The sequence below is a fragment of the Taurulus bubalis genome (genome assembly GCF_910589615.1).
Source record: "Taurulus bubalis genome assembly, chromosome: 5".
NCBI lineage: Eukaryota > Metazoa > Chordata > Actinopteri > Perciformes > Cottidae > Taurulus > Taurulus bubalis.
The window spans coordinates 4,033,283-4,105,371 of NC_136593.1; the positions used below are offsets into that span (position 1 = coordinate 4,033,283).

Genomic DNA, 72,089 nt, shown 5'->3' on the forward strand with positions numbered 1-72,089 from the left:
CACAAGGTAGCGTCACAAGGTAGCTCACAAGGTAGCGTCACAAGGTAGCGTCACAAGGTAGCGTCATGATGTAGCGTCACGAGGTAGCTCACAAGGTAGCGTCACAAGGTAGCTCACAAGGTAGCTCACAAGGTAGCGTCACAAGGTAGCTCACAAGGTAGCGTCACAAGGTAGCGTCACAAGGTAGCGTCACAAGTTAGCTAACAAGGTAGCTCACAAGGTAGCTCACATGGTAGCGTCACATGGTAGCGTCACATGGTAGCGTCACATGGTAGCGTCACATGGTAGCGTCACATGGTAGCGTCACAAGATAGCTAACAAGGTAGCTCACAAGGTAGCTCACATGGTAGCGTCACATGGTAGCGTCACATGGTAGCGTCACATGGTAGCGTCACAAGGTAGCTCACAAGCTAGCTCACAAGGTAGCGTCACAAGGTAGCGTCATAATGTAGCGTCACAACGTAGCGTCACAACTTAGCATCTCAACACAGCGCGACTAGCATAAATAAATAACAACAGCCTTCATCAGACATTGAAACGTTAGCGATAAGTATCAAGAAGTTAAGTGCCGTTTTCTGCAAGTCAAATGCAGATAAAGTTATTGTCCTCAAAAGGCATGGGTCTTCTGTAGTTTTTCATTTTTCTTTCTTTCCTTTGATATGACGCTGTGTTTTTATCCCTTGGGAGGAAAGCTGCTGGTTTTGTTAAAGCCAATGAAACACCATAGCTACAGATCACAAAGTTGTTGTTGGTTCTGGCAAAGAAAGCCCGAATGTTAATGACTTCGTCCCGATCCGAGTAACTTTGTTCTGCTTTTGGAGTACATAGTTCTTTCCAAATTGAAAATAAGAAACATTTAAAAAGTCAGAAAAGGTAAAAATTGAATGAGCAAGAGAAGTAACAGGACAGGGACTGTGCACGCCAAGATGCTTTATTCTCATTGAAGACTTTGAAGGGCCAGCGTATTTATGTTTTTTGAATTTGTTAAATAAAAGCAGTATCATGGCCCATAGCAGTGTTCCAGCTATCATGCCAGCCACATTAATACCACATTATCTTGTTAAAGTGATTTCTTAAGTTGTATTTCGAATCTGAATACCTTCTGTAAGCGGAGGACTAAGGCGGCTCCGACAGTAAAGCCCAGATGATGAACGGCCCCAAAGGCTGGGACCACATCTCCGGCTCCACAAACCAGAGAAGTTGACTTTATTATGCATCATATATAACTACAAGTGAAACACAGATTGTCAAATCGAATCAGGAGTTCATTCCCGGGGGCCGTCCTTTAAATAAAGTATTCATTCCGCTGGGTATTCCTCGCAGCAAACCACACGCATGTGAAAATAACTTCCAAATGAAATGTTCAATTCTGAAATAAAAGAAACACCCTCAAGCTCTATTAAATGTACTCAGTAGTTCTGCTGCTTCAGTCGGACTGGTTTCACCACAAGCTTATGGCGGCCAGTGGTAGTAAACTGTAACAGATATTGCTGATATTGAGTCTGTTTTCTGACTTTACTGTACTTCTATACTTCTTGTGCGTTTTCTGTTTCATACAAGAGTTTGGGTTGTATATATAGAGAGAGCTATATTCTATGTATTTATATATTATTTTTGTGTGTGTCAGTGTTAGCATCTTTAAATGGGTTTTCAGCAGACTGAACAGAAGTAGTTGTCACAAAATCAATGACTGCTGTAATCTAAATGAAGATTTTGTTGTTTTTTGGCAATGACACGTTGTCCTCAATGGCACATAATCCCAGTATTTAGAGGTTAGGGAACACAAACTGCCATCTGCTGGTGAAAGAGGTGTAGTGAGACGAAGCGATCACTGCTGAGCTGGTGTTTCCTGAATATTTTTATTTATTTATTCTGTCTTTTATCTACTTTTCATGTTGTTGTGTTTCTGGTTCGTACTCTGCTCTTAATGGAGAGAACCAGCACTTTAAGAAGTGTTCACACTTAAAACTGGTGATATTTTGTATATTTTCTTCTTTTTGTTAAACTTGTAAAAAGATCCAAACCAACGACGTGTTTATCCGTCTCTCAGTAACGTCTCACTTTCCTTCTCCTCCACCCCGACCCCATTAGATCCTTTTGGAAGACGTGTATCGTAAAACTTAAACTTTATTTTAATTGTCACATACATACATGAAACTTGACCTTTGTAATTAACCCATCCTCAGCATTTTAGGAGCAGTGGGCTGTTGTAAAACGCCCGCGGCAAGACTTGGAGTCCTCGGAGTTTTTAGGGCAAAGTCATTTCCTGGAACAGCTTCTCACTGGAGACGAGCCTTCCTCCAACAGGAGGTTGACACAGTTGTTTGGGGACTATTTTCAGTGGCGGATGAATCCACATGAGTGAGTATTTGTGGCAGAAGGACGGTGCTTGTGGGTTTGAGCGGGAAAAAAAACTACAGTACAAACAACTACAGTACAACTACATGTGAGGCTCATTGATGAGCCAGACTCAACCAAACCTACTTTTAGCTTGAAATTATTAATCGTTTTATCTACTTTACTTAATTCATTTGATTCACATTGTATCTTTATTTGCTTTTTCACGTTGATTTATGAGACTATTTTACTGAATATTACAGCCAAACAAAATAATATTGCTGTACAGTCAGACTCAATATTCATTCGTTGCTTTTACAAATATCTATCACTTACTTTTCGAAATCTACATGAAAAACTCTTCCGATATTCATAAATTAAATTCACCGCACAGCACGTATTTAAAGGTGCAGTGTGTAGGATTTAGCACCATCTAGCGGTGAGGTTGCAGATTGCAACCAATCTCCAGATTACCAAGCGTGGAAGAGAACTACGGCGGCCGAGAGCCAGTGTTTAGTTTGTCCGTTGTGGGTTGCTGTAGAAACCAAGCGGCCACTTCCAGTGCTATAAAATGAAAAATACCTACAGAGTGAAGTCATTTTGATCCATATTTTATATCGTCTGCAGTAGAAACATGGCGGCTGGCTCCATGAAGACTCGCTTCATACATCGATATAAACGGCTTATTCTAAGGGAACATAAACACAATCATTTAAAAAAATATATTTTCAGGTGATTACACACTAAAAGAAAGCATATTTATTAATACTATATTCCCTTACTGCCAATAGATCCCTTTTATAGCTGGTTCGGCTGTTTTTTACTTCTTCCAAAATGATGACGAACACCTGAGCAAAATGCGAGGAGTCGAATTTTGACAAAAACTAGAATACATGTAAAAGTTACCATAACAGTTTGAACGGTTGATGACGAACAATGTAGGTTTAAAACTAAGTAAACTGGAGACAAACACGTATCACTGTAGAGTAATGGACTAAAGCTGCACATAAGAAACGTCTACTTGCGGTGCTTTGTGTGCCAGAATCAGATTTACTGCATAAAAAATTCTAATAATAGAGGCCTTAACTGAGCCAATACAAAGGGATACAAGGTATTCTTCCATAAGTATTCCATACCATAATTTACTAAATGAACATCATGCTGTATTGAAGAAGACTTGAAACTAGAGATTGAGACATAAACTCATGTTTACAATGTTTACTGAGGGAATAAATCAAGAGAGAACTAGAGCCATTTATATAGACTTCTATACAACCAGAGGAGTCGCCCCCTGGTGGTCAGGAGAGTGAATGCAGCTTTAACACATGAAGGATAGACTTCTATACAACCAGAGGAGTCGCCCCCTGGTGGTCAGGAGAGAGAATGCAGTTTTAAAACATGAAGCATATACTTCTATACAACCGGAGGAGTCGCCCCCTGGTGGTCAGGAGAGAGAATGCAGTTTTAAAACATGAAGTATATACTTCTATACAACCAGAGGAGTCGCCCCCTGGTGGTCAGGAGAGAGAATGCAGTTTTAAAACATGAAGTATATACTTCTATACAACCAGAGGAGTCGCCCCCTGGTGGTCAGGAGAGAGAATGCAGTTTTAAAACATGAAGCATATACTTCTATACAACCGGAGGAATCGCCCCTTGGTGGTCAGGAGAGAGAATGCAGTTTTAAAACATGAAGCATGTACTTCTATACAACCAGAGGAGTCGCCCCCTGGTGATCAGGAGAGAGAATGCAGCTTTAACACATGAAGCATAGACTTCTATACAACCAGAGGAGTCACCCCCTGGTGGCCAGTAGAGAGAATGCAGCTTTAACACATGAAGCATAGACTGCTATACAACCAGAGGAGTCGCCCCCTGGTGATCAGGAGAGAGAATGCAGCTTTAACACATGAAACATTGACTTCTATACAACCAGAGGAGTCACCCCCTGGTGGCCAGTAGAGAGAATGCAGCTTTAACACATGAAGCATTGACTGCTATACAACCAGAGGAGTCACCCCCTGGTGATCAGGAGAGAGAATGCAGCTTTAACACATGAAACATTGACTTCTATCCAACCAGAGGAGTCACCCCCTGGTGGCCAGTAGAGAGAATGCAGCTTTAACACATGAAGCATAGACTGCTATACAACCAGAAGTGGATGAGCAACTGCAGTTGACCTCATGCGTACCGATCTAGCAACAACAACAACACCGATGCCAAAGCTCGGATCCCATCACCCGATTCGTAGTTCTATGTTGTGTTACATGAGCGGCGCTTCCTGCTCTTGTTTGCCTGAAGTGTTGTTCTTTTACAGTAACCTCATCTGAATCATGTTCTTCAAAACCCACCTCTGAGGTTTAACCCAATCAGCAGACTTTCAGCGTGGTCCCAAAAATAATTTAAAGGGCTTCTATCTGTATCGGATCTGCTTCTCTGACATCTGGTTTGGGTTTTCGACGGCTAACTCAATTTTTATAATGAAATAGAAGCTTCAATTGATGCCCGGAGGACTTGAGCAGCAGAGATCTTATCGAAGCGTTCATACTGTTAGGATTGTGAGGCCAAACAGCAGCTTCCTTTCCAAAATATCACTTCAGAGACACGATATATAAAATACGAGACCACACTTTTAGTGCAACCAATGGCATTTCCTTACACTTCAAATATTTAACAATCCGGGAAACTTCGTTCCAGCTTGTTATATTTAGGCAGGATCTAAATGAAACCGAATATTCTCCCCTTTTTTCTCCATAAATCCTGAAAGTTCCTGCGATCACCTCGAACTCTTCAGACACGGAAAGCTCTGCACGATGTAACCGCTTCACTGGACGAGGTCGATGCACTGAAAACCATACAGAGGTAACACTTCTATGACGCCAATGTCTATTCTCTGCACATAGCAGGTGTGGGATTATAGTTAGAAGCACTCGTACATATTGATAATGCTTTAAACCAATAAACATAACAAACAAAACATTATATAATGACAAAAGGTAAAGTTTCATAGTACATAAGACATTTTAGATTAATGATTTCACTTTACTTCAAATAATAATATTAATGTATAATAATTTAATAATGCATTATAAAAAAGATCATGTTGTATTACAACTATGGGAATTCTAATACACTATGATCCATGCTAAGAAAAATGTGAGTGACCAGCAATTAAGATGTTTTATGACACTTCATTTAAAATGTTTTATTATGTGTTGTAATTATTGTTGTAATTGTGTGAAAATACTACAATTATAAAGTGCTTTAAACAGATTATAACACATAGTTTGTAATGTATTATAGATATGGGTGGAACAAAAAGTGAGAACTATTTAGAAATAATCTCATGTCAATTTCTTAAACCAGATAACATATATAAATATATATATATATAATTTATTATATTTAGATGTGTATTTTCATGCAGGATTTCCCTCCCTGTTTTCTAGACGTAGACCACAAACGTTTAGATTTCAGCGTGTCGAAAATAATTTTATTTCTACCAGGTGCAGTCGATGACAAAAACGATGACAGGTTAGCTGCTAGCGCGCTAACGTTAGCCATGTGTTAGCGCGCTATCATAACGTGTTAAATCAGCAGCCCGTCTTCCATCAAACTATTGGACGAGATCGCTGGAATTTAATTTGTTTTCAGATGTGAACACGTCGAGCTTTTCTAAACATCACCAACAGGTTCTACTTGTTCAACAGATGTAAAATAAACAGACTTATTGGAGCTACAGCTAGCATTAGGGGCCTAGTAGATGCTAATGTAGATGTATTTACCCAACAATATTTTTTGGGGTAGTAAATATGACACTTTTTAGATTTTCTTGTGGTAAAAATACATTTAAAAGACAATCGAGTTATACCCGGCTCAGTATTGTAGATTGTTTAGCATAACTGAGAACAAACACCCTTTGTTTCCCCCAAAACAAAATAAATTCACTCCAAATCAAGGATTTCTACTGTTTCCAGTGAATGTTTGAGATTAGGTTTTGGCTTTGAGAGCAACGAGTGTGTTTTCTGTCAGGATGATATTTAAAGAACAGAGAGGCGCTTTGTTTTTGGGCTCCCAAACCAGTTTGTTCTGGAAACAATTCATGGAATGGTTAAGTAGCGAACCCACGGCGTGCAACGGGTCCTAATCCTATTTCACAGAAAGACAAAAACACTCATTTTAGAGTCTTTTTTTGAGAGGCAAAATATTTAAAGACCTTCATGTCCTACAATGATGAAACACCTAGATCAATGAAGGGGATTATTACAATCAAAATATGCAAAATATGTGTATATATATATATACACATACACACACAAATACTGTATATGCATACACATGCACACACATACATATATATACTACTAGAAAATGATCTTGCCCTATAACCTTATATTCGCTTAGTCTTTTCTTATATATATGAATACCTTATGTATTATGTTGTAGTATTTTGTACTGTGTGTTTCATGTCTATCGTAGTATCTGCTCATTCTAAAGGAATGTGGATGAATTTGTAAACGTCTTCATAACCTCATTTCTAACTGTCCCGTGAATAAAAACGAGCTGTGTGCGACGCATCCACATTCCACGCGACCGCCAGTAACCGATAACCGTGAAAGAGTTTGGAAGTAACGGCTGCCACATTGCGCAACACTTTCCCCATTCCTCCTCCTGATGACTCGCATCTTATTTCCTCAGTGTATTCATTCATAAAAAAAATAAAAAAAACACAGCTCTGGGTTCTTTCCCCGGTCGGTGGTGCGTCCCACCACACAGCAGCGAGCCAATGGGGAGCGAGGAACCCTTTCGGTGGGGGCGGGACTTAATTAAGTCGTCTCCGTTTACTGCAGTTTGATTGGTAGGATATTGATCTCGCATTAGGGTCCTCGTATATAATCACAATGCCCGTATATGGATGTCATGTTGATGCTGCACATCTATACAAAATAAATTAATAAAATTGTGTGCAAAAGGTTTCGGTGTAGCCGACCACATGGGGTCGTTTAAATGTGTAAAGCCTTCCTTCAGTCAGACAGTAGGCAGGTTGCTGGAAGAGGAGCGGCGCCACACGAGGTCCGCAGCTGGGTTCAAACATCAGTGAGCATGGCTTTAATCCACACGGCCTTTATGCATTCAAACCATTGAATACATTACACTCATTTCACCCCGGCGACCCAGTATGAGAACGCAGTCTTTTCATAGTTTGTCATTATTTCTACGGGTTGTGATCAAAACTGTACCAACAGTTCATTAGCACCAGCTTTGTGTATTGGGTCAAAACTCATGTGTGGAATTTATTTATTTTTTTCTCCATAACTATCCCTCTGCACTGCTAGTGAGTGTGTTGTGCCAACGTTTAACTGAAAGAGAATTAATGGACAGTTAGCTTTTGTTTTCCAGATGCGTTTGATGGATCCGAGGGTTTATTCCAAACCAGTCATTTGTTTCCACTTCTTTTTTTTTTCAGAACACATCCATGAACTTCCTGACGGGATGAAACCACCCAGTGAGGTCCCAGCATGCGTCCTCATGATTAACCATCAACAGCTGGGCTTCCACGCAGCATACATTAGTTTTTTTATTTAATTCATCACACGACCATAAGGATGAGAAACAAATCGTTTTTTTTAAACTTCTTTTATTCGTCGCCGTCACACTCGACAGTTTGAATCCATCGCTTAGCTTCAGGCGCTAACCGTTGAGACTGAGCAGCGAGATCATCCTGATTGTACAGATAGAACCGGGGAGGCGTTTGGCCCGTTCAGTCAAATTAAAATCACAATAAAAACGAAAAGAATAAGACTTTGTTTTGGAGACAAAACCCCCGATGTGCGCTCCTCTTTACCCATCAACACCGAGCCTCTTCGCTCACTCCGGCGTTCTATAAGCGCCGCGTGGATGTGGACATACGGGGACAAGGCCGCTGGACACGAAACCGGTCGCCTGGATTACTTAAAAAAACATGAAGGAAAAAAAAAAAAAAAAAAAGAGACACAAACGAGCCAGAGGAAAAAAAAAAGCATCAGGGTTTATTTGTAGTCCATTGATGGAGAAGGAATGACAAACGAGAGGAATTCTCTTTAGCGGCCTCAGGTGCTTCAGAAGAGCGTCGAGGAGAAAGGAAAGAGAGCCGGTGGACGACTGAGGCATCGGATGTGTGACGAGGGAAATCCCTGAAACGTCGACGTTTGAGTCCAAAACCCACAGTGCAACCTGGCCATGTCAAACACTGAACCCGGCTACACCAACACCATCTGAGCCACGCCTCCTCTTCCTCCTCCTCCTCCTCCTCCTCCTCCCGTCTCTCCGCTGCGGCTGTACAGGGCTCTCAGTAGCGGTAGTGGTCCGGCTTGAAGGGCCCCTCGGCGGGCAGACCCAGGTACTTGGCCTGCTTGTCCGTCAGCTTGGTCAGCTTCACCCCCAGCTTGTCCAGGTGGGCGGCCGCCACCTGCTCGTCCAACTAGGGGACAGAAAGAGGAACGTCCCGTTAGAAAAACGTCCAAATGGATCAACAAGCAAACGGCAGTTTCCGCCAACCCCTTTTTGTCTCGGGCGTCTGCCTTAATAAAGTTATTGTGTACCCAAACTTAACCCTCCCAAGGACTTTATTGGAGTCGCCAAATCAGGTTGAAGAATTCCTTTCATTGTCTTTCATATCTGCATTTTTATTTATTTATTTATTTATTGGAGCCTGAATGTTTGTATGCATCAATGTTTTTCAGCAGATATAGCCGGGTACCGGTATTTAACATGAGATTTCAATAACCTGCAGAACCAGACGTGTGATTATCATATGTAAATATTTGTTTCTAATAAATGGCCCCTTCGAAGTGGGTTGTATTGTTTGTCATTATAAAAATAAATACAAAAAAAAGTGGGTCCACAGAAAATTTGTTTGGGAATATCTGGTTTCTGGTAGACCGAATAGGAAAAAGAAAAGAAAACGCACAATATGAAGTAGTATTAAATTATCCCAGTGTGCTCTTTTGATTTAATGTGGCAGGCGATTGTCTTCGCTTCTGGAGAGCAGCGGTCGCGAGCGAGGCTGCAAATATGTTGTTATAATAATGTTGTTTTTCTTCGTTTGACATTTTTTGTATTTGTTTTTTAATCAACCATCTCCAATATCATAGCCACAAGGACACGTCCTGAAAGAGTTCGTTTGGACAGAAAACCGTTTAAAACGCAAAATATTTAGTTGCAGAAAACAGGAAAAAGCTGAAATTATCACATCGAAGAGGACGGAACAAAATAATGTTTGATAAATGACAATTCGCTCAAATAAGGGTCACGATTACACATCAATACGTCACTCAGTTGACAAAAGTAAAGGTTGTCGCCGCCTGCGTAGCGACAGACTGCGGACGTCGTTTCTCACGCTGGAAATCTCGTCGACCCCGAAGCCGACAAACCAAACATCTCCCTGGAGTCGCTTTAACGGATTCATAACGCGATCCGGGTCGCGTCCTCTGAGGCCCAGTGCATACGAAGAGGCACTCTGAGGGCATAACCCCGGTCCACAAAGCTCGCCATCAACGCCGAGCACCAAATGAAAGCTGCTGCGTCCAACGGCAGCTTCCCGTTTCATTTTTTATTTTAATCTTTCAATTCCTGCCCTTCCTACGAACCCGGCTGCCTTTGATGTGACCGATCACTGGAAAAACCCATCACATCTGGGATTTCCCCCCACGGTTTTTAGGCTTTAGTGAAATACACTTCATGCCAAGATCACTGTCAAGAAAGAAGCGAGATGAGATCATCCCCCTGTTTTTATAGTCACCGCTAGATCTGCATCTGAAACGTATCTGTTCTAGAGTTCAACGCTTTCATTAAATAAGACTAACCTCCGACAACGCCAGCTACATAATTTGTTTATCCTTTTAAAAACAACCGTTCCCTTGGTCTCAGATTATTATCAGGGATGGAGATCAAATCTGGAAAGTGAAGACAGACACGGCCCCCCCCGAGTCGACAGACCCCTTATTTAGAAATGGCTCCACAGACGAGGGTTTTGGTGACAGGAGCGTTTCACTCCATCCTGAGGCTACAGGAGGACGTTTCTGTCCGAGCGATAAGAAACACAGTATCATCGTCACAGGGCGGCCACTGACCAGCTTGGGCAAGAAGTAGACGCCGATGGGGTATTTGGCCGTGTTCTCCCACAACTCGATCTGAGCCAGAACCTGAAGAAAGAAAATGTTCAATGAAGAGCAACAACATAAACATGAGAAATACTAACCTGCTAATACTGTGGAGCAAAACTGCAACAGTGCAACTCTTTCATTGATAAAAAGGTGTTCAGTCTAAGCTACCGTTACCCATTTATTATTATTCATTTGCCCTCTGGTAAATAGTGTGCATGTCTAGGGCTTTTATTGTGAAAGGCAAGACCCGAAGGAGTAGATTTGGTCTCTTCGTCGAGGTTGAAAGAAGCAATAAAGTTCTGCATCTTGGCTCAGACGGGACCTCCAGTGTTGTTTTACACTATAATACATGTTCTGAATAAAAGCTCTGGGTTAAATAAATTCTACCTTTTCCCAAGCAAGTATTACACTGTCTATGTTCCATGTGAAAGTATTGCATGACAAAACGAAAATAGCCAAATATACATTCTGTTTTTGAATGCAATACAACTTTTTTTTTTGATAATAAATAAAATATTAACGGTGCGAATGCCTTTACGAGACCTTCAAAGTGTCCATGCCTCTGGTCACTGTACCTGGTTGGTGAAGGAGTTGCTCATGACGAAGGACGGGTGTCCCATGGCACAGCCCAGGTTCACCAGTCGGCCCTCGGCCAGGATGATGACGTGACGGCCGCTCTTCAGGCGATAGCGGTCGACCTGAGGAAGAGGAGGAGGAGGAAGATCAGCACTTCAGTGACTCTGGAGAAGGCAGCTGCCGAGCTGAAGGTTAAGACGGCAGTGAAGTCTGGTTTCGGGTCTCCTGACCTGAGGTTTGACGTTGATCTTCAGGGCAGCGTTCTTGTTGAGCCAGCCGATGTCGATCTCACAGTCAAAGTGTCCGATGTTACAAACGATGGCGTCGTCCTTCATGTTCTCGAAGTGACTGAAGGTAACACACACAATGAGTACGAGAACCATGCGGCTTCTTGTTGTGGTCAAGTAAACAGTTTTTATACAATATGAGCCCACAAAAAAAAAAAAAAAGGAGCGTTGCATTTCAGATGACTTACTGTCCCTGGATGATGTCCTCGCAGCCGGTGGTGGTGACGAAGATGTTTCCTTCCTTAGACGCCTCGTCCATGGTGGTGACCTCATAGCCTAAGGAGCACCAGGGGAGAGGAGTTTAAATTCTTCCGCCCGGAGCTTTTTTTTTTTTTACAGATTTTTCGATAATGAGGAAGTGATTTTTTTTTTTTACTCAAACGCTTCTAGATCATCAACCACAGGTCCGATTTAATCAATTTAAACGGCTAAAGTACTGTAAACCCTTGTGAGAAGAGAACATTTTTTTTTAAAGATCGTTATATTTGTATAATTACGTAATTACGAAAGCTCCTCAACATGACAGAGCGATTATAACATTTCACTATTGAACTAATTTAGTACCCCTAACAACACTCATTTCTTTATTTCTGAACCGAAAAACATGATTTGTGGACTGGAAAGGCTTGAAGACATGTCATTGCTTGTGTTTATTGTGATTATTGTTGCATATTTGGATGCTTTAGGTCTTAATCTTTCTAAAGAGGTGCTGTATAACTCTGGGGCATGATGGGAAGGCACCAAAAATACAATTAAAAAAACTCTGGGAGCGACCGAGGACTCATTTTCTGATCAGACTCTTGACCATATTTATGCAGAAAATAAATAATATATATATTTTTTTTAAAAGGCAAGGAGTTGCTGATTCTTTAGAGATCAAGGACAATAGGGACTGGTATTCATATCAAGGTCATATGAGCTGTAGAAGCCCCAGGGTGTCCCCCTATAGGGATACCCTGAGGTTAAGCCGAGGACCAAGAGACCAACTCCTCTGTAAAAAAAAATAAAAATATATATATATATATATATATATATATATATATATATATATATATATATATATATATATATATATATATATATATATATATATATATATATATATATATATATATATATATATATATATATATATATATATACATATACACACACACATATATATATATATACATATACATACATCAACCCTGTAACACATACTTTGCTAGCTAGAGATCGATAGATAGATAGATAGATAGATAAAAATCTAATATATAAAAAAAAAGCCTCTATGGACAGGTGTTGGAAATTGGCGATGCACCTGTTTTTTTATGCATCGATGTACGTTATAAGTTATAATGTCACTGATGTCCACATGAAATAAATAAAGTCAAAACTATGGTTCATTCTCCGCTGAAACAATATGATATAATATATGCTTTACCCTCCATGGCCGCCTGCAGAGCGTTGATGGGGTCGATCTCGGTGACGATGACGCGAGCGCCGAACCCGCGCAGCGCCTGGACGCAGCCTTTGCCCACGTCTCCGTAGCCGGCCACCACGGCAACTTTACCGGCGATCATCACGTCCGTGGCTCTCTTGATGCCATCGATCAGACTCTCCCTGCAGCCGTACAGGTTGTCAAACTTACTCTGCAGGGAGCGGGGAGGCAAAAGAGAAGCCAACAGGTTATTTACATTAGTCAAGCTTCTTTTCCTGGAGAGAGACGAGTTCACACCGAGCGCCCGGTGTCGGATTCTTCCCTCTTCTTCCAGAAGTCAGAGCATTCTCATGACCCCCAGCTCAGAGCCAGTCAATTCAGATATTTTCTTTATAGACACTTGCAATTCAACAACAAGCTTAACAAAAGTATTTAAACACCATCAGGCTTCATACACATTCTGACCAACGGTTTTCCATGACAAAACATTGTGAAATCTCTGGTGTAAACATGAAAAAAGTATTTAAACTAATAATGAGAATACAAAGCATACAGTAAACCTTAAATGACTCAAATGAATGAGACGATAGTTTGATTAAAAGAATAAACATTTATATAGATGCCTGTATGTATGCCTGCTCATATTTTGAGCGTCTTTCTTTTAAAAGCATAAATGAACATAAATTAAATCCCAAAGGTTTTGGAAAAGTCATGGAAATTAGTTAAAGGACTTTTCCAGGCCTGGTAAGAACCATTTTAAAAGCCCATGACTTTTCCATGACCCGTCTATTGCCCCGCTAAAGAGGATTAAAGGGTTCGAGGCCGCGTACCTTCGTGACGGAGTCGTTGACGTTGATGGCGGGCATTTTCAGTTCTCCCTTTTTCATCATCTTGTACAGGTTGTGGACACCTGTGGTCGTTTCCTCCGACACGCCACGGATACCTGAAAACACGAGGTCGCGCCGTTACGGATCACAGCGCACACGTGGAGTCCTACTTTAAAAGTACTTGATGCACGAAGCAAGATGGAGGTCAATAAGATGTTTTCAATTCATAACAGATCCATCAGCGCTGAGGTTTTGGATAGTCGGGCCCTCAAGTGAACCCCAACGTCAGCGTGTCCATCATCTCCACCGTCGGAGCCTCCAGTCTGCTCAGACATCGCCTCTCACAAATAGCCCAAAAACCACATCATATAGCAGAATGCGGGCAATAAAAATACATATTTTGGGGTGCACATTGTGCGGTCCATATAATAAAACAGGATGGAGTTTTATGAGCGCCAAGAATCGTTTGCCAATTCCTCCAAATGGAGCCCTGGCGGTAATTGTGACGAGCGCGTTACGATAGTGTTGACATCTATTGTTTCTCTTAACAGCTGTGTCCCTTCTAAAAAAAAATAAAAAAAATCGCAGTCATTTAATAAAAACATGTTTTCTATGAGGACATAAAGACACAATATGCCTCAAGAGTCATCACGTCAACATGGGGTGATTTGTGTTAATTTAAATTAGATTTGTCTCTCTTTTGGTCCAGACTATGCGACAACGTCGGCCGATTGAACAAGAAAATTGATGAAGTCTCACAATCACAACATCCAGAGTATTTAGAACAGGAGGACACAGCTCCAAATATCAGTTAATGTATGAAAATATTTGCTGCAAGTGATGCAACAAGACAGAAGTTGCCGTGTGAACCAGCCTGTGTCGGACAACTGCCGCCATCTAGTGTCCAAAACCCTCCCACACAGCTTAGTCATTTACTTTGACGTTGCAGAGTGGGATTCTGGGACAACTTCTGGTCAAAATGAGTTCCCGCAGCACCAATTTTTATTACAGAAGCGCCTAGTTAGCTACCAAGCGGCGTTGACAGGCGGGTAAAGAGACGCCACAGGATCTTAGTTGTGGTCGCGTCTCTCTGAGTCACAGAAATCGTCCCGACAGCCACAGCGCAATGAAAGTGTGCGTAAACAAACCAACCTGCCAGCAGTTTGGGATACTTCTGGTGGACCATGTTGGTGAGGTCTCCTCCGTCGTCCAGGATCATGTTGAGGGGCTTGCCGTCCTTGAAGTACAGCGTCTGCTCGATGCACCACACGTACTCCTCGTCGGTCTCTCCTTTCCACGCAAACACTACATAAGAGGGGGAGGGGCACACGTGGTTATTGGACCGCTTTCTGAGCGCCAGGTGAGACTAAATCTAAATAGTCGGCGAGAGCGTCACTCAGAGTCCTCGTGAGTTGCAGAGTCTTGCAGAGTATAGGTATCACTAACAATAGTAGAAAGATAACATTTAGAACCTATGACACTGAAGTTAGAATGCCAAAAATTACTTTTCAGGACAGTGGTGGGGAAAAAAAAAAGTCTGGAGCCTTGTTATTGTCGTCAATTATAGATTCAAGATAGAAAAATCAGTACAGACGTGTCAGACTTAATAAATAAAATCGGCCCGATTTGAAGATTTTTTTTTTTTGACAGTGTAATATAGTCATAACACTGGTTGACCAGGTCTTTTCATAGTTCACAGACAGTTTACACAGGTGGAGGTGGTCGCCGTTACCTGGAACGCCGGTCTTGGCGATGGCGGCAGCCGCGTGATCCTGAGTGGAGAAGATGTTGCAGCTCGACCACTGAACCTGAGGGGAGAGAGACAGAGGAGAGAACCTCAGCAGCCGACTTCTCTCTTTTGACTGAGTTTGTGTGGATTTATCTATAAACGTACTAGAATTACATACTTTTAGGAGGCAGTGGATTTGAAGCTATGATTGAAGCTCATGTGTGTGTCTGTCGGTGAGAGCATCACTCAGTGAGTTGCTGAGCCTCAGTGCAGACTACCACCGTTAAGCTGTCAAGTCAATAAACATGCAATAATATGGCCGATAATAACTTTTTTTATCATGTTTTTAGTGGATGTGGTTTAATGGCACTAAACAAAATGAACAACGAGCATCTGAAGACTAAGTTAGGAGGATGTTTGCTTTATAATGACAACATCAATAATACTTTTAACAATCAAACTCACTACTCTCTCTAAACCAACAAAGACTGAAAGTGCTGCATGTGAAGACTCTGCTGCCATCTAGTGGACAAAACTGTCCACTGCAGCTTGAAATAAATCTTCACATGAGAATCTAAATGCTGTTGAGATGCATATAAAAGTTGTATAGTCAGTGTTGCGACAACAGACTAGGTACTACTGTAACGTAAGACACAATTTAAAGTTCACTTTTTAGAATACAACGAAAAACAAAAAGGTGGTATGATGGAAGGTAGATTTTTAAGTGACACTGCACTACAGAGTATCACCGCCACCAATGGGAGAGAGAGAAGCTTAATCAAGTCAGGGGAGGGAGCTGAGGTTATTCAATCTGTTGGTTCTCAGGCTGCTGGTTCCCACTGGATGAAACCAGTCCTGGTCAGACAGATAAAAACCAACAGAACAGAACACGCCGGCCTTGAGACGGACAGAGAAACCCCCCGAACTCACTGAGAGTTTGTTTAAACAAATCAATAAACTTGACCTCCCCCTTCCTCCCCTCAGTAATTGCTGCTGTGCTGCACTTTAAGGCAGAACAGTCCAGAGGTTACACTGGGCGGTTTATGAGTAAACCAAACGGACACTCTGATTATTAATGAGCAGCCGGTAAAACCTCACCTCAGCTCCGAGGTCGGTGAGGGTCTCGATGAGCACGGCGGTCTGCAGGGTCATGTGGAGGCAGCCGGCGATGCGGGCGCCCTTCAGCGGCTTGGTCTTGCCGTACAGCTCCCTCATCTTCATCAGACCGGGCATCTCGTTCTCCGCAATGTCGATGGCCTTGCGCCCCCAGTCGGCCAGGCTGATGTCAGCTAGGAGAGAGAGAGAAAGGGATGTTAACGCAATGACATGAACATACTCTTGCCCAAACTTGTTGAACCGGCACCCTCAGTCAGCCAGTGAAAGCTTTCCACTGCCAATGAGCTAGATTTCGTTAACCTTGAACAGGACCAGACTTATCAGTATGAATTTCAAAAACTAGTCATTGCATGCATTCAAGGTGATGTCCCACCGTACCTGTTAAATCTCTTTCTGAATTACCGACCACATTGAAAATCCACTGGCGTTTAAACAAAGAAGTCTTGAGAAAACATAAATCGATATCTTGGAATTTTTTTCCCCCAGGTGCATGTAAAATATGGTTTAAATTTCTAATACTGGGGGTGAATACCCACACAGCTGCCTTACAGTCCCTCCTTTCATTTCCAGACAGCAGCTGGTGCAGGGTGAGTTTAAGTGTTTTAGGTGCAATAAGGAGGAAAACTATGCTTTTAAAACATTACGCTGAAAATGAGACCGTAATCAAACGAGTCTCCTGATACCTATTGCACGAACGTGTCAGAACAAGCTAATAACGATGAATAAGAGGCGATGCATTGGCAGTGAGGGTACTGGGAACTTGCTAAACTTCACGACCTCGATCAGTTACGTCAAAGCCTGTGGCTCGACACTTCTTGTTTCTTTAGTAGCACTTTGTAACAAGCTGCTGATCATGTCCTACTAGGAAGCTAAAACTCCTTACAGACTAAAGATACCGTTGCAAAACAAAAACCTCATGCAGGAAGTGCTGCAGGTTTAACGCCAGGCTGAATGTAATTTAATAATAACCAGATATTATCATGATACAACAGAAAGCATCCTCAGTTAACGGGAAGCTGTGCACTCTGGTTCCCAGCTGCGCTCTACAACGCTGCAGGCAATCCAGGGTGCAAGTCCCAAAGTACAAGTCCATCCTCCAACGCTACCAGAGACCTGTGCAAACACACACACACCAAACCGGCACGGGCCTGAATGACCAGCCCGAGACAGGATTAGGTTCACACGGAGGTTGAAAAGAGGGACTCAACACGTGTGAATCATTGTGTGGTCCTGCATGGCTAGCAGAGCGCCAATGTTGGCATTTAACAGGCATTGAGGTTCAAATCCCAGCTAAAGCCTGCAGTATTAGTACACGTCAATTGAAAAGAGAACAAAGCCGAAATTAAGTTCATTGTTTTTTTTGCTGCTTTGATACCCTTCTTTAAAAAAAGAAATTATGCTTTATGAGAGTGGAACACACTCAAATTGCTTAATCATTAAAAATGAAAAAAAGGCGGCACTGCTTAAAGTAAATGAGTGACGGTGCATCAATCAACATGTCTGGACTCGACTGACAGTCACGGAGAAACTGACACTTGAATGCAGGTAGTTTGAGGAGAATGTTTGGACTTCGCCCTGCAGCTATCTCTCTGCTAGCAGAATATTGTGCAACTCCTTCTGCTTCTAACCAGCTGCTTCACAGCAGGCCAGCTAGTTCACTAGATAGGGTTTGCACAGTTAACCAACAACTGCAGTTATTTAAAATGAACATACATCTATTTTACATGCATTTTTCACCTGTATTCAGCTTGCTCTTAATTTCTAAAGGCGTTTTAATTCCTCAAAGCAAAGCTTGCACTTCTTTTCTGTTTGCTTTTCTACCTTTGTAGGTTTCCTTCACATTTATTAAGCCTCATTTTCTACCTTTGTATGTTTCCTTTACATGTATTACGCCTACTTTTTTCCTCCAAATTAATAAACTACAAAACAAACTTGTATTTAAAGCATTGGCCCCTTAAAGCCACTACACAGAAGCACCACGTGTAGTCCCAGCATTACTACGCTACGCAATACTGTGCAGCTCAGTCTCTGTCTGCTTCTGTCACTCATGATAATAAAAAAAACGGGGCGCGAGGCATCATGGGAATTGTAGTTCGAAACCAGTTCGGGTAAAGGGGGAGCCACGGCTGCGGCTCCACTAATAAACTACAACACCCAGACGCCGCGCACGTCGTCTCCGCTCAGACAGCCCATGCTCGGTGCTTACATGTCGATTCATTCTCCGATTTAACACGATGTACAAGCCGGAACCTAAAATGAACAACAACAAATGTGCTCATGAGAATGTACGACATGCATAAACCCTGTAATTAGCAACAGAAGCAGTCAAATATCGTATCACTGTTTCATTCCCGTCGTGGACTATTAGCTTTTTGGCAGCGAGAAGAGCCGTTACACGAATAATACCATGAACTTCCCAGCATGTTTGCTAACAAACCGCCATCGCGCCGGTCCCTCCTCCTCTGAAATGTATCTTATACGAACGGTTAAAAATGATAAATCTTGACTCTTACCAACTTTGTAGTTAAGTTTCTCAGACATTGTTGTTTTCTGGTGTTTTGTTTCGGGCAGGTTGAGGAGGCCGAGACGACGTGCAGAGGCAGAGAGAGGGAGGGAGGGAAGGGAAACCTGACGGCCCGCTTTTTATCACCTAGGGCCCTCGTGCAAACTCGTTTACGCAGCGGGGGCGGGGCGGGAGCTACAGCAGCCAATGGGAATCCAGAGCGGATCCCGCTCTGGATTCCCATTGGCTGCTGTAGCTCCCGCCCCGCGTGCGAGCGATTTGATTGGATAACGGTTGATGTGGGCCAGCCAGCAAATGATTAGCTTCAAGTACAAAATACGGATGCGCTCTGGATTCACATTGGCTGCGGAAGGTCCCGCCCCGCGTGTGAGCGATTTGATTGGATAACGGTGGATGTGGGGCCAGCCAGCCAATGATAAACTCAGGTGCGGTGTGGGGCGTTTTTAGAACAAGTTTTGACTGGACCTAATGCTGTGGACCTTGGTTTTTAAATATGTTACATTGTAATTATACTATCATATTTTATTCACTCAGTAGTACTGGGGTTGAAGGGTATTGTAAAGTATTGCAAGTATTGCACATTTTACCAAACACATACTGTAAAGTTCTTACCTGTACAAACAGTAAAGTTGTCCTGAAAGTTCTCTGAACTGAACTATCATGTTAAACACACAGCAAGTGCATGTGCAGCAGGACTGGGCAATGGGTCACCACCATAGGGGTCAGACACCTGCGGCGTTCAGATGAAACGGCCTCAGCCGATGTGGAATGTAAGCGTATGGAATGTAGACCTTTTTGCTTCGAGCGGTTTCAAGACGTGTGTGATCAGGAAAGTTCTCGTACTAGAAGATAAATTAGTGTGTATTCGGTCAGGACTATTGGTGCTGTGTAATGGGCCACTAAGAGATTGATAATGGGTGAAATTAACTACAAAAATCTATTAAAAAAAAGCACATGGGAGATACTGTACCAGTCTGACTCAGGGGCTTTTATCGGTGAAAATGGCCAAGAAATTAAAAAGGCAATAAAAAAAAAAGCACCACGGAGCTGAGAAAGCACAAATAATAGTTGCGCAACAAGGTGTTGCAACAATTGCAGCAGAAGAGTCGTCTCCTTCCTTTGCAGTGCAAAGATAACGATCTCAATATAATTCACGTATTAAAGTATATTAAATGATATTGTAATAATATCCAGAAGAGACTTTTTATTTGCACAGCACCTTTCATACATGGGACGCAGCAATAAATGGTAAGATGAACATTTAAAAAGATATATTACACTGTGTTGGATCAGTGTGTGCACTAAAAATAGCCGTTGCTCAATCTCAACTCTGACCCCAGGAGCTCCTCCACGCGTGTCAAGTTGTTTTTCAAACATATTCAGAAGCTTCACAATTATCTCAGAAGGAAATAGGATCGCTTTGACTGGATGGAAGCGTTAAAATACTGCAAAGAAGATACTTTTACTTAAGTTGACGTTAGAATGAAGGACTTGTGTTTTTGTATTAGTTGTACATTGTGAGTTACTTTTTCTACACACATATTAAGATGCCCAACAATGAGCAGAACAAGAAGAATCAGAGATGCATTTCAGTCTAAATTCATATTTTAACCGGTTTTGATGTAGATTAAAATCTGTAGAACAGATGACTGATATAAAAGAGACACATTTCCTGGTGAGGTTGTCTGTTTTTTACTGGTTTGCTCACGGATATGAGATCACACAGCCTGAGGCAGATCAAACACCGGTTTCCAAAGTAAATATCCCTGATGAGTAATATTCACGTATTCATGTGGTCATTTCTGAGGAGCCCGGTTTGCCTCTGGCAATGAGAACGTATGGAGGGAGCCGGGAGGAGCCGGGAGGGGAAGCCTCCAGTTAAAAAGGCGCTGAGCTCAGCACTCTGGTAGAAACACTAAATATACTGCGGCTAATTTTAGGGGCTCGGTTCAAGCGGCCTCGGTCAGGACCCCCAGGGACCCCCAGGGACCGCCACCCGATCGGGTCTCAAGTGCCGCACCGTTGAGTCTAAACTGGAGGTCAACACTCAAAGGGAATAACGCTGTCCTTGTAAATATGATTATTTAAACCAGTGGTTTTCAACCTTTTTTCAGTGATGATAACCAGTGCAACATTTTGGTTGAAAAAATATGTAATACATGTGCTGCGTCTGATTTAATATAGAATATATACAATTATCTTCATGAACTTACACTTATATTGTATTGAATATTTTTAAAATAAATATTTTTAAAGGATTTTTTGAATGGATACAAACTTTTTATATATATATATATATATATATATATATATATATATATATTACATCTCACACGTACCCCCATTTGAGAACCACTGATTTAAACAATAGGATTATTCCTATTTTTTTATTTTATAACTTTTATTATTATGATTAAAACTGCATTCAAGCTTCGTGAACTAAAGTGCAATAAGTCAAAAGCATTAAATGAATGTCTACAAGGTAAAATATGCCAATCTGCACACGACAATAAAGACTTTCATTCCTAAATTACACACAAAACTAAATATATATATTTAGGTCGTCAGATTTCAGTGAGTTGTTAAATCTTCATGACAAAAAAACATGTGGAAACAAAGAAAGACTGAACAGAGTGATATTATATTATATATATAGTTATACAACAGCAGCCTCTTGGCAGCACACACTGGTTCTGTTGAGCGGTCTACACGTCGACGTTAGCCGCAAGCTAACCGCTAAACATGTTGCCTTAGTGATTATACTCATTTCCCCTTCTGTCCACGGAAACATTTAAGTGTGGTTGATAACACATTATTGACGACTCATCACATAAATACCTCTGAAGGGGGGAAGAGAGTCGTATAGAAACAACTGGATGCAAATCACAAGATAATGTAAACATTCCAGTCGGGTTTCAGAGCCAATCGGAGCGCTGAAACACAAGAGTAATTAATTATCTAATATTATCTAAACCATTGGCATATTATGCAAGTTTCTTCTCAACAGCCAGTCTCGATATAGCAGGACTGGGGTCGACCCGCTCGCAACTACTTTGCGCACAAAAATGAGCACAACTTTCACATCTCCACTTCATTTAATTCTTTTATTTAAAGATGTACAGTCTTTTACAGTCTCGACGCCTCCATTCAGGAGGACAGGAAGTAGCGGCTCGCAGCTTTAAGCCGCGAGCAGAAGCTTGATCGTGAAGACGAACGTGGAGACGACGCGTCTCGTGTTCAGAATCAGTTTCGAACGACAAGGCGAGTGAAGAGCAAATGGAGAAAGAAAGAAAAAAGAGAAAGAATCCAGCTCACCGTCTCAATTTGACTGAATATTCACAAGAGGTCACGGTGTCAAAAGGCTGAAAAAAACTAAACAACCCACCAACACACACACTATCAAATAATCAAGCGATTATTATTCAACCAACGTGTGGTTTTCTCAGAGTACGTCGCTGTGAGCCAGACGGACAAGGCGCTGGAGGTGTCAGGCACGTGACATCAATCTATACGGAGGAGCGAGGCGCTGCAATGAACCCTCTGGCGGCCATGTTGGAAGTTTACAACTCGTTTTAAATGGTCACAAAAACTAAAATAAAAAAGGTCGTGAATGACCGAGCTACGGGATCAAGGAGGACAGGCTTCCCTCAGGCAGAAAATGAAATAGTAGAGACAATAAGATGCATTATTTATTTGATATGGGATTTGTTTTTAAATTCTATTTTGATTATTTGGTATTCAGTTTTACAAAAGAAAAATAAGCATGCATGCATTGTTTTACAACGTTTGTACACAGCTCAGAAAAGATTAATCCAAAAGAAAATATGTAAGAATTTGTTTTCAATGTAATTTTGATGAAAAAAAAATTAAATAAAAAGTAAAAACGTGATAAGAAGCCCTTTCTATTAACCACACGTGAACTTTTAGTAGTTTAACTGATTCGATTCAAAGAGCATGATGGGAGACCGAGGCGGTTCTGGATGACTGATCCTCTCTTCTCAATGTGTCCCCAACTGCTGTAATAAGTATGTTTTAGCTTGACAGCGATATTTCTAACATAAAGTCCAACATTTCCACTATTCATCTTCAGCGGAGACGGTGGGTCGTCATCCTCCATGTAGAAGAGCAAAGAGATGAAAACGCAGGAAGCAGAAGAAAAAAACAAGTGCTGAATCATGTCATCTTTGCCCCACCCACCCATCCCCCACCCTATTCTTCACAGTCCTCCCCAAAAAAAAAAAAAAAAAAAAAAAAAGAAGAAGCCATGTCCTGTTCCTCCACACACCCTCCCCTAGAAGTATGCACTTGCACCCTCCTCCGCGTTCAAGTAGCCTTTTTCCTCTTCGATATACTCAACCACAGGCTGCGACATTTGCTTTGCAAACCCTCTGCCCTTTAGAGGCGCGCACAGCCGGAGCAGAAGACATTCGTACCGTGACATTAAATCGGGGAGGAGAAGAGCCGGGGTTTCTTTCATTTTGAGTCAGTGGATATGTGCACAAGTGCGTACTTTAGGGGTTCGGGGCGTGGGGAGATATTGAGTGGGCTTTGAGACGGAGCAGCATGCTAGCAGCCAGCTCAGCAGCCCAGAGTCCCCGTCTCGGTTCCAGATGTCTGGGAGCAGCCCGGTAGCACAGAGACCGCCGGGAGAGGGGCACCGGCTAGCTAGCAAGGGAGGCGCGAGCTAGCTTAGTTAGCCGCCCAGGCCTCGAGGTCCGCCATGTCGTCCTCGTCTTCCTCCTGCTTCTTCTTGGCTGAAGAGCAAAACAGAAATAAAACATGTATTCAAGTTATTGTGTTTTCAATTTATTAATTTCAATTCTATAACATATGTATATATTTATTTGTTTATTCTTTACTATTTATTATTTAAATACATAACTGTATTTTTATTTTTTTTCACTTATATTTACTTGCACCTTATCATTCACCTGCACCTTTTATTTATCATAGAACCTCCTCATCTTTGCGTGTGTGTATAATTCTTTCCTATCCTTGTCTTCATCCATTATTGTTTGTTTCTTAATTTCTTTATTTGTTTCTTAATCTCTTTATATGCCGCTCTTTGCCTTCTTAATTACCCCTCGGGGATAAATAAAGTTTTTCTGATTCTGATTCTGATTTTCTGATGTTGACTCTTGTCAAGTCAATGTTTTTTTCATTTATTATTTATTTAAGCAACATGTAATACCCGGCCTAGACGGTAGTGACGTAGACGGTACGCTGGGGAGGGGAACGTCCTCCGTTCCTTGGATCTCCAGAAGATTCTTGTCCAGCTCTTCCTGTTCCAGCTCCTCCAGCTCAGCCATGAGATCATCCTGAACACACACACACACACACACACACACACACACACACACACACACACACACACAGTTATTTTATAACGAAAGGCTCATTTCTTTCATCCGAATTTAGAGTTTTCTACCGATTCCTTCGCTCTCACCTCGTCGAAGTCATCCCCGAAACCGATGGGTCTCGAGATGACGTCGGAGATTTCTTGGGCCACTTCCTGTTGCTCTGTGATGTCCGCCATCAGATCGTCCACCTTGTCTATGTCCCTGTGGACCAGGAGAGAACAAGAGAGAGAACAAGAGAGAGGAAGTGAGGAACATAAACACATGATGGACCGCGTGACATTTAGATACGTCGGCTACATCCCAAAGGTAAACAAGGAAGGAGAAAACCGCCACAAGTATCCAGAGTATTGAGAGTTACTGCGCTACTTACAACCTCAACATGCGTCTAAAGGCTCTTACATGTTTTCGTGGGCGGCCTTCATGGCCTTGGCGGCGTAGCCCATGTTCTTGAGCACCTCCGTGTTGGTGTTGGCGTTCTCCAGCGCCTCCCTCTGGAACTCGATGGTGGACAGCGTCCCGTCGATCTGAGCCAGCTGCTTCTCGTAGCGCTTTTTCCTTTTCAAGGCCTGCAGAGCCGCTGGACAGAAGAGAGGAGGCGAGACACGTGAGTTCAGAACGACCGCTATATATATATATATATATATATATATATATATATATATATATATATATATATCTCGTCATGTCGTCCTCGTCCTCGTCTAGATAGATATATATATATATATATATATCTATCTATCTATCTATCTCTTTCATCCCTGTTGCTTTTTCATATATTTAATCTTGTGTGTTTATTTGTATCTGTAAACTGTAAGTTGTAAGGCGCTACTACGACAACAACTCTCCCCTTGGGGATTAATAAAGTATCTATCTATCTATCTATCTATCTATCTATCTAAGCCTTGCTTTCTACAATTATTAAAAGTACTTAACTTCACTCAATCAAAGCCAAACTTCGCACAGATACACTTAACATATATGTTAGGAGCTATGTTATATATTAAATTCAAATCTAGTTACGATAAGAAAATACAACTTTTAATTATTATTCTTTTGCAAAACATTTGAGTTTTTCTTAAACCAATATACCAGTAACACATATATGAATGTATTACCTATGTTCCCAAGGGCTTTCTATATATTATACCTTTTTTAATTATTCAAATAAGTCTTGTGGTTGAGGAGATAATCAGAATTTAGTACGGATATATAAACCATTCAGTTACACATGAGGTTAAGGAGTAAATTAGCATTTAAAATGTGGAGCTCGTGATTAAAAAGAGAGAGGCTACATCCACAAGGCAACCTTTGAGGACGCATATCACATGACGGTGTAAACAGGAAGCAGATTTGTTAAATATGTTTTTACACACATTGCAGTTTGTTTAGTTGCAGAAAAAAACATTGCGGAGGAAGAACGGCAAAGGTGAAAAGAGGGACGAGAGATTTCTTCGCTCAGACCGACGACAAATGTCAAACTGTCGCTCCGAGTCATGTGATCGGGGGTCGACTCAGGGGAAGGACACCTCGTGGAGAGAGAAACAAAAACACAAGAAACAAACAGACGATTCAGTAACGGAGGAGCTGCACCGGTGGGCCTTCTGCTAATGTGTGACGATGCAGCAGCGGTTCCCTGCGTTTAGTGTTTGAGGACAGATTGGGAGCAGCAGAGAGACGTCTGTGTTTGTCCCAAATGGAGCTCGACTGGTAATCTGATCAAATCCCATCTGAGCCAAATCTCTGCATGCAGACGCAACACGCTTCAGTCGGGCCTCTCCAGGACAAAACTCATCAAGCACACGGAAATCTGGTCTCACCTAAATACTGAGACAACACCTAAATACTGTAGGAAGGAGAACCTGAGGCAACTGTTGGGTTGACTGGGACCACTGGGAGGGTCGCCTCGCACTGGTTTTGATTGATGAGTGATGAAAAAGTGCTTTGACAACTAGTTAAGTCATTTATACGTCGATTATCAGATTTTTTTTCAAATAAATCCACAATAATTCTGACAATAGATTCATTCTTAGAAGATTTTTATTATTTATTTGATGACAGTAAACTGATTATATTTTGGTTTTCCTGTCAATTCAGGCTATTTTCACAATATTTCACAATAACAGTTAACTACTCATTTCTGCATAGCTGCCACTGAAACTAACTTCCTGCTGCCAGCTAACATTCTCTCATTCACTAATCTATGAACCAACTTATTGTTACAGCTCTCCTTTTATTCCACATGTACTGTACATCCCATATCCAGCATCTCTCTGTGAACTTTCGCCTTAAAACAACAACGCAGGAGCGATTGTCTAAACCGTGACAGGGAATTCCCTGCTGGTGCAGCTGAGTCATCATCATGTGAGCAGAGGGAGGAGGAAGAGGAGGGAGAGGACGGCGCTCTGAGAGCAGAAGACCTGCCGCCGCCCTCTTGAGCAGCAACAGGTGGCTGAGGCGATTCAGTGGGAGGCCGCCTGTCAAGATGTGCATATATCGTTTGCACATCTATGAGCGTGCCTATTACATTATTATATGCCTGTTAAGATGTGCATATATCGTGTTTTTATGTCGGTTTACTCGTGTACAAATACGCACACTATGAGCTTTGTTGCGGCCACCACAACGCTTTCCCCGTTCTGGACAAATGTAGTGTTTTAGGAGCGCAGGTGAGAGTATTTAGGCTCAGATCTCTCTCTTTATAACTGGGTCATTCTGAATGACCTGAAAAATACCATAAGGTTTCCTGTTCATGGGACTTTTTTTGTGAAATGTGGTTTCTGCAAGTTAGCAGGTATTTTAGACTGAAATAGCTCTGCAACGTTCATGTATTCATGGAATCCAGAGCATGAATCCAGAGTTTGACGTTTGAGGGCTATTGCCATTCAATTCAGTAAAACGTAAATAATGTTGGTGGCTAGTTTTGGTCATAAAAAAGCGAAATACTAACACGCAACTGGAAGAATATTTGTAAATAACTGGGAAAGACGCAAAGACGAATATGTATCCAGTATGTGTTGGTCCACCAGGAGCCAGACAGCAGCTGACTGTTCCAGTTTCATCGGATTATATCAGCAACCGGCCCTATTCCTGGACTGATAACGTCTTTACGCAACATTACACAAATCCTTATTTGATTATCTTGGCTGCAGAGTTTGAATTCAGACCGCTCCCCTTGGATTTCAGGTCACTTTGATGCTGTGAAGCTTTGTTTTCTCTGTTGTCCTGCTTCCTTTTACAGTAGCGACTGTCTCTCTGCATGAGGTCCAATTACCAATCCTATACGTCAGCATCAGCGCTGGAGGCTTCCTCACCACTGTGACCGACACTGGGATCCATTAACTGGCTCCACTGGCGTCATTCTTACCGGAGGAAGAGGCTAGATTGTTTGTAAAAACACACCAGCGTCCTGTTATATAACCATTTTCTCACCATGATGTCATTCTTCAGTCCTTTTCGTGATTGTTTTAACTCTCTTCAGCTTGGAGGAACAACTCAAGTGGGAAATCTTCAAGTCAAAAGGCCTTAATAAAATCGAGACGGACGAGAAGTATAGTAGTTTGAGAGGCCGGAGCATCGTAAAACCCGGTTGTAACAGAGTTCACAGAGGTCGGAGTGTTTGTGTCGTGCATTTTTCCGTTGCGTCACAGGTTTCTCAGCAGCCGCAGCTGGCGACCCGGCTGCACGTAAACATGGGTGCGTCACTTCATGTTCTGTTGCCAAAAATATCCCGTTAAACGGTATCATCACAAGTGGAGCCGAATTATTTAAACACCACAAACCGGAGCCGGTTGGTTGCAAAAGTCGTGCCAGTGTGTTTTTCTACACGTTAAGATTTCTGCCAGGTGTAAATCATTTTATTCATTTATTGTTTTTTTAAACAGAATCAATGCAAACGGTCTGAGAGGGTTGACATCAAACTGAACAAACCGGTTCAGTCGGCAGCCCGCTAGCTCGTTCAGCAGAGACGCTGCTGTTCATGTTCATAGAAAGCTACGGAGGCCATGTTGGTCCTCATATTTTGTTTTCATTAGAGCAACATCCAGCCAGGCTATATCCCAGCATGCATCGGCTGAGAGACCACCACAGGGTTAACAGGTGTTATATCTGAGAGTTGATTCAATAAGAATCGGTTAAAAACTATAACGAGGAGCAGATTAATCTGGTCATAATGCCCCAGAATCAGCTAATGTGACGATCCCCAAATCAAGTGCACATTTCATCTGTGGATGATAATGTTGTGTTTTTCATAACTTTTACCAAATGGAGTTAAACTATCACCCGAAATGAATTGTGGTTAACGTGTTTCAGATCTTTTTATCACTCAAATCACAGCACATTTGCCACTGCGTTTGACATAAGCCCACATTCCTGGGAGAAGAACCACCAGCTTGCACATATAATATTGCGCTATCTATTGTTTTCCTCTCATGTGTCGAGGTCAAGGAGCAAATTATTGCTGTAATAACTTTCCAGAGTTGGTAAATAATTCCCCAGAAGAGTAAAATGATTGGTTCCTCTTCTGAATCAACTGCAGGCCTCGTCACAGCGTCACAAACAAACACAAGAACAACTTGTTAAAGCATCAACGGGAGTCGGTCGTTGGTAACAAGTAGGTAGCCCTTGCCTCGCCCCGTGACGAACGTTTCTTCCTAGGTAGAAGATAAGATATCTGTCCAAAGATGACGTCATTTTTATACGGTATATAAATACATAAAGATTTGAAGGCGGTCATCGCTATCGCTACCTGCCATCTTTGTTTGTCGAGTCACTCCTGGGAGAATGAGAACTAAAGAATCAGATGGTTAGAAGACCGTCACTAGATTCTGGCAATATGTACAGCACCGCTTTTGAAAAGCTTATTTGTTATCAAAACCTACTGAATAACTAAACTCAAATATAAAAATGAAACACACATGAGATTCACCATCTGTGTGTCAGACAGACGTAACAGTAGTGTAAATACATTGTGGAGAAATAGAAAGGACAACAATCGAGTATGAACATGCGATATTATTGACACATTAAATACACCTTGATATGTGTTTTACCTGTCAGTAAAAGCACGTGGTAGGGCTATTTTTGGCTGGTTGACATTGAGTCAGTGAATTTGAAACACGTTGGAGTTGGTTAGACTAATTGAATGTGACAATAAAGCAAAGTTTGTGTGTTTACAACTATGTTTTTAGCTCATTTAATGTTTGAAATGTTATTTTTTTTAGAAGTTTTATTTGACAGCATTGGTGTCCTTCGTGCAGTATTTTTTGTTGTAATCCCCTGGGGCAAGGACTCATATAGAAAAGGCTTTTAAAAATGGAGTCAGGCGACCGTGTTGCCGACTTGTGTTCAGGCATCCCGTCGGCCGCCTACTTCCCGGTTCCGTCCCCGTCGCGAGCCCGCGGGGCCTAACTCACGAACTTAAGTGTCGGGTTTTAATTAACCCGTCAAAAGCCACAAACTTTATCCTCACACACACAACAAAAACGCTTTTTCCTCACCTCGTTTGTTTTTCGTGCCGTTCTTCTTCGCCGTCGCGAGCTCCAGGTCTATTTTCTTTTCCAAAAAATCCTGTTTCTTGGCCAACATCTCCTCGGTCTCTCGGAGTTTCTGGATCGCCTCCTGGGGTGTCGGCCCCTTCCCTCCCTTTCCCCCGCCGCCGAACAACTTACCGAACAGCGACATGTCGGTACTGAACGCGAAACAAACGGTAACGGACGAGTTTAACCGACACTTCGTGGACGCCGAACAGGTAAACCGGTGACCCGCCCTGTTGCCTCTCTCTCTCTCGTCAACTATCGTCGCCGAGCCGCAGGGCTTCTGCCGCTGCTGCTGTTGTTGTTTTTTTGTGTCTCTACTTCCGGTCTTTTTCCAGAAGCCACCTCGTGATGTCATTACGTCAGCGCTGTTACGTGACTCACGCGTGAGACGTGTCGTCATGGTTTCAGAGGGGAATTTCACAGATGACAAGGCAGTGTTTAAAAATATATTTTGTTACTCAATCAAATCGTTCACATGCAGTATTGAGTAATATTTTAATATGTAATTTGAGAGGAAAACTCACACAATGCCTCTAAAATCATTAGACACTGCCAGATGTATGAGATGTTGCTTAATTGTTAGTACATTATATATATTTATATCCCTAAAAAATTATATTTACAATTCTTATTATGGTAATATTCAATTCAGTATATTTTCGAGGACTTTGCAATATGTACACATACGACATCCTCTAATATTGGTATAGTTCCTGTTTCCAGTGCTAATAAGTAGCTAAGTACATAAGTACTGCACTTTGTAAATTGATGGTACTTGTATAATTTTATCTTCCCTTAAAGTCCTACTTTTACTCCACTTTAATGATAAATGAATGGTAATACATAACTAAGTGCATAAGTACTGTACTTATACATATTGATGGTACTTGTCCCGATAAATCAAATTTGACTTTATTTGTTAAGTCAAATTTGATTTGTATTAATATAATAATGCTAATATTACAACATTCATTTCCTGTCATTGTACAACAGGTTTGTTCAACCAAATCTAGTTTGTAGTCTCCTTTTGGTGCATATAAGAAAAACACATACAAATAAAAACTACACTATATGTGGATGCATTTAGGAGTCTCAGCCTGAGGGATCTTTCTCCTCCTTCTTCCACCACTGCAGAAATACAGCATGTAGCTTTCATGTCGTATTGAAGAAGCATGCATTTAACTTAATTAATTAAAAAATAAGACCATAATCTCATGTTCATAATGTTTACTGAGGGAATAAATCAAGTGAGATGTAGAGCCATTTATATAGACTTCTATACAATCTGATTTATACAGGAGTCGCCCCCCAGTGGCCATTAGAGATAATGCAAGTTGAAAGTACTTTGGCTTCAGTTTCAGACCCTGGAGGTTGTGGAAAGACATTAAAAAAGCATTTCCAGACCATAAAATAGGATGCTTTAATAAAAATGCATATAATCTCATGATTGATTTCATTAGTGTCTTTATTTAATGCTGCATCTCTGGAGCTCCACGAGTCAGCAATGAGCCTAGAAGACACAGAACGGTGTTTTCCACTCAGCTACAGGAACCGAAAGGCCAGTCCATCTCCTTCATTAGACTACGCCTGAAGTGACGCACCGGGGCGTACTTCTGCAGCTGGAGATGGGAATGCCCCAAACGCCAACCAACCACGGCCTGAGAGGTCTGAGGGAATGGAGGAGGGGGTCCAAGCTGAAGGAAACACAGACGCATGGGCGGTGATAGACATATAGACATATATATATATATATATATATATATATATATATATATATATATATATATATATATATATATATATATATATATATACACAGACAGATAAATAGATAGACAGACAGATAAATAGATAGACAGACAGACAGACATATACAGTATATACCGTAAAAGTCGGGTTACAAGCCGCTCCTTCCTCCGGTCAGTGTCCTGCTGTAGCAAGCTGGGAGCAACGCTAGCTAGCTAGCGCTGCTGCTGCTAGCTCCCCGCTGCTGCTGCTACTGCCCGCGTGCCCTCTGCCCAAGTCGGGTGTCAAGTCGGGGCTGGTCCCGCTACCTTCGGTGGTTGGAGCTGGTGGGGAGCTAGTGGGGAGCTAGCGGAGCGCTAGCGGAGCGCTAGCGGAAGTTAGCGGGGAACTAGCATGAGCGCCAGGTGGCTACAGCGGGGAGCAAAAGGGGACACTGACCGAAGGTAGTAGCGCTGTGTAACCTGACTTTTACGGTATATATATATATATATATATATATATATATATATATATATATATATATGTATATATATTGAAGAGAATTTAATGATTTATATGTTGTACTGCCTTACTTTGACTAAAGTTTCATGTCCCACTTATACTAAAGAATGTGTCTCGAAAGCTGAGCGAAGCTGAGAAGCCACAACTGGTCAAGTTCTCAGTCGCTCTTGACCTTGGCTGAACAGATAAGATACAGACAGACTGTCTTTGCTGCTGATGTCAGCTAGATGTCTGAATTACAGACGGACTCAGCTCCCTTTTTCGCTACTAAGACTGAGACAAATATGGAAGTCAGATAAGGGGGAGTCTCACAGAAATGGGATAAATATCCATTGTTCTTAGAGAACGGGGCCCACTCTCATTCTGGGGGTGTGCTGGCTGTGTGCAGACTGTATGCAGAGCAGACCATCAGGGGAGCTGAGTCCAAGGCCTTGTAGGTATGCATTTCATGTATGTGTGTAATTGCTAAATAAATAACCTTAACTGTAATATAACCTGTTCTGTCAATTCTTGAACACTCGAGGAATATCCTGGCGAGGAGGATTCCTTTTCAATATACAGATAGACAAATAGATAGATATACAGACATATAGATATACAGATAGATAAATGAACAATTAGATTGCGTACATGTGTGTTTTCTTTTGGAGGGGTCGGAGGTCGAACTGCCAAGTGATGATGCTTCTCTCTCTCCGCCTCCTTCAGCTTCACACTCTGCCTCTCGCACTGAAACACATCAAACAGAAACAAGGTCTGTTTCCTTTCTTCCTTTTTTGTTGTTCCATGTTTCAGTGTCTTGTGCACTCGCTGTGGTACTTTTTCATCATACCTCTCTGTAGACCTCTTGCAGCAAGCCCCACTTGTTGGGCCAGGCTTTGGCCGAAACCTGCTCAGCTTTTAAATGTGCCTTCCTACACACACACACACACACACGCATGCACGCACAGACAGACAGACAGACAGTTTCATTGTATGAGCTTATATCCCCAAATTAAAAAGATCCTTCAACAATATAATATATTTTATGTTGTAATAACATTTTTATGTTACTGTTGCACAACAAAGAGTGAATCATTTTATCCCCCAAAAAATGATGTTACAATGAAAAAAATCATAATATCTAATTAAAGTGATTTATGTTCCTCGTTATAATGACGCATACAAATCTCATTAATAAGAGGAACCTTTTCTCGGTATGATAAGTTAGTCTAGCTGTATTTATTAAAGCACATTTCATATCCAACACAATCAAGATAAAGATGAAAAGAAAAGGAACCAGAAGTGAGTGAAATAATAATAATAATAATAATAATAATAATAATAATAATAATGCTAATAATGTGAACTGTAATAACGATACTAGTCATTCACAAAAAGCATAAAGGAAGACAAAGCTTGTATTATTTAAAACAAAATAAACGTTTTAAGAACGTTTTAGAATCCCCTCAACATCACAAACAACTAATATTATAATCATGACACCAGTCATTCACAACAAGCAGGAAGACATCTTATATATTAAATATAATAATGTTCCCTTCTGATAAAGAGTGAAGTGGAAGAAGCAGTTTGCAGGTTTACCAGATTTCATCCTGATGCACAAAGTTGACGGGTTCAGATGTTCGCTGTGGATCCGCCATCTGTCCTGACCAGTGTGTGTGTGTGTGTGTGTGTGTGTGTGTGTGTGTGTGTGTGTGTGTGTGTGTGTGTGTGTGAGAGAGAGTCTTTATCTCCGTCCGGCTAATGTTTCACCTGTGTGTAAGTCACACTGACAGACCTGTTTACCGCTCGCCATGGAGACGGAGTTCCCACCGTGACAGACATACATCACTTCTCTCCTTGTTCCCAGAGAGCGTAACCGTGGCGACGGTGGGATGGATCCACCGGAGGGGGGAGTCGGACATGTTTGAGTTTTCGGTCACGCTGCAGTTGTTCAGGCTGAAATGTCTCCACAAAGCAAAACTAAACAAACTAAACTGAGTGCACATTTCACTGCCAGTGAGCTACAGAAGTGATTTTAATCAGTTTCAAATCGTCCCCATGTCACATTTTATTATAATTATTATTTATTTGCAATTATTGTTTTGTGTGAAAAGTACAGAAGCACTGAGAGGACAAAAAAAACACAATGTTCTGATGATCCACTTTCTAATAAACTGTTTTTTTTTCAGAATAGTTGTTTCTTCCCCTGTGAGAGCTGGTGAATATATTTTATTAAGGAGTGTTTGTTGTGGTTGTAATACTCATCTTGGCCACAAGAGGCTGAAGTGCACCACATCCACATCTAACTCTAACTCTCTGTCTTTCTATGGGTTCTTCGTCGTATTAATACCCTTTAAATAAAGTAAGCAGCGCTCTGCGTACTTACAGAGGTTTATGCCTTTACAGACCTCAGCTCACTGACTGTAGTTTACTTTTTGCTTTTTATATACTGCCATGCAGATAACGTTTTATTGAACGAGAGTAAAATGTGGTCCAGGTTGACAATATTCTCACAGTAATCTCACGGGCTCATAAGAGGTTTGAACGCGTCCTCCTGTACTTGACGAGGCCGGCGGACAGACACACGGCTCCCAGCAGCAGAGCGCAAACGCCCCCGACCAGGAAGCCCATCTCAGAGCGACCGACGGAAGAGTCTGCAACACAATAATAAGAGAAGCATCTGTTATATGAGCATTATACACACTTCCTGTTAATGCAAAAGTGTATTAATGCAAAAAGCGTGTAGCCCCGCCCCCTCACCCCAGTGGTGGACCTTGGGCTCCCTGAGGCTGGCGTGCTCCACCGTGCAGCTGACCCTGCCCGGCCGGCCGGGCCTGAGCTCCAGGTAAGAGTGCACCTGGTAGGTCCAGTCTCCGTTCGTCATGGCCTCGCTGAAGGTCACGCCCGAGGTCACCTCCTGTCCGTCCCGGAGCCACGCCACCCGGATGAGTTTCGGGTAGAAGTCGTACGCGCTGCACTCCAGCGTGACGTTGGGGCCGCGGCGGGAGGTCTCCGCAAGAGTGACGCTGGGTTCGACTGGAATCAGAAGGTGGAGCGTTTTAAACGGGAAGACGTGCATCATCTGAGACGCCGTCTTTGTACCGTTTGGAGAGTTTATTTAGAGAATGGAAGACATTGTACAAGTTTACGTTTATTGTTTATAATTGTTTATCTACACTTCACACTTCATATACTTACATACATCATTTAGATTTTTGCACTCCTCACACACTTAATATACTTACTTACATACTTTGCATTTTTGCACTTCTACTGTTTATGTTTAATTGAATTCCTAAATTAATACTGTTTTTTTCTTTCACTCCAGCTATTTTATTTTGTATTATTATTATTATTATTATTATTATTATTATTATTATTGTATATATCTTTCATCCCTGTTGTTTTTATATCTTATTTTTGTCTGTAAATTGCTGCTACGTCGACACCACATTTCCCCTTGGGGATTAATAAAGTATACAGTGCATCCGGAAAGTATTCACAGCACTTAACTTTTTCCACATTTACAACGTTACAGCCTTATTCCAAAATTGATTAAATTATTTTTTTTCCTCAACATTCTACACACACGTGTTTATTCTTAATAGATTTGCAAAAATTTCCCAATTTTTTTTTCACTTTGTCATTATTGGGTGTTACATTTTTTTATTTAATTAATTTTGGAATAAGGCTTTAACATAACAAAATGTGGAAAAAGTTCAGCACTGTGAATACTTTCCGGATGCACTGTATATTCATTCATTCATTCATTTCTGGAATCAGAATTCAAATAGAGGTGATGCCCCGCCCCTTTTGGTGGACCAACATCGTCTCTGTACTTAGAACACACGTATCCAGCGTTTGAATATTTACCAAAGTTCTCCTCAATAACTTGCAATATCTTTGCGACGTTGTCCACACACATCATCTGCTTCTCCACTTTCCTCTGCAGAACGTCGTGCTTGTCCTCGTTAAAAGCCGCCGCGGTGATGAGGCCGGCCGCGGTGAAGCCCGTCCAGTCCCCGACCGTGCTGTTGTAGCGCATCGTGTACTCCTCGTTGAAGTACCAGTCGATCAGGTACTCCAGCTGCTGCCTGGAGCCCACGGAGCACCAGAAGTCGACATACATGAAGTACCCACTTCCATCAGCGGCAGCATCTGAACGGCGAGGAGAGAAGAGCCACATTCTACTTTTTACTCTTTCAACAGTATATATATATATATATATATACATATATATATATATATATATATATATATATATATATATATATATATATATATATATATATACACATGACTTTTTACCAAAATGTCCATGACTTTTTACCAAATTTCCATGACATTTTATTATTTTTACCAAATTTCCATGACTTTTAATTTTTATTAAATTTACATGACTTTTAATTGTTACCAAATTTCCATGACTTTTTACCAAATTTCCATGACTTTTAATTTTTACCAAATTTCCATGACTTTTAATTTTTTACCAAATTTCCATGATTTTTACCAAATTTCCATTACTTTTTATTTGTACAACATTTCCATGACTTTTAATTTTTACCAAATTTCCATGACTTTTTATTTGTACTAAATTTCCATGACTTTTTATTTGTACAACATTTTCATGACTTTTTACCAAATTTCCATGACTTTTTATTTTTACCAAATTTCCATGACCTTTTATGAAATTTCAATGACTTTTCACCAAATTTCAATGACTTTTCCATGACTTTAAACCATAATCTTTAGTATTTAAACTAACAATGAGAATACAAAGCATACAGTAAACCTTAAATGACACAAATGAATGAGACAATAGTTTGATTAAAAGAATAAATATTTATATAGATGCCTGTATGTATGCCTGTTTATATTTTGAGTCTTTCTTTTAAAAGCATATTCATTATTTCAAACTCAGCGTAAATGAACGTCATGAACACATGAATATAACACATTTACATGACTTTTCAAGGACTTTTCCAGGCCTGGAAATAACCATTTTAAAATTCCATTACAATTACAGTGTGTAGCATTTTGCAGGATCTAGTAGCAGAAATGGGAATATATTGTTCATAATCCAACATGTTATCTGAAGACGTATTAAAAGCGAAACATTTTAAGCACATTCCGCATGTTTAGTATGAAAGTAATTTCCTTAATTCTTTTACATCAAATCTCATTATGTTTAGCTTTTACCCATCAGATTCAAAGTTATTAGCTAGATACACCAATGCCGGTTTGTCCATCACTAAATGTGTTTTTTTAAACACTTTAAAACACATTTTGGGAACCCAAGGATTTTTACTGAGCTACCATATCAGATCAAGTTTCACTACTGTGACTGTGGCCAGCAGAATTCAACTTCCTCATTCAAATCATGGGAGTGTGAACAAAAAACAAAAAAAGGAGAAATAAGACGACCTAAATCTGCAGATCTGCAGATAATCTACTCGAGTTAAAAAGGTGGCAAGAGAGAAAAGCACACTATAAAAATACTGCGTTACACGCAAAGGTCTGGCCTTCTTCACTTTGCAGCAAAATGTACTAAAAGCATCAAATGTAAAAGTACTTAACCGGCCACAGAAAGGTCCTTTTGGAGGGTGTTGGGTTATATTATTGCTTTATGAGGCCAAGGCAGCGTTTTAATTACGATAAACTACGTTATAGAAAATGTGTAATGATGGATCACACCAATCACTGAAGAAACTCAGAACTTTATCTGTCAAATAAGTGTAGTGTAGTGGTGCTTTAGTGACAATAGTTATATTATGTATTTTTGTACACCAAAATAAAAAGCAGTCAACTAGCAGTAAATACGTAATCGAGGAATACAGCGAATTTTAGTTTAGTTTGAATCTTTGGTTTGTGTGTGTTATAACAAATAAAGGCCGTTTTATTTTGAAGTTCCCTGTGAACCTGCTCTGTGTTTTTTCTGTGTATCTCCTGTGTTGTGTTAGTTTCATCTGCCTTCCTCTTTCCTCTGAGTTACCTGGCTTCAGCCCAACTGTGTCTTGTTATCTGATTTGTTTTTCATGTGTTCATAGTCGTGTCTCGACTCGGCCGCTTTCGGTTCGTCTTTCTTTGCTTCGTTGCTTCTTGCAGCCTCTGTTAGCTTGTTGTTACCTGTTAGCTTGTTGTTACCTGTTAGCTTGTTGTTACCTGTTAGCTTGTTGTTACCTGTTAGCTTGTTGCTACCTGTTAGCTTGTTGTTACCTGCCTGCATCTGGACTCTGCAAACTGTGACAAATGCTATTAAAGGAGCTGCATTTAACCTTCTGAGCTTTACTACTAGTCTACCTGGAAGAGGATGAAGTCGCTCTCTCTCTGTTTGTTATCAGAGTTTCTCCTTTCTTTGTCGACATAGCTGTCAATCACCTTGTAGCTCCGCCCTAAAGCGTCCCCTGCTTTATGGTCTGTTTGACTCTAAATGACCATAATGTACTAAATGAACATCATGCTGTATTGAAGAAGACTTGAAACTAGAGATTGAGACATAAACTCATGTTTACAACGTTTACTGAGGGAATACATCAAGAGAGAAGTAGAGTCATTTATATAGACTTCTATACAACCAGAGGAGTCAGGAGAGAGAATGCAGCTTTAACACATGAAGCATAGACTTCTATACAACCAGAGGAGTCGCCCCTGGTGGTAAGGAGAGAGAATGCAGCTTTAACACATGAAGCATATACTTCTATACAACCAGAGGAGTCGCCCCCTGGTGGTCAGGAGAGAGAATGCAGCTTTAACACTTGAAGCATAGACTTCTATACAACCAGAGGAGTCGCCCCCTGGTGGCCAGTAGAGAGGATACAGGTGCATGGTGGGTGGGAGGGGAGGTGTATAATAAACCCAAGACTTTCAACCACAAGTGACCAGTGTCCCCCAAACTCTGATCTTGCACCGTTAAAGTCTGACCTGCATTATAACTGTTTTTTTAAAGTAAAGATTGTTAGTATTCAATCTTTCCTGTTAATAACATTGTGCGTAAAAAAAGGACTTAGCACTCAGCAGCTTCTGAACACATGACTTTCTGAGTCGTCGATGTCAGTATTTTAACCCAACTTGTTGTGTTGCCTACAAATAACTTCAAGGGAAACAAAACAAAACAAATGCACCAAAGTAGAGTTACTCACCCACCGCGGACCAGGAGCGGAGACACAGGAACAGCAGGTACGGGAAGGATCTCATGTCGAAGCCAAAGCTAGACCAGATTGCTGTGGCTTTAACCGCTGCTGAGCGTTTGCAGATGATTCTTTCTTTTGGACTACACTTTCTGAAACCTCTGAGCCGGATCCTCCGAAAAACACATGTGTTTAATCTAATCTTCTCCACCCAAATATTACATTTACAACAACCAGTTTTCAACAGCAGCTGCACTTTAAAGGGACATTACCAACAAAAACATTATCACGAAACGTTTTTTATGAATGCATTTATAATAAACGAATTAGTTTGACATCCGCTCGTAGCCACTAAAGCTTTTGTATCGTGTTCATGATGGGATGAGGACCTTTATGGAATCAGTTTGTCTTGAATCACAACTTTCATGAACAAGGTTCAAAAAGTTTGGATCCTAAAAATGAAGTCAAACCTCAAACAGGAAGCTGGAACTAAACACAGAGAGAGAGAGAGAGAGAGAGAGAGAGAGAGAGAGAGAGAGAGAGAGAGAAATATGTACCGGCTCACTGACCACAGCTTTATTTCATTTATTCCAATTTGTTTTGAAGTATTATTTCATGAAGTGGAGGTCAATGTCAACTCATAGAAAAGGCAAAGTCCATTTTAAAGGGAGACACAACAAGCTAGTGGAAGTAAAAACGTCCCAAATACACATTCAGGTGTTTATTTGACTTCTTTTCTCTGTTCGCGTCTGCAGATTTCTACTAAATTCTCCAAAAGTCACCATTAGATAAAGCCTCGTTTGCATATTTAAACTATTTAAAGCTATTTTAGACGTTTTTTACCCAATTTTACCGATAGTGTCTTCAAAATACTTGATTTTCCAAACCTAAATGGGGTCAAGCTGATTTTATCTAAATGTCAGAGCGTATGGATACCAATCAAACAAAGGGACATTGAACTCAGCATTCCTCAGACTAAGAAGGAGCTGCTGGATTATTTTTGTACAGAATACAATAGAAGCTCTGCCTATTATCGATTATAAAGCCAAAGTCCGTAATTTATTTAAACTTCATGACCATTAATTCCTCCTCGGTCTTTGTCGAGGACATGTTTATTGTGTATTGATTTATATATTTTTTTAAATAAACTTTCAAAAACACACTTCTTCTCTTGTGGACTGCAGATCCTCGCTCTGCCTCACTGCCCCTCTTTAACCAGTTTAAGGACGGATTAAGAGTCTAATTGTGAGGACGCCATGTGTTTCCTGTTTGTGTTTCCTGTTCCTTCTTGAGCCAATCGCTTCATGCCGTTGTCGTGTTTTGGGTTTGTGGAAATGAGTCTCTCATATCCACTGCTGCTGTTATTAGGAGTCCTAATGGTCCCATCAATATTCTGCTTACTCTCATCATTTATATCACTGTGTTGAATGTGCTGTAACTCTACCATGTTGTTCATTCTGGACACGTGACGTCCATTGCTCTCCAGGTTTCTTCCTTTCATATACACAATTAATTGAATTGTAATTAAAAACTGAAATAAAATCAGTAAAATAAGCAGAAAAACTGACAGCAAAGCTTGTTGACATTTCAATTGATTAAAAATAAATAAATAAATCAACTCCTTAAAAGAAATGAGATGAACAGGTTTAGCAGTCTGAGTGTATTCCTGCTAGACGTGTGCAGTACACCCACTGACCAGCAGGGGGCAGCGGGCTCCCGGGGTTCCTGCACCATGTCTGTCTCTTTCAACGGACACGTTAGTGTCAGGGATGTGCTGTGTGTGTGTGTGTGTGTGTGTGTTTGTTCTGTGTGTGTGTGTGTGTGTGTGTGTGTGTGTGTGTGTGTGTGTGTGTGTGTGTGTGTGTGTGTGTGTGTGTGTGTGTGTGTGTGTGTGTGTGTGTGTGTGTGGCTGGTGACGCTCTGTTGGCCAGCAGCTAATTCATGTTCAAAGTTGTAAGTAATATTGTAAGTAATATTGCGCCTGATGTTTAACGTTTATAATACTGCAGAAAAGAGGGAGGAGCTACAGAGTTTGACGGCCATTGATGAACCCCTGTGGAGTTCTGCGGTGCGCATCGGTGGTTTGAGTCCACGGCTGAAGGTGCAGAGGCGTCTCCTCCTCACTGGCGGCTCAAAGACCACCACAGGTCTGTAGAGACTCCCACCTGTTGGCACCACACACACACACACACACACACACACACACACACACACACACACACACACACACACACACACACACACACACCACAGAGCTTCTCATTGGCAAGAACGCAAACGAGCATATTCTCTAAAATGTCAAGCTGTTCCTTTATCGACAGAGACTTCAGATTCTGAACGAGTGTTACGGTGAAAACAAAATGAGTCCTCTCTCTCTCAAAGTGGTCCCCACAAAGATAGAAGTGCACACACACACACACACACGCACACACACACACACTCAACCCGTCTAGACAGAAAACTAATGAATGTATTTCATATTGTCAAGCCGCAGTGTCTCTAAGGGCCTGTGAATGTGTGTGTTTGTCAAACTCTTTAGTCTTTCTTTTTCTTCTTTTCTACCCTCCCTCTTTCTTCTCTCTCTCTCTCTCTCTTTCTCTCTTTCTCTCTTTCTCTCTCCTTCAATCTGTGTGCTTTATGTCTCAGACAGCTTTGCACACTTGGAGGCAAATCATTTGATCACCTTGTTCCTCTTCTCTTCCGTCTCATTTCCTCCTTCGTCTCTCTTTTTTTCCTCTGCTCCCTCCATCTCTCCCCCTCTCTCTCCCCCTCTCTCTCTCTCCCTCTCTCTCTCTCTCTCTCTCTCTCAGGTGTGATCTGTGTGGGGAGTTTCTGTCTAGACAACCGATTATACCGAATAATGAGGGAGGGAGAGAAAGACGGAGGGAGGGAGAGAGGGAGAAAGGGAGGGGGTTAGACGGAGCATGAAAGAGGAGAGAGGTAGTGTCAGACAGAAAGAGAGAGGGGTGTAAATGGGAGAGGCAGATAGCAGGAAAAGCAATAAGGGAGATTAGAGACGAGAGAAGAAAAGGATGGAAGGAAACATGACGGAAGAAATGAACGGAGGCGGAAAGAAGGACGAATAAGAGAAGAGGCGAAGGAAAGGTGGGAAGGAAGGACGAGAGAGAGAGAAAACGAGGAGAAAAGAGACAGAACACAGGAAAAGAGAGAGAGAGCGAAAGAGAGGGAACAAGAAGAAGACAAAATGCCAAGAATATGAAAAGAGACGGGGAAGAAGGAAAGGAGGCAAAACATTAAAATGGGGAAAAGAGAAATCAAACAAACGAATGAGCAGATACCAGCATGTCACACACACACACACACACACACACACACACACACACACACACACACACACACACACACACACACACACACACACAGAGCCAGAACAGAGACACAGTCTGATCTGCTGTGTTAGGAAACCCTATCAGTCACACAGGCTTTACTAAAGTGTGTGTGTGTGTGTGTGTGTGTGTGTGTGTGTGTGTGTGTGTGCGCGCGCATGTGTGTGTTTTAGATTGGTGATGAGTAATCAACGAGCCCAAAAACCTCCCAGACACACACACACACACACACACACACACACACACACACACACACACACACACACACACACACACACACACACACACACACACACACACTGTAATAGGCTTATCCGGTGCTGCAGTTTCAGCCTTTAAACTGGGACTTTCTTTTTTCTGTTTTTGACAGAATATTCTCTATATGCCAAAACAAAAATTGACTTCTAAAGAAACCTTCCTAAGCCTGTGTGTGTGTGTGTGTGTGTGTGTGTGTGTGTGTGTGTGTGTGTGTGTGTGTGTGTGTGTGTGTGTGTGTGTGTGTGTGGGTCTGATTTCTCTCTGTTTTCCAACCAGGACAAGAGAGACGCGAGTAAGACAGGTGGTGAGGCAGGCAGCGAGACACTGGGTAAGGAGGAGAGTTAGACCGTGGGATAGAGAGACAGACAGACAGACAGACAGACAGACAGACAGACAACTACGAGTTTAGCAAGTGAGACAGATGGTCAGACTTATAGAGAGACACGTCTTTATACAGGACAAGCAGACAGTTTAGACAGAGAATGAGACGAGCAGTGAAACAGACAGTGAGACAGACAGTGAGACAGACAGTGAGACAGACAGACAGACAGCGAGACAGACAGACAGACAGACAGACAGTGAGGCAGACAGTGAGACAGACAGTGAGACAGACAGACAGACAGTGAGACAGACAGACAGACAGACAGACAGTGAGGCAGACAGTGAGACAGTGAGACAGACAGTGAGACAGACAGACAGACAGTGAGACAGACAGACAGTGAGACAGACAGACAGACAGTGAGACAGACAGTGAGACAGACAGACAGACAGTGAGACAGACAGACAGTGAGACAGTGAGACAGACAGTGAGACAGACAGTGAGACAGACAGACAGACAGTGAGACAGTGAGACAGACAGACAGACAGACAGTGAGACAGTGAGACAGACAGTGAGACAGACAGACAGACAGTGAGACAGTGAGACAGACAGTGAGACAGACAGACAGACAGACAGACAGTGAGACAGACAGACAGACAGTGAGACAGTGAGACAGACAGTGAGACAGACAGACAGACAGTGAGACAGTGAGACAGACAGACAGACAGTGAGACAGACAGTGAGACAGACAGACAGACAGTGAGACAGACAGACAGTGAGACAGTGAGACAGACAGACAGACAGACAGACAGACAGTGAGACAGACAGACAGACAGTGAGACAGTGAGACAGACAGTGAGACAGACAGACAGACAGTGAGACAGACAGTGAGACAGACAGACAGACAGTGAGACAGACAGACAGTGAGACAGTGAGACAGACAGACAGACAGACAGACAGACAGACAGACAGTGAGACAGACAGACAGACAGTGAGACAGTGAGACAGTGAGACAGACAGACAGACAGACAGTGAGACAGTGAGACAGACAGTGAGACAGACAGACAGACAGTGAGACAGACAGTGAGACAGTGAGACAGACAGACAGACAGTGAGACAGACAGACAGTGAGACAGACAGACAGACAGTGAGACAGACAGTGAGACAGACAGACAGACAGTGAGACAGACAGACAGTGAGACAGACAGACAGACAGTGAGACAGACAGTGAGACAGACAGACAGACAGTGAGACAGTGAGACAGTGAGACAGACAGACAGTGAGACAGACAGTGAGACAGACAGACAGACAGTGAGACAGTGAGACAGACAGTGAGACAGACAGACAGACAGTGAGACAGTGAGACAGACAGACAGTGAGACAGTGAGACAGACAGACAGTGAGACAGTGAGACAGACAGTGAGACAGACAGACAGACAGTGAGACAGTGAGACAGACAGACAGACAGTGAGACAGTGAGACAGACAGTGAGACAGACAGACAGACAGTGAGACAGACAGTGAGACAGACAGACAGACAGTGAGACAGTGAGACAGTGAGACAGTGAGACAGACAGACAGACAGACAGTGAGACAGTGAGACAGTGAGACAGACAGACAGTGAGACAGTGAGACAGACAGACAGACAGACAGTGAGACAGACAGACAGTGAGACAGTGAGACAGACAGTGAGACAGACAGACAGACAGTGAGACAGACAGTGAGACAGACAGACAGACAGTGAGACAGTGAGACAGTGAGACAGACAGACAGTGAGACAGTGAGACAGACAGACAGTGAGACAGTGAGACAGACAGTGAGACAGACAGACAGACAGTGAGACAGTGAGACAGACAGTGAGACAGACAGACAGACAGTGAGACAGACAGTGAGACAGACAGACAGTGAGACAGACAGTGAGACAGACAGTGAGACAGACAGACAGACAGTGAGACAGTGAGACAGACAGTGAGACAGACAGACAGACAGTGAGACAGACAGTGAGACAGACAGACAGACAGTGAGACAGTGAGACAGTGAGACAGACAGACAGTGAGACAGTGAGACAGACAGACAGTGAGACAGTGAGACAGACAGTGAGACAGACAGACAGACAGTGAGACAGTGAGACAGACAGTGAGACAGACAGACAGACAGTGAGACAGACAGACAGACAGTGAGACAGTGAGACAGTGAGACAGACAGACAGTGAGACAGTGAGACAGACAGTGAGACAGTGAGACAGACAGTGAGACAGACAGACAGACAGTGAGACAGACAGTGAGACAGTGAGACAGTGAGACAGTGAGACAGACAGACAGACAGACAGTGAGACAGTGAGACAGTGAGACAGTGAGACAGACAGACAGACAGACAGTGAGACAGTGAGACAGTGAGACAGACAGACAGTGAGACAGTGAGACAGACAGACAGACAGACAGTGAGACAGACAGACAGTGAGACAGTGAGACAGACAGTGAGACAGACAGACAGACAGTGAGACAGACAGTGAGACAGACAGACAGACAGTGAGACAGTGAGACAGTGAGACAGACAGACAGTGAGACAGTGAGACAGACAGACAGTGAGACAGTGAGACAGACAGTGAGACAGACAGACAGACAGTGAGACAGTGAGACAGACAGTGAGACAGACAGACAGACAGTGAGACAGACAGACAGACAGTGAGACAGTGAGACAGTGAGACAGACAGACAGTGAGACAGTGAGACAGACAGTGAGACAGACAGACAGACAGTGAGACAGTGAGACAGACAGTGAGACAGACAGTGAGACAGACAGACAGACAGTGAGACAGTGAGACAGACAGTGAGACAGACAGACAGACAGACAGACAGACAGACAGTGAGACAGACAGACAGTGAGACAGACAGTGAGACAGACAGTGAGACAGACAGTGAGACAGTGAGACAGACAGTGAGACAGACAGACAGACAGTGAGACAGTGAGACAGACAGTGAGACAGTGAGACAGACAGTGAGACAGACAGTGAGACAGACAGACAGACAGTGAGACAGTGAGACAGACAGTGAGACAGTGAGACAGACAGACAGACAGACAGACAGTGAGACAGACAGACAGTGAGACAGACAGTGAGACAGACAGTGAGACAGACAGACAGACAGTGAGACAGACAGACAGTGAGACAGACAGTGAGACAGACAGACAGACAGTGAGACAGTGAGACAGTGAGACAGACAGACAGTGAGACAGTGAGACAGACAGACAGTGAGACAGACAGTGAGACAGTGAGACAGACAGACAGACAGTGAGACAGTGAGACAGACAGTGAGACAGACAGACAGACAGACAGTGAGACAGACAGACAGACAGACAGACAGTGAGACAGACAGTGAGACAGTGAGACAGACAGTGAGACAGACAGTGAGACAGTGAGGCAGACAGACAGACAGACAGTGAGACAGACAGTGAGACAGACAGTGAGACAGTGAGACAGACAGTGAGACAGACAGTGAGACAGTGAGGCAGTGAGACAGACAGTGAGACAGACAGTGAGACAGACAGTGAGACAGACAGGAACAAGTCAGACATGCAGACGATCCCAGCAGTGAGACAGACGGACTTGTCTTTCATTTCTTTTGGGGTTTAAGGCAGCAGCAGTCACATCGGGAAAAAGAGACGCAGCCTCTCATTCATCTCAATGAGGCTGCTGCAGTGTGTGTGTGTGTGTGTGTGTGTGTGTGTGTGTGTGTGTGTGTGTGTATGTGTGGGGGGCATTCTTTTGTCTTTTGCCCAAGTAGATTAAATACAAAGTCAATGCAAAGACGCGAGTAAACGCTGATTTGCAACGTGAAAAAGCAGAATTTGTCTGTGGGACTTCTACGACATGAACAAAGCAGAGGTAGTCATTTCTTATAAGCCCCTCCCCCTCTCTCTGGAGGGGGAGGGGCTTATAAGAGCGAAGCGACTATACGATCTGGCGAGTAACGCACCGCAAAAAATGTAACGCAGCATTAGTCACCTCTTAATTATACACATGAAAGGGATGCAACGGTTGTAATACATTCATTCATTTCACAACACAACAAAAAAAGAAATGTACTAATTTTAAGTCGCAGGTTCATATTTAATTCCTCACAGCTCAGTGCTTCATGGAGTAACTTTAATATTACTGAGTGTATTAACAGGCTGGTAACCTCAAACAGCCTTCAGCAGGGACTTTTCTTCGGCAAGCGTTGCAGATTTTGCAGATCGTCGTATCACTTTAACTTACTGTACATATTAAGTGAAACGAGACACACACACACACACACACACACACACACACACACACACACACATACAAGATATGTAGCCGGTGCACTTCCTTTTATGACGCTGGAGGAAGTGAGACATCCGCTTCACGGCTCCGCCTCCACATCCTGAACCTGCTGCAGAAACGTGTTACAGTCTGCAAAATCTGTGAAGATCTCTTCGAAACAACTATAGTGTTTCGGTCATTTGTGTGTGTGTGTGTGTGTGTGTGTGTGTGTGTGTGTGTGTGTGTCCATGAATGTCTTCCAGCAGGGACCTTTTACGATTACGTCATCTCCTTCTTCCCTGTTCTAACTTATTTCACCCCGAGTGTGACCGTCTGCAAACAGCAATAAACACTTCCACTGTGGTCGGACAACACATCGTGCAGCCTAGGTAATTATGAGTATAACCCGACCCTGAGACAGACAGACAGACAGGCAGTGTGTCAACATGAGACAGACAGGCATTCCTCTAAAGGGCCGTGCAGCGAGACGGGCAGACAGACAGCGAGACAGATAAGAAATTGAAGAGACATCAAACTTGTTACACTGTAATCAGATTAGTCTGATGATACGATGACGTCATTTAATCCTGACACAATCAGGATGAAAAGACACACGCACACACACACACACACACACACACACGCACACACACATTTTATTGAAAGACATGAAGAGCAACAAGTGATTTTTTTCAGTGCTTAACAGCCGATTTGCGACAGTTGCAACTCTAATTGAAAAAAAAGAAAGTGAATAGATCCGATGTTTCCGGAACCCAGAGTTCCGTCTCTCTCTGGTAAACCGATACATTGTATGTCTCGGGCTTTTATTGTGAAAGGTAAGCCCAGAAGCAGTGGATCTGGGCTGCGTTTAAAGGAGTAATAAAGTTGGCTCGGGGCCCACGGGGGCCTCCGCGTTGTCGGACGATACAATGTACGTTATCCCAAAATGCACTTCTCCTTTTCACCGCGTAGTATTCTAGACTCACAGTTCCAAAATATTACACTGAAGTGTGAATTAATCGCACACAAAAACCCAAACAAATGCTTGTGTGTGACGGCCTTCAAACAGCCACGCATGTCTTAGTCCTCAGACGCGCGCTCCAGCTATTCAGGTTAAAAAGGCGAATGAATAATATAAAAAATGTTTTGTTTGATCATCCTTTTGTTCGTCTTTCTCCTCTTTTCCTCTCCCTCCCTCCCTCACGCCCGTGTCCCTCATCCTCTCTTTCTCTCTTTGTTTACAACACAATCTCTTCTCGACAGAGGACATTTGTAATAGTCTGCTGCGTCTAGCCTCAAACAGCAGCGGGGGAGTAAAAGGAGGGCGAGCGAGGCACACTCGAGTGTAGACGGAGGAGAGAGAGAGAGAGAGGGAGGTAAAGGTGGGAGAGGGGCAGACAGAAAGACAGACAGACAGAGGGGGAGATAATGAGATAGAAGAAGGATGAGAGAGGGAGAGAGAGGTGGATTTGTTATTCTTGCAGGGTGTTGCACAGACGCAGACCGACAGACATTACCTCACACAGCTGCTGCAGTGAGAGGAGAGGGTGACAGTGTGTGTGTGTGTGTGTGTGTGTGTGTGTGTGTGTGCAGCCAGGCGTAAACTTGCCCATAATATCCCGAAGCGCACAGATTTGAGTCAAATGTCAAAAGCTTTTATCAGAGTGCGTTTCCTCCACTTTCGCCGTCGCTTCTCTCGGTTATTTATGTCTTTTTCACTTCGATACCGCGGAGGTCTGACGCGGCAAGAAACACCGACGGCGAAGGCCATCGAGTTTAGCCCCGCCGGATAATCCAAAACCATTTAATTTGGGCCATGAAACGGTTCGTAACCCTTCTGTCTTTGTACGGCAAGCGGAGTGGGTCAAAGTTGAATTCGGGGTAAAGTTTAGTCTCATTTCTTTGGGGTTTTGTCAGAGCTCGTATATACCACAGAAGAAGAAGCAAATACTAAATCTAAATCATACAGTTGCAACGTTATCTGCACACATTTAAGGTCACGTAATGAACCGTTCATCAGGGTCGCATAGCCACACAGGAAGTGGGTCATTTCTTTGGTTATCGTCTTACCAACAGGAAGTAGCGCGGTGCCCGTTCGTAGCGATTGCTCGGCCCAATAACGACTATCAGAGAGAATAACGACTGTTATAGTTTCCTCTGCTTTTCTTGGAAAAGCCCCGCCCCCCCGCGTGGCATTCAAGGGGCAAGGATTGGTCCGTTACCGAGGGCGCCGGCGATGCGTTCAGGTTCTTTGACCTGACTAACTAGCTAACGTGACTGAATGTTTGAGGCGAGGGCCCGACCTTAACCGATCGTCTCTGCCTCAACCACAGCTGGGTCTTGCCCAAAAAGATATTGCAGAGGGATTCATGATCACACGATGTCACGGAGTCGATGTGTTGTTTAAATGCACCGAGCTGAAGAGTAGCTAAACTACAGTAATTGAGACTTTGGGAGATAACGAGGTCCAGAGGTCTAAATTTACTCGCCATTATTGTTTAGGACGCCATCTGTAGGGCCGCAGTCCTCTGTATCTCCGAATCAACTCTCCAAACTCGCCCACGTTTTAGCTGCCCAATCAAATCCAAATTTACATCCCTCTTGGAACTGTGCAACGTTCAAATATTCTGTGTTTCCGTGGCATAGTAACTTCCGTGTTACTATGACTTTCAGGGCTTTTTTATTTTTACAGGACCGCACACAAATTCTGGAGGCCACAAATTAAATTATCTTGAAGAACGCTGAAATTCACATTCAGAGTTTGTATATAATCGTTCTTCCTTCATCGTTTTGTATTTCCGAGGACATTTGGTTCACATAAAGGCAGAAGAAAACACCCACACACACACACCCCCACACACACACACATACTGTACACAAAATGCAGTCACGGAGGAGTGGGATTGCTCAAACCGGCCGTTTTTCGGGACAGGGCTAAAGTCAGATTAGTGCTCGTCGTCTGTCTGCTTTCACGGAGAAACACGGATAATCCCGTTTAATCCCACCTGCAACGGGATTGGCCACCGCCTAAGACTCTGACGGCTATTACCCCGAATCCCGGCATCAGACACCGACTACCACACACCTGGGCCGAGAGACGGACGCAGGGAGGGAGAGAGAGAGAGAGTATTTGTTTTGGCAATTCTGCCTTTCGTCCCGCTAGCTAATGATGCATGTCGAATTGAATTGAATTGAAAGCGAGGAAAGGGAAGCGGGGGGATAAGTGGGAGAAGATGAAAAAAATACAGCGTGCAGGGATTTGGGTGAAGAACGAGACACAGAAAGTGAGGGAATTAAAAAAGGAGAGAAAAGATGGAGGGGTGACGAGTGAAAAGTGAGACAGTAAAAACAACAAGTATGAAACCATTTTGACACAATGTGAAAAACACGGAGGAGGATGCAGGAAACCAAATGAAACAAGCGGCTGGAAGATAAAACATCAAAGAATATAGAAAATGTTATAGAGGAAGAAACTAAAAGGCAGGTGCAGATATCAAACGTGAAAGATGAATGAATGTCATTTCAGGTTCTTGGGATTGCGCTTTCTGGCTCACTGGAACACATGTTTCCACCCACACTTAAGCGTAGGTATAAATATTTTTTTTTTTGTAATGCCAAAAGAAAAATGTGAATAAATGCGTATATCCATCTACGACTGCGAAAATTAGATGTGGCATTGAGATAAACAGCTGTTGGTGTCGAGTGCATTTAAACCATCGCCAAAGACACGGGACGAAAGAAGTAAAAGCGCCACAGCTGAACTAACAGAAACGAAGTGGAAAATGTGAGTGACATATGAAATATGAACAGACTAAATATAAGAAGTGGACGTAGTCATCGTGACGCCACCCGTTGGTTTGTGGACTGATGTTATGAAGCCTGGAGTTCACCAGGTTGTTTTCTTAGCAACCGATAAACAGAAGTTACCATCTTGGAAATGCATGACTCGAGGAGTGACTCGACGTACCTGCCAATCACAGTAAGACCCGCCCTAAAACATACCCTGCTTTAATGAACATCATGCTGTATTGGAGATTACTTTAAACTAGAGATTGAGACATAAACTCATGTTTACAATGTTTACTGAGGGAATAAATCAAGAGAGAAGTTGAGTCATTTATACAGTCTTCTATACAACCAGAGGAGTCACCCCCTGGTGGTCAGGGGAGAGAATGCAGCTTTAACACGTGAAGCATATACTTCTATACAACCAGAGGAGTCGCCCCCTGGTGGTCAGGAGAGAGAATGCAGCTTTAACACGTGAAGCATATACTTCTATACAACCAGAGGAGTCGCCCCCTGGTGGTCAGTAGAGATAATGCAGGTTTAACACATGAAGCATATACTTCTATTCAACCAGAGGAGTCACCCCCTGGTGGTCAGGAGAGAGAATGCAGCTTTAACACATGAAGCATTTACTTCTATACAACCCGAGGAGTCTCCCCCTGGTGGTCAGGAGAGAGAATGTAGCTTTAAAACATGAAGCATAGACTTCTATACAACCAGAGGCGTTGCCCACTGGATGTCAGAAGAGAGAATGTTGGTTCAACACATGAAGGATAGACTTCTATACAACCAGAGGAGTCACCCCCTGGTGGTCAATAGAGAAAATGCAGCTTTAACACGTGAAGCATGTACTTCTATACAACCAGAGGAGTCGCCCCCTGGTGGTCAGGAGAGAGAATGCAGCTTTAACACATGAAGCATAGACTTCTATACAACCAGAGGAGTCGCCCCCTGGTGGTCAGTAGAGAGAATGCAGGTTTCAAGACACTTGAGCATTGGCTTTACTCTTTGGAGAAGGAGGTTGGCATTATGTAATACTGAGAGTAGTGTCCTCATCTCGCCACAGTGCTACCCTGGCCATTCATTGCATAGATGTCTATGAGAAAATGACCCAACTTCTCACTTGACGAATTGGCAGGTCGCTATCACGGCGTCTGGGAGTTTTCGTCTTACAACTTTAACCTTTTCACGTTGTGTTTTCTCTCCAGGAAAGTCCAATGTAACCATTCTGGTTACCTAAAAATGTCAGTTGTACGTAGCTGCACCTCACAAGTCACTTGTGGTTTGAAAAAAAAACAAGATGGCGGCGGCCCTTCAACTGTATTTAGAAAATGTATTATGTATATGAATAGTATGTGTTGTGACTGCACCTTCCTGGTAGACAACTTTGTCTGCTGCTTATCTCACAACAATCAAAGGTGGAGGATAAAAAAAAACATGATTGCCGCAATAAATGTTGTAAAATCCCGTGTCATGGAGCTAGAAACAGCTGTGTGGCGTCTGATAAGCCTCCAAACTCAGGGATCTATTACTCAAACTGGCCTTCCTGGATTGTATTTCATCTTCCCACTGCTTCCAGAAACCCACCCTCCCACTCCACCGCAGCACAGCCCCTTCTTTTTAGACCAATGCCATTTTCAGTCTGAGCACCCAAAAAAAAAAAGAAAGAAAAGACAAAGATAAATGGATACACTCATTCTCAGAGAGAGGACGCGGTGATTCACCGGCGTCATTCTTCAAAGACGGGCTGCGATAACGAGCGAAAGAAAGAGACGGAGACAAAGGATGACCGCACCTGGGTGTCCGTTTTGGTGACTCAGCCTTTTTAGACGGGGAACTGACTCACTGCCAGATCGACTATCGGTCTGCGCCTGCTGCCTGTGCCACGGCAACACAGACAAACAGAGGAGCCCAGTCTGTTTGGCTTTTACTACATGAAAAAAGAAGAAGAAGAAGAAGAATAAAAAAGGCCGTAAACAAATACCATGTGCTGAACGGCCGGTTTGTTTTACAGCGAGGGTCAAGACGGGAAATATTTCAAAGAGGGATAGGAACGTTTTCTTTATCGCCTTTGGGACTTGTTCTATTTACATTGTATATAAATGTAATAACAAAAATATTACAATAATAATAATTTGGGCTGCCACATAAATGTGTGTGTTTATCGCCAAAAGCTAAACTATTCCAGTTTTTTCAAAATGGGACATAAGAATGTCTTGAGACTTGTTTCTTTTGGCATGCTACTGTTTTAAAAATGCAAATATAGGACCGGTTTTAAGTATGCCAACAAATATTAACGAGGAAATATGCGAGCACGTCATGTGCCGACATGTAGCACCTGGAGACCGATTGATATGGTCACTGCACTGAACCAGCTGACTTTACAATTCTGGATTTGTCATGAAAAAGCGCAAGTATCTATTTGGAAATTCCTGACCTCAAACGTGTCACTTATTCTGTGAAAAAGCCCAACATCTACTGGTCTGATTGGCACAGTTGAGTACAGACGTTCCTTCTTTTAGCTCATGTTAGCATGATGACGCGCTATAATAAGATGGTAAACAAGCCCGCTGAACATCACCCGTTGGAATCAGATGGACTCTGAGAGAAGATGTTCAACGTTCATGTCCTGAAGGATGATCCAGCCTCTCTTCAGTGGAACCAGCATTTTGTCCAGCCTCTTGGCTCCGGCCTGGTGGTAACACTTGAGCCAGTGGAGTGCTGCTGGGGTCCAGCAGGGGGCGGCAGAGGGCCAACACACCTTTTTACACTTTTGCATTTTATTTATGAGGCGAAATAGACTGCTACCCTGCAGTTTTTTTTTATTAATGGTAATCAAGCTGAAAGGTGGATGTGATTTGAACTTTATCTTCTCGTTTTTTAGTTTGGCTGAAAGATGATGCCAGTTCAATCTGGTTGAATCAGTCGCCGTTCACAGACATCTGCCTGTGTAATTCTATTGGACAAACTGTCAAAGGCTCATGTTATGTGAGTTATTTGATTTTTCACACATTTTTTACGCATTTTCTGGATATTTTTCACACATCCAAACATCAACATCACATTCAAAATCATCAGCTTTCTTCTGACAAAGGGACGAAATACTGAAAACAGACATTATTTTGCCCTTCAAGCCCTATAGCCGTAAGTTATAAGTCATAATTACATCCACCAACAAAGGTTTAGTGAAGTGTGAGTAACATAGAGTGAATAGCGTGGCATAAATAGATGGAAAACAGACTAATACACTTTTTTTGCAAAAGTATATATTTTTATTTAAATGTTTTATTTTCTGTACACACTGAGCAATGATTTTGGGTTGCATATTTTCTCTCTCTCTCTCTCACTACAAGATTAGGGCTCTGGTAAGTCCAGCTGTGCAATAAAACCACTTTAACATGCAACTATAAACTCCAGCAGACCTAATTAGAAAGTTGACTCAGATGAGACATGCTGTTACAGTCTCGCCCCATTGGTCCCTCGGGCCTGTCAATCATGGAGGTGACGTAATGGCGTCTGGCTCTTTCGATCCCCTGTGCACACACTTCGACGAGAGAACACACACACACACACACACACACACACACACCACTGAAATTCAATATTTGGAGTCAGCTTTTATAGCACTTCTGGGTTTTTTTCGAATATTTTTTTTAAGTTCCATATCCGAATACACTGTTGTAAAATGTTTCGACGGAAGGGTAACTTTGATATGTTTTTAACCTGAACTGGTGCAGTATTGAAGGAGAAATCTGCAGACGGCCGCCACTTAACAGGCCTGCAATGGAATCGCTCGGGGCGACTCCTCACCGGCAATGTACGTCCACTAAAAAGTGCACGTCTTTTTGTCACAGATGTGCTCGCATTGTTATTATAAGTCTCTGACGACATTGTGGAAAGAACCCGAGAATCCAACTCTCCCTCTCGTTTCCTGTATGTTGTTGATCACGCACTAACAAACAGGAAGCGAAAGGTAAAGAAAGGAGTTTTATTTCTCTGTCGGGTTCTTTCCATAATGTCATCAGACATTTATAATAGCAGTCTGAACCTGTCAGAGACAAAAACCAGCACTTCTAGGGGACGCACATTGACGGTAAGGAGTCGCTCGAGCGATTCCATTGCAGACCGTTTAGCAGCTGCCGTCTGCAGCGTTCTCGTTCAATACTTGTCGTTCTTACGTAGACACACAAACACAGGGAAATAAGGTCCAGGTTGAAAATACAGGAGTCCCCCTTCAATGTTGGCCTGCATGCCTTTTACGCTTGTTTAAAGTGAAATGAGAAGGACTGGACGGGAGGCTTATACTTTCGCAACATATTAACAATATGATATGCCGTGTTTCTTGTTTGGGAGCAGAACTTGAAGATATACTGAAGCTCATTGCACCATATTATATGTATCAGCGACGGCCACAAAATACGGGCGAACAAAGCAACAAGACTTCACTGGAAAGCTTTCTTTTTGAAGCTGCTGCCGAGAGTTTTAAAAACATTTTTGACACTCAAGGCCAACTCATATCTTTTTTTAAAGTCGTCTTAATCGACTTAGTTTGCTTCATTTCCAGCTGACTCTTAAACAGCTGCAGTGCTGTGCAATCCTTTTGGGACAATAACACATTACACAACAAACGTATGTTGCTTAAATTAAGGATTTTGTGCAAACTCTAATAGTCTGTGTAAACCAATTAGCTGTCCGTGCAAATTAATGTCTAGCTTTTGTTGTGATAGGAAATTAAATTAAAAGGTGTTTGTTGATGAAGACCATGAGATGCTGCTGACAAAAAACGAGTAAGTGGACACAGAGTTCAAATGATTTTGTTTAAATATGCTGATACTTTAGATGTATCACTTACTTTATTACTTACTTGCTGTCTAGCTAGCTAGTTTACTAATTCCACCATGATTTCATGCTACACTGGTTACAGAAAATGAAGCCGATCATGTGGTGATAGAAATGTGCTTTCCTACACTATTACAAGAGTGTGTGGATGAAGCATCAAGTTATTTGATTTCACTCATTTTGCAGCTGGTTAATTAGCCAGCAAGTTTAGTAATTCCACCACCATCTCATGCTACACTGGTAACAGAAAATGAAGACGAAAATGGAGACGAACATGTAGCGTTGTGATTTCCTACACTATAACAAGAGCAGCTGGCTAGTTAGCTAGCTGCTAATTGAGTGAAATCAAACAACTTAATGCTGGCTAGTTAGCCTGCTAGCTTACTAGTTCCACCATGATTTCATGCTACACTGGTTACAGAAAATGAAGCTGATCATGTGGTGATAGAAACGTGCTTTCCTACACTATTACAAGAGTGTGTGGATGAAGCATCAAGTTATTTGATTTCACTCATTTTGCAGCTGGTTAATTAGCCAGCAAGTTTAGTAATTCCACCATGATTTCATGCTACACTGGTAACAGAAAATGAAGACGAAAATGGAGACGAACATGTAGCGTTGTGATTTCCTACACTATAACAAGAGCAGCTGCTAATTGAATTGAGTGAAATCAAACAACTTAATGCTGGCTATTTAGCTAGCTAGCTTACTACTTCCACCATGATTTCATGCTACACTGGTTACAGAAAATGGAGTCGAACATGTAGCGATAGAAATGTGCTTTCCTACGCTGTAACAAGATGTGTAAACGATGCATCAAGTTGTTCGATGTCACTCATTTTTAAGCTGGCTAATTAGCCAGCGAGCTAGCTTACTAATTCCACCATGATTTCATGCTACACTGGTTACCGAAAACAGAAGCCGATCATGTGGTGATAGAAACGTGCTTTCCTACACTATAACAAGAGTGTGTGGATGAAGCATCAAGTTATTTGATTTCACTCATTTTGCAGCTGGTTAATTAGCTAGCTAGTTTAGTAATTCCACCACGATTTCATGCTACACTGGTAACAGAAAATGAAGATGAAAATGGAGCTGAATATGTAGCGATAGCGATGTGATTTCCTACACTATAACAAGAGCAGCTGGCTAGTTAGCCAGCTGCTAAATGAGTGGAATTTAAACAACTTGTGGGCTAGTTAGCTAACTAGCTTACTAATTCCACCATGATTTCATGCTACACAGGTGACAGAAAATGAGCCAAACAGTCGGGGCGACGAAAAATGTCCAATCACAGTACAGTTGTGCTAGCCAATCACAGCACAGTAGGGCGGGACTAGGTGTCGAGAACCGAGAGCATATTTGTTGAGAGGCTTCATTTGGATCCCGGCACACATTATATTCAATAAAAATAAATGCCATTTGGTTTGTGAGAATCAGATTTCCAACTAATGATGTATCATTATCACATCATTTATTTTGAGCATAATTTATGTATTCATGCACAAATTATTTCTATGCCACAAGCTGGGTAATGTACATGAATATAGACAGACAGACAGACAGACAGACAGACAGACAGACAGACAGACAGATATACAGACAGATAGATAGATAGATAGATAGATAGATAGGTAGATAGATAGATAGATAGATAGGTAGATAGATAGATAGATAGATAGGTAGACAGACAGACAGATAGATAGACAGATAGACAGATAGACAGACAGACAGACAGATATACAGACAGATAGATAGACAGACAGACAGATAGATAGACAGATAGACAGATAGACAGACAGACAGACAGATATACAGACAGATAGATAGATAGATAGATAGATAGATAGATAGATAGATAGATAGATAGATAGATAGATAGATAGATAGATAGATAGATAGATAGGTAGACAGACAGACAGATAGATAGATAGACAGATAGACAGATAGACAGATATACAGACAGATAGATAGATAGATAGATAGATAGATAGATAGATAGATAGGTAGATAGATAGATAGATAGATAGGTAGACAGACAGACAGATAGATAGACAGATAGACAGATAGACAGACAGACAGACAGATATACAGACAGATAGATAGACAGACAGACAGATAGATAGACAGATAGATAGACAGACAGACAAATAGACAGACAGACAGACAGATAGATAGACAGATAGATATACAGACAGATAGATAGATAGATATATAGATAGATAGATAGATAGATATACAGACAGATAGATATACAGACAGACAGATAGATAGATAGATAGATAGACAGACAGACAGATAGACAGACAGACAGATAGACAGACAGACAGACAGACAGATAGATAGATAGATAGATAGATAGATAGATAGATAGATAGATAGATAGATAGATAGATAGATAGATATACAGACAGATAGATATACAGACAGACAGATAGATAGATAGATAGATAGATAGATAGATAGATAGACAGACAGACAGATATACAGACAGACAGACAGACAGATATACAGACAGATAGATAGATAGATCGATAGATCGATAGACAGTTACTTTAATAATCCTGCAGGGGAAATGTTTTCGCTACAGCAGCATTTATACATACAAGCAATAAAATATAAAAAATGCACAATATACAAATAGAATAATATTAAATGAACATTAACATAGCAAACAAAACCATGTCTGAGCTCTCTGCAGCACTATGTCATATTTATAATAGTAGATTATAAGAGATCGTTTTATTTTCTTCTTCTTTACTTAATGAAAACATGCAACACTGGAAATAATTTGTCATCTTGCCATTAGCACTGTCATCTGCTTCCTCTTCTCTTGTGCTTCAGCAAGACTGGGTGAAAATTGGAGAGAGAGAGAGAGAGAGAGAGAGAGACACTGAGAAATCCCTCGAGACAGACGGAGAGAGAGAGAGAGAGAGAGAGAGAGAGAGAGAGAGAGAGAGAGAGAGAGAGAGAGAGAGAGAGGACCAGACAGACGTCCCTTCGCAGTTTAGTCGCCGGCTGCTCGGCTGAAAGCACGAGCTCGTTTCCGAGGGACGGAAGCGGACATTTAAAGTACAGTTAGTTTGCAGCGACACTCCAGCGGCGCGCCGGCGGACAGAGAGACAGACACATTTCGGAGGAAGAGGAGGGGAAAGCCGAAGAGAGGAGGAGGAGGAGGAGAGAACCGAGACGGGGAGGAGGACGGGCGGCTCGGAGGGGAAGCAGAGGAGGCTGGGGAGAAAAGCGAAAAAGGGAGAATTTTTCGGGGGGAGTTTGGTGCGAACGTGCGTATGTGTGTTCCTCTCCTTCTTCCGACCGCTTTCTCTTCTCCAGCCTCCCCCTCTCTCCCTCACACACACACACACACCCCCGTAGTCTTCCTCGTCTGGAGTATTAATGTCTGGTTTTAGGAGGCTTTAAATGTTGAACTTGATGGGTGTTTTAAACTCCACCTCCGCCAATGTCTCCTGTACTTGTAACTGCAAGCGCTTCACGTCCCTCCAGAGCATGGAAATCAGTAAGTAACTCTATTACATTACTTTTTTTTATGTTCTTGCTGTCTGGCTTTCTTTTTAAAAAAAAAAAAAATTTAACCTCACTGTCATTTTGAATGTATTCCGTGTTGATTATTGTGTGTCAAGTTTTCTCCTTTTCCCTGTAAAAAACTGTAACGTCAAGTTCGCTGAATCGCGAACGTCAGCTTGATTTTAAAAGACGATGGCTTCTCCTCCTCCTCCGAGAAACCCCGTTAAATATATATATATATATATATATACATATATTATTTGTGATTCATAAGGCTGGATTTGGAAAACCCGTCAGTGATTATTAGGGCTGGATTTTGAACTTGAACCAAAACCGCAGAGCGTCCCGTCTCTTCCGCAGAGCCGGGAGGGAATCAACCTTTTGGTTTGGCTCTCTTCGTCTTCACGGCTCTTTTTGCTTTAGACCCAGTTGTGAAAAGCTCAGTTTCTCAGACTTCAGTGTGCTTTGGGCTGCAGAACCTTTGGCGGTGTCTGCGTTTGATCTTGTCTCGCTCGCTACATTTAGGGGAGAGAGAAAAGAAGCCCTTACCGGGGGTTTTCACCGGGAAAACTAAAATGAAATAAATATAAATACTCCGTCTGAATGTGTTCAAAGTACCAGGAAGTTGCCACGGAGGACATTGCGAGCCGGATAGCGGAGGAGGAGGAGGGTTTGCTCGGGTGGGAGCTGGAAGTTTTGTCGCCGCTTCGTCATTCGAGCAAAGCGAAGCCAGACGTCTGTCTAGCCGTCTGCCGGCGTGCGCGCGCGCGCGCGCGCGTGTGTGCGCTTGTGTGTGCCCGGGCGCGCGCGTGTTCGTGTGTGTGGTCGTATCCGGGAAATCCCTGTGTTTATGTGTGTGTGCACAATATGTTTATATATATATGGATGTATATATATATGGATGTATATGTATGTATATATAATATATATGCATACATATACATCCATATATATATATATATATATATATATATATATATATATATATATATATATATATATATATATATATATATACATCCATATATATATAAACAATATATATATATATATATATATATATATATATATATATATATATATATATATATATATATATATATATATGGATGTATATGTATGCATATATACAATATATATACATACATATACATCCATAGATCCATATACATATACATCCATATATATATAAAAATATATATGGATGTATATATATATATATATATATATGGATGTATATGTATGTATATATATATTATATATACATATACATCCATAGATCCATATGCATATACATCCATTTATATAAAAAATATATATGGATGTATATGTATATATATATATATATATATATATATATATATATATATATAAATATATACATATATATGTGCACAGTATGTTTGTATATATATATGTGTGTGTTTATATTTATATATATATGTATTTATATATGGATGTATATGGATTATATGGATATATATACATCCATCCATATATAAATATAAACATATATATATATATGTGCGCAATATGTATGTATATATAATATATATATATATATATATTATATATATAAACATATGTATGTATATATTGTGTGGCTTTTTTATTTTTTTTGGTGAGCGGTTAGGGGTTCTAGTCCCACTGGGGACACCAATGCTGGCAGGTATACAGTCCTAATGCTGAAAGCTGTGTGTGTGTGTGTGTGTGTGTGTGTGTGTGTGTGTGTGTGTGTGTGTGTGTGTGTGTGTGTGTGTGTGTGTGCGTGCGTGCGTGTGTGAGATGCAACTGTTTGGACAAGACATACACATGTCAGAAAAAAAGTCAGCAAAACATGTCTCCCTTCCCCAGTTCAATGTGTTGAATTAAAACGTCTTGTCCCTGAAGTCTGCAGGAATACTCGTCATGATAGTCGCTAATCAGGAATTGACTCTTCTTCATCGCTCTCAACTGAAAATATTCACGTTTTGGAGCGTTAAGTCACACAATCCAACCTTTTATATAACATTTCATGCACCACGCCATTAATCGATGATTCTTTTTACCTGAGATTTATTTAGAAACAGGTTTTTCATGTCGGATGGTTGAAGGAGCGACTTTGAAGGCTCATTGTGATTTTCCAGTTTTTAGATTTGGAAGAAAACATCGCTGAGAACACGGTGACTAATGTGAGCCCCCGACCGTGTGTGTGTGTGTGTGTGTGTGTGTGTGTGTGTGTGTGTGTGCGACGGGTTCATGCCGGTGTCACCAGTCATTAATTTACCACGCAGCTACGCTGGAAATGGCATTCGTCCCAAGCAGACGCTCGCTAAGACCTGCCAGATGTACCAAATGTACACTTTAGTGGGTCCGCATGGATCTAAACAGGTGGAACAAGATAAGAATGCAGACACACACACACACACACACACACACACACACACACAATTCCTCTGTCTGAGAGCAGACATGATGTTTAGTCTGGAAGACAGAGGGAGGGAAACAGATAAACCAAAGGAGGGGAGCGAGGGCGAGGACTGCGGAATACGGAGCAGGGAGGGAAGAGAGTATGTCGAAACTTAGGGAGAAAAAAAAAGAAGGAAACAAGATGTCGGCCAAAAGAAACAAAAACACAGACGCCGGGATAAAAAGCGGGAAAAACGTGCATTGAAGATTATGTCGGAGTCGATGTGGAAAGCCGGTGGGTTGCGAGGCGGAGACTAATGATGCATCGGCCTGTTTATGTGCATGGAAGCAGGATTATGTTTAGAGGCACCGGCCGTACGGGACGTTATGCAGCGGAGTGTGACGGGAAGATGAAAGACACGGAGGAGGAAAGTACAACACGGGATAATCCACGTTATGCACTCGAGATGTGGCGATCAAAGGACGACGCAGACGCGGTGGGGGGGAGAATAACAAAGCCAGGGTCTCCCATGGTCGTTACTTGAGAATATGTTAAGAAATACGTCCATGTCTGGGTGGGAAAGGCTCTCATTGTACAACTGACATCTGATATGATATGAAGCATGAGTAACAACAAACACGAAGGAACAAAGCTGGGGCAAATAAGAGTTATCTGCAATCAGCATTTCTAATCTAGAAAACCAGAAAGCAAAATAGCTACAAATGTGGCACTTAGCTAAAGCAAGATAGCAACACAACTAGTCCTGTAAAGGTCACTCTATTCTCTTTGTTTATCTTCATGAGCTTTATTTATTTATTTATTTATTTTTTTCAGGAAATCAAATATATATATATGGTCAAATTAAACTACATATATATATTTTCTTGGAATGTTGTCCCAGCATATCTCCTTGAAAAAGATTTGAAAAATAAATAACAATTAATAAAATACAATAAATAAATACATAAATACCAATATAAAATAAATAAGTACCAATATAAAGTCAAATACCAGTACTAAATAAAATAAAATAAATACATAGCAATATAAAATAAATACATTGCAATATGAAATAAAATACAAGTACTAAATAAAAAAACAGTAAAAAATAAAATATGGGGTACATGGAGGCTGGTATGTTTTAATATTAGTGTGGACAGGCAACTCAAATTAAAACCCCATCCCTTGCACCTGCAACAGCTGGATTAAAAAGCATTCAAATACTTCAAAGTATTCAGACGGCCAAGACGTGTTCCCGGGCAGCACGCTACGTCTCCATCGAGAGTCTCGGCGTCGCCGTCGCGCCTCTCTGTCCCGCACGCCGCCCCTCACCTGGACCCGTGACGCAGGACACGTACCTGCTACACCCCCTCTGGCATGAAAGAGACACACACACGTATGCAAAAACACATCTGTTCTTCTGAGCGGCAGACATTGCTAGTCAAAGCACATGACATCAGCATTACTCACGGGCTGGCCGTGTGTGCGTGTGTGTGTGTGTGTGTGTGTGTGTGTGTGTGTGTGTGTGTGAGTGAAGTCATCGCTGGTATCAGTTCATAAGAATTGCTCCATACCAGCAGCTTGGTTTCCCTGTACATTTGTTGCTACATGTCTGGCAGTCACAACACCTCCACAGTCTGCCTCTGTCGCCAACATAAATGTTGTCTGACCGTGTGTGTGTGTGTGTGTGTGTGTGTGAGTTCAGCTGGAGGGTAGCGGTATTTATTTTGATAATTGAATTCGAGGAAAAGAGTCAGAGTGTTCCTGAAGTGGACAGGGTGGGAGACACAGGGAGAACACGCTGTGACTGGGCTTTTCTTTCTTCTGGTGAGCACACATTCCTGTAGTTGTCTCGTCACAGGTTCGATTCCTGCAACAACCCGTGTGCCCACGAGCAAAACACAGAAACCTCTACTGCATCTGGGTTTGATTGTTTTTTAATGTTATCTGAACTAATTTAAGTTAAAACCTATGGAAGCCCGTTTCCGCCACAAAAAAAACAAAGTTATGAGGTAATAAAGTCGACATTAAGTGAAATTAACAGGAGGTCAGTGAAGGTCTCATGACCTGTGTAGCTGTGAAACAATCATCTAGCTTCCTATGGGGGTCAGGTCTCATAATTTTGACTTTATTATCTCAAAATTGCGACTTTTTTCCTTTTTTTTTTGTTGTGTTAGCAAACAGGCTTCCATAAAAAACTGCTCAAACTTAAAGATTCAATTGAAAAGGTTCCAAGTGTTTTGTAGTTCCTTAATCCACCTTTTTAACCTGCTTTTTGACGGCTCTGGATACGCCATTGTGAGACCTTTCTGTCCGCTCCTCTCTCTGAAATGAGTTTAGATATGTAATCAGTGAGTGCAGTTAGTGACAGTGTGGGCTCCGCGTCAGCTCTGGGCGGGGCTTAGGGAAAGCTCGGTTGAGATTGTAGTTTTTTTTTGTTGCAACCTGCAAATGAAGAGAGGAGTAAAATATATAAAGCTTTATTTATTTATTTTGTCCTCCTCACAAACAAGCCGAGCTTCACTGAGGCCTCTTGGCATGTGACACAGGGCGTTAGCGTTAATTAATCACAGCTGGTGGAGCACCAGTGAAGGTCAGTGCCCGGCTTCACCTGAGGTACTTTCAGGTGTTTTATCAACCCAAACCACATACAATGGAAACAGCTATTGAGGTTGAGGCAGAATTACATGAGCAATTTGGCGACTGTGATAAATAAAAGATGATTTCTTTTGTCAGAGAACATATCATCCACCTCCAGTTCATGTTCAATAGGACAGTCAACAATATTTACTTTATTTTTAGCTTGAAAAATACAATATAAAGTCCCTCTTCCTTCTTCTTCTTCTTCCTTTGTGATAACCGCGTGTCATCTGTCCCCGTCATGTGTCACAAACATCGCTGTACACACATGCCGCTCACGCTGCGGATCCCATGTGACCCAGAGACGCTGTTCACTAATCAGTGGGAAAAACAAGAACAGCATCCCTTTTCTTTTTTTTATACAGTTCCACTTTTCGGCGGCGTGTCTGCGGCGCAGCGCTATACATCCTGAGGCAACCTGCATGCAACTTTGTCTTTGATCGCTCACCAGAACGAGCAACTTTTTCCCTCCACTATGAATGCGCTGCTTCTCAGGGAGACACAACAATGGAAAGAAACCCAACGAGTCGAGGAGACGTTCAGGCACACTGAACAGCGTTGGAAGCTGAGTTTCCTTGTTTATCCGGCTCTTTTTGTGTCATTATTGTCAGTTTATTTTGGTAAAATGTTTGGGATCTATCGATAGATGAGTGTCGGTGAGGCAACATAGTCACGGTTTTGTGTCGCGGATCGGATCAGCAGAAACAAAAAAAGGTTCTGATACTGAATGACGGTTGTTGAGGAGCCATGTCGACCCATACAGATGCTTTTTGTTGCTTATTCTTTTTTCACCACCACCCCAAACATTCATTAAAACCGCCCTGATGTCAGCGTATATATACAGCGGGTAATTCACATTATTGAAATGATTAGGAAAATAATCTTGACATTAATAGTTTTAATGATGTACTATAAGCTGCTAAGAGCTGGTGTTATGAAGTTAAGCAGGTCATAACTTCCTCTCTAATATCCATTTTATGTTGCTGTGAAAACATTTGACTAAATGACACTTGAACACATCATGATACCATCATAATGGACCTTCTGTTAATAAGAAAAGCCATCACAACGTAGCTAAATGGAACCTCCGTATGTTCGTCGTTAGCAACGCTGCTTCCACCGTTAGTGGATTCATGGATTTGTTGTGTACAATGTAGCGTTATAACGATGTCGGCGACCAGAAAGCATTAACGACGCCCCTCCAGTGCATATTGTTACAATATTGATCGGCGATGAAACTTTATTTTTCACACTTTCATGGTTAAAGTGTATTTAGTGTGTCGTTAACGTTGATGTCAAACCTGGGAGGGATTCGCACCGTCAACTGCGGTCTGTTACACCAGTGGTCTGTTACACCAGTAGTCTGTTACACCAGTGGTCCGTTACACCAGTGGTCCGTTACACCAGTAGTCTGTTACACCAGTGGTCCGTTACACCAGTGGTCCGTTACACCAGTGGTCTGTTACACCAGTGGTCCGTTACACCAGTGGTCCGTTACACCAGTAGTCTGTTACACCAGTGGTCTGTTACACCAGTGGTCTGTTACACCAGTGGTCTGTTACACCAGTGGTCTGTTACACCAGTGGTCCGTTACACCAGTGGTCTGTTACACCAGTGGTCCGTTACACCAGTGGTCTGTTACACTTATATTTTATGAAATATTTATTTAGGATTTTTGAATGGATGTTACTTTTACATATATATATTTTAAATCTCACGCACCCCCATTTGAGAACCACTGTGTTAAACCATAACGTAAAAATAAAAATCAGTCGCATCGAAATGTACTTATACAGAAAGTAAAAGCGCTCCTTATGCAGAATGACCCATTTCATAATAATAATAATGATATTGTATATAAGGAATATTATATTATATTACTGAATTATAGTAATGCAAAAGTGTTCATTGCTTTAATGCTGTAGATGGCAGCTTACATGACAGCTTTAATATTTACTGCTGGGTCGTTGCATGATAATACATTTATTTGTTGATTACATGTTGCATGAATCCAAATCTGCAATCTGAAGTAGAAAGAACCGGAAGCACTCGAGCTGAAAACACAGATAAGCACATTAACGCTCCATCGCTTGTGTTTATTTAAAGGAGAGACGTTTTCCACAAATCCACGCGACATCGAGAGTTCGATCCCGTCGTATTGTTTCAACAGTTTGTGCTTCTCGCCTTTTACTTCTCATTGATTTGGGGTTTTCTTTACTTCCCTCCTCTCGACGCGTCTCCCTTTCTCTCGCTCACTCAGTGAATCATGGAAATGAAATGATGGAGTCTGTTCTGGCGGCCCTCCTAGACTTATTATGTAAACCCCTCTCTGTCTGGCTGCCTCCGTGCGTGTGCGTGTGCGCGCGCACGTGTCCGCCTGCGTGTGTCTGTTCATTTCCTGTCTGTGTGTATGTGCTGCATGTGATGTTGTGATAGTCAGTTGAGGATTTGTAAAATTATATATATATATATATATATATATATATATATAGAAAAAAAATTAATCTGTTCTACTTTTGCCTTTTCTTGCGGTGAAGAAGAGCGGGAGATAAAATGTGTGTTGACAAAAAGCCAGTGTAGATCAAGCTCGGCCTTTTGTGTTGCCTTTTTTTTTGATTGACAGCTGGCATCGTCATCCCAGAGCCAGAAGCGCTTTAATCCTCGCATGAGATGAACACACATTAATTTGTCCCAGAAAGATATTGTTCATCCGCCGAAAGTCGACTCAGCCGCCGTCTTAGTTTCATGTGCCGCGCGACACTGGGAGCGGCCCAGTACAGACACGGTCTCACTGGAGGCCGATGCTCAAGAGCACGTCGGTAGCAGCTGTTAATGAGTTCACAACCAGGACCATGACCAGGACCAGGACCAGGAACAGGACCAGGACCAGGACCAGGACCAGGAACAGGACCAGGACCAGGACCAGGACCAGGACCAGGGCTGAGAGGGCCAGGCTTGTCAGACACCAGTAAAACGAGGTTTTCTAAAGGGACTCTGGTGCTTGGAAAACACTACCGTCTTTGTCCACAGGGGCCGCCAGAGTCAACGCAACGTTAGCATTTCTCGTAGTAGCTTTAACATTCTTGGCCAACTTTAGAATTTATTCAGCAACTACGGTGGTTCGTTTTGTTGTTTTGAAGGCTCATGGGTATTGTAGTTATTTAGAACCGCCAACGACGCCAAACTGACGGAAAAATAGCAGATTTATCAGAAACAAAGTTCAGTTTCTATGTCAATAAACGGTCCACATATTAAAAGAGACATTTTAAATTGGAATGCAGAACAAGGATAACAACCCCGCCATATATAGTAATAATAATAATAATAATGCATTTAATTTATATAAATTATACTCAAAGACACTTGAATGCAACTCTATACTCAAGTTTCTGCTGCCTCTAATGTCTTTCTACCATCTTTTCCTTTTTTTTAAGTTGAGCCTTTTATATCAGGAAAATCAAGAAAAAAATCATGGTATAAATCCCTGCCCCCCCCCCCAAAAAAGCATGTTATGTATCAAATTAAACATAAAAATCAAGGCTACAATAATATATAAACCCGATGTACAACCTCTAAACACAACTCAAACAATAAATAGGATTAGGGGTTAGGGTTTGGGTGTGGGCTTAAAGGGTTAAGCTCCTTGCTCATCTCCTTCCTTCCTCGCTCACGTCCTTCTCCCTTGCTCCCTTTCCTTCTCCCTCTCCTTTCCTTCCTTCATGCCTCACATTCAACCTCTCAGCTGTTCATTGTTTCTCGGTCTAGACACCAATAACGCCACACACAGAAACCTGAAGAAGAAATCACCGTCATATGCATATATGTAGATGCATGCAGCAGTGCGTGCGTCTGCGGGTCAAGGTCACCGTCACTTTGGGGGTTGTGTGTGTGTGTGTCTGTGCTCTCTGCATATCATCTGCATACAAGACAGTGTTCAGCGGAGGCCCTTGTAGTCTGTTGCACCCACGTTGTCCCATTAATTAGTCTGAAGTGAGCGGGCCCTGTACGTCTGTGAATAAATCCACACAGAGGCCGTCACGGGCCCGAGAGGCAGCGCTATAAATAAAGGCGATGACTGTCTGCCTGCTATACGCACACAGTGTCATGCCACTACGTGGTAAAAGACGGTCTCTTGTTTTTTATTAATTGGTCTGGTTCTTCTAAATACTTCAATTGTTGTCTATTTACGTCGCGCAAAACAACCTAAACAATCTCGTCTTTCATTAATTAGTCTGGCCCCGGTGGGGGGACGTTGCCGGAGGATTGTCTCGTTTCCAAATGTTCACATTAACAACTGACTTTTGTTGATTACTGTCGTTTACCCTGTAAGGTCCAGGGTGGAAGAGATCGTGAATGTCAAGTCGTCTGCTGGAAAACAGAATTGGTGTACTTTGATATGTTTAACTGGGAAAAGCTGCACTATTATTGATGAATTTTAATTAGAATTGAAACAATCAATTATTTGATGTACCGCTATTTGGATAACAGATTTCTTCATTTCTTTATTTTGTAAGCAAATATATTCACCTATTTCCAGCTTTAGTTCACTGGATAGAAACGTCTAAAAAGAAAAATGGAGGAGTTCATCTCACTCTTGTAGTTGTTTTGCTTTTGGTTTCTCTTTTTAGCTGCTTGAAGGCACATATTATACAACCACAAAAAAGAAGAAAACACACGCACACACACTTGAGAAACAACTCCTGTACAGAGGGGGATTCTTGACAATATTCACCCTTTAAAAACACATATATATAGAGATATTTATATACATATTTATTTATATGTATATATACACATATATTTATTTATATATATATATGTTTATATATACACATATATATTTATATATTCTTTTATTTGTATTTATTTATATATATATTTATTTATATATATAATATACATATATATTAATTAATAAATATATATATATACACATATATATGTATAAATAAAAAAATATATATACACATATCAATGTATAAATAAATAAAAAAAATACATATATATATATACAAATATATATATACACATATATATGTATAAATAAATATATATTTATTTATAAAAAAAATATTATGTTTGTATGCACCTGCCTTATGACGACATCCTGTGTGACGAGGAATAGGAAGCCGTTCTCCGGCATGAGTGAGTCGGCCTCTGCTCATATCTATCGCACATAATTTGCGATTACTAATTTAGGTTTTCAGATGTATGTATGCAAATGCTTGTTGTGTTTATGCGGGCTTTTAGTTTGCATATGAAACCAACGTTGCCGGGTGCATCTGCGGCGAGAAAGGTGGCGGGCGGGGTGAGGCATGTCTGGGAGAGCAAAGGTCAGGGGTCAGGTCAAGAGAAGGCAGGGAGGGGGAGGGGCGGAAAGGCTGCATGTTGATCTGCATTGTTTGGTAATAATTTGACTTCTCTTTGCTTTCGATAAGCCTCATCTTCATGGTTTAGTTTGTTAAAACAACTAAAAGCACCTCTGCAGGTTCCCCAAAATGTGACCCTGCATGTTTCAAACTCAGTGCTGGAAAAGGTCTCTGTGCTGAATATGAGCTTCATGTACCGGGGCTAAATAATTTTTTATTAGTTGTTTTTTTGCTGGATGAATATCTGGTGGGACAGATATTTTCTTGAATGAAAATATTGTCAAAAGTTAAAGGATAATCCTGATTTACGATGTAAGAAAAAACTATAAAATGTCTGCATTGTAGAGTTTAAACTATCGATCTCGACTCTGCTCAGAGCTGCGTTATTACAAACGCACAGCAGTGTTGAGTGTGCGAAGCTGCACGTCGTGGCGGAAAATCTGATTTTCTTTGGACGTGCATACGAGAGTAATGCCGGAACGTTCCTCGCACAGCGACACGCACGTATTGTTCTTTTAATAAACGCGCAGCCTCACACGACCAGACGACGTCACTCGAGTGTGAGGCCGCGTCTAGACAAGAGACGCTTCAGACCCCCGGCACCCGACATGCTCGTCCATGACCGTGGGCTTGACCCCCCCGACACACACACACACACACACACACACACACACACACACACACACACACACACACACACACACAGACTTGTACGGAGGACTGCGTCTGCCTCACTTTGCCCTCTGGCCCGCAGGAAACAGCTGGGACCACAACATTTGCATCTTTTTCACTCCATTGGCGTGTTTCTCACGTGTTTCTCACGTGTTTCTCACGTGTTTCTCACGTGTTTGAATGGTTGACGTCCGGCCGCTCGCAGTGGAGCAGCGTTGCGTTTCGGGCTGTTTGACTTTAAAGTGTCCGGCCTCTGGGAAACCTGTGAGCGGCAGTTCTTCTGACATCTTGCGGACCAAATGGTGAATTAGTCCGAGAAACAAAGATGTCGCTCATTGTGCTCTGAGGAGGAATGTAGTGGATGTTTCTGCACAGCGGTCGTGGCGATTAAACTGTTAAGCCCTATATATCAGGAAAATCAATGGTATAAATCCCTCCCCCACCAAAAAAAACAAACATGTTAGGTATCAAATTAAACATAAAAATCAGGGCTACAATAATATATAATCCCGATGTACAACCTCTAAACACAACTCAAACAATAAATAGGTTTAGGGGTTGGGGTTATTAGGGTTAGGGCTTACAGGGCTACAACGGTCCTTGATACAACCAACAGAGCTAAAAGGAGAATAAATATATTGGGAAAAAAATCTATAATAATGGAGCTTAGAGCATATGCGGATACTTCACCTCAACGTATTAATTATGACTCCGTTAAAGTCTTTGTGAGCGCGAGGAAGCGTGAGAACTGATGATGAGGAGGAGGATGAGGATCGGCCAAAAAAAGGCAGAATGTACCGGAACAAAAAGATGTTCATTCAGGTGTCTGCTCAAGGTTGCATCATCACGGCATCAGACTCCGCCTCCTCTCAAAAGTTCCGATCCCATTCAACCGCACGGCCTTGACAAAGACAAAAGGCTTCTCATTTCTCTTTGAGAGTCTGCAGAAGAGGAAGATACGCAGGGACATTTTTCTCTCCCTTTGTACAGTTCAAAGATCTTAAAAAGGGCCGCTTTTCTCCTTTTCTTCTTCCCCTGCCTCCAACATGAACGGGTACACGCACGGACAAAGTCTTGTGGCAGGAAGTGATCTCCGAGCCAACGAGTTGAATGAATAAAAAAAAAAGAAATAATAAAAGCTCCCGTCACACCTGAGCTGACAGATTCTTGGCAACATCCGAAACGCAAACGCTGCCCGCAATGTATCCAACAGCCTCCCACACCTCGTCCAGCGCAGGGCGGGTAGGCCCTGCCAGCTGGCACACACACACACACACACACACACACACACATATACATATATATATGAGGCCCATATCGTTTTGCGGCCCACAGCTTGTTTACCATCCATCCATTACGCCTTCATTACTCAACCGCGGCTCCACTCATGGTAAACATTTCTGACACCGATGCTGGAAAGAAATGTTGACGGCTTAAGTCGCTGTCAGCCGT

General features: G+C 42.0%; 5 protein-coding genes across 5 annotated transcripts in view; 1 reads left to right on the forward strand and 4 right to left on the reverse strand.

The window, feature by feature from the left end:
- Nucleotides 1-7,965: 7,965 nt before the first annotated feature.
- On the reverse strand, nucleotides 7,966-19,051 carry ahcy (adenosylhomocysteinase). Its single transcript, XM_079218948.1, has 11 exons — nucleotides 18,953-19,051; nucleotides 16,422-16,612; nucleotides 15,327-15,402; nucleotides 14,747-14,899; nucleotides 13,598-13,710; nucleotides 12,771-12,978; nucleotides 11,533-11,620; nucleotides 11,288-11,405; nucleotides 11,057-11,179; nucleotides 10,449-10,520; nucleotides 7,966-8,797 (listed from the first exon to the last, which is right to left on the reverse strand). Exons 1-11 carry the CDS (start codon nucleotides 18,978-18,980, stop codon nucleotides 8,666-8,668), a joined length of 1,302 nt encoding a protein of 433 aa, XP_079075074.1. The 5' UTR covers nucleotides 18,981-19,051; the 3' UTR covers nucleotides 7,966-8,665.
- Nucleotides 19,052-23,234: 4,183 nt separating this feature from the next.
- chmp4ba (charged multivesicular body protein 4Ba) lies at nucleotides 23,235-30,064 on the reverse strand. Its single transcript, XM_079217734.1, has 5 exons — nucleotides 29,819-30,064; nucleotides 24,723-24,900; nucleotides 24,410-24,524; nucleotides 24,155-24,281; nucleotides 23,235-23,717 (listed from the first exon to the last, which is right to left on the reverse strand). Exons 1-5 carry the CDS (start codon nucleotides 30,000-30,002, stop codon nucleotides 23,653-23,655), a joined length of 669 nt encoding a protein of 222 aa, XP_079073860.1. The 5' UTR covers nucleotides 30,003-30,064; the 3' UTR covers nucleotides 23,235-23,652.
- Nucleotides 30,065-31,326: 1,262 nt separating this feature from the next.
- Nucleotides 31,327-33,744, reverse strand: LOC306736164 (ciliary microtubule inner protein 1-like; the record flags this gene model as incomplete). Its single annotated transcript, XM_079217768.1, has 4 exons — nucleotides 31,327-31,551; nucleotides 32,735-32,830; nucleotides 32,934-33,015; nucleotides 33,686-33,744. 4 exons carry the CDS (start codon nucleotides 33,742-33,744, stop codon nucleotides 31,396-31,398), a joined length of 393 nt encoding a protein of 130 aa, XP_079073894.1. The 3' UTR covers nucleotides 31,327-31,395.
- A 454-nt stretch (nucleotides 33,745-34,198) lies between these two features.
- Nucleotides 34,199-39,313, reverse strand: LOC306736162 (rano class II histocompatibility antigen, A beta chain-like). The gene is made up of 4 exons (XM_079217766.1): nucleotides 39,226-39,313; nucleotides 35,960-36,244; nucleotides 34,847-35,122; nucleotides 34,199-34,740 (listed from the first exon to the last, which is right to left on the reverse strand). The coding sequence occupies exons 1-4, from the start codon at nucleotides 39,278-39,280 to the stop codon at nucleotides 34,616-34,618; spliced, it is 741 nt and encodes a 246-aa protein (XP_079073892.1). The 5' UTR covers nucleotides 39,281-39,313; the 3' UTR covers nucleotides 34,199-34,615.
- Nucleotides 39,314-59,462: 20,149 nt separating this feature from the next.
- pmepa1 (prostate transmembrane protein, androgen induced 1) overlaps nucleotides 59,463-72,089 on the forward strand; it is a gene marked incomplete at both ends in the record, with an annotated part of 28,807 nt that continues 16,180 nt past the window's right edge. Inside the window, one exon of the mRNA XM_079218876.1 lies at nucleotides 59,463-59,559. Coding sequence (XP_079075002.1) covers nucleotides 59,463-59,559 — 97 coding nt within the window. The remainder of the gene's footprint in view (nucleotides 59,560-72,089) is intronic.

Coding starts and splice junctions, on each gene's coding strand:
- LOC306736162 (XM_079217766.1), bottom strand. CDS start 39,280: ATGAGATCCTTCCCGTACCTGCTGTTCCTGTGTCTCCGCTCCTGGTCC. Junction 35,123..35,959: donor AGTTATTGAGGAGAACTTTG/GTAAATATTCAA, acceptor TTCTGATTCCAG/TCGAACCCAGCGTCACTCTT. Junction 34,741..34,846: donor GCCCAAGGTCCACCACTGGG/GTGAGGGGGCGG, acceptor ATTGTGTTGCAG/ACTCTTCCGTCGGTCGCTCT.
- chmp4ba (XM_079217734.1), bottom strand. CDS start 30,002: ATGTCGCTGTTCGGTAAGTTGTTCGGCGGCGGGGGAAAGGGAGGGAAG. Junction 24,525..24,722: donor AAGGCCGCCCACGAAAACAT/GTAAGAGCCTTT, acceptor CCTGGTCCACAG/GGACATAGACAAGGTGGACG. Junction 24,282..24,409: donor TCGGGGATGACTTCGACGAG/GTGAGAGCGAAG, acceptor GTGTGTGTTCAG/GATGATCTCATGGCTGAGCT.
- ahcy (XM_079218948.1), bottom strand. CDS start 18,980: ATGTCTGAGAAACTTAACTACAAAGTTG. Junction 10,521..11,056: donor GCAACTCCTTCACCAACCAG/GTACAGTGACCA, acceptor TTCTTTCTTCAG/GTTCTGGCTCAGATCGAGTT. Junction 8,798..10,448: donor TCTACTTCTTGCCCAAGCTG/GTCAGTGGCCGC, acceptor TCTGTCCCCTAG/TTGGACGAGCAGGTGGCGGC.